Source organism: Pongo abelii, chromosome 3, assembly GCF_028885655.2.
Source record: "Pongo abelii isolate AG06213 chromosome 3, NHGRI_mPonAbe1-v2.0_pri, whole genome shotgun sequence".
Classification (NCBI taxonomy): Eukaryota; Metazoa; Chordata; class Mammalia; order Primates; family Hominidae; genus Pongo; species Pongo abelii.
Genome location: NC_071988.2, coordinates 133,904,089 through 133,976,177, shown reverse-complemented (window position 1 = coordinate 133,976,177; position 72,089 = coordinate 133,904,089). Strand labels below are relative to the sequence as shown.

Below are 72,089 nucleotides of genomic sequence, written 5' to 3'. Positions count from 1 at the left end.
CCTTCCCAAATTCTTTCAAGTATTTCGATAAGACATGGATAGTTTTTTTAAAAAAATCTATTCAAGTATTTTAGGCTAAAGCAAATGAATTACTGTTTGAAGAGTGAAATTCCAGGCCTATAATAAAAATTGGAAACTTTGTTAGGTCATACCAAGCAAAAGCTTATATAAGTAAAGCTGACTATAAGGTGTGTTGGGGAGTGAGAAACTAGATTCCACTTGTTCAGCCATACGGAGGAGCTGTGTCATAGATAGATCAGTCACTTCTGGTTAAAGTTTCAGATGTGTGTGAGATTCAGAGGCACAGGAATTCAATTTATCAGTTTCCCAGGAGTTGACTTTTGAGCACAATTTTTCCCAATAAGAAAGGCCTCTTGGTATACCAAAGAGTTGTGTGGTAGGTATGAAGAGCAAATGGGCTGAGTGAGGCTGTGAACAGTTGTCATTTAACTAGGATAGCTTCTTAATATAGGGACATAATTAGTCTGACCAGAGAGCCTGAATTGGTTAATCACAATACCTTCTGCTATAGATAAAGTAGATAAATATTGACAAATCATTGCTCTTTGGTTCTTACATTTTACACCCCATATTTATCATTATTCTTCAGTTATTGTAGAATGGCACTGTTGTAGACAATAATAAACTATTCTTAAAGTTATCATTATATTTATTCTCTTTGATAAAATTAAGGAGCAGCATGGTCTTTTTGATGGAATTTGGAGAACACTCTAATATTATCAGTACCATTTGAAAAGTGAACTCAGAAAGTGACTTTCATTAATCTCTTTCTCTCCAAATTCTGAGGAGTTCATTATTTTTAGGAATTATATGTTCAACTTATTGTGGGTACTTATTATATTTTGTGATGATTCTTTAGCTGCTTTGTCAAAAGGTGACAGCTTTTTTCTTTCCCTTTAGCAGGGCCAAATGTCAGAGGTAAGGAATGTCACATCATTAAACATACAACTTTATAGGGTTTGAGGTATATGGATTTTTTTTTTCAGTGTATAGAGTGACTTGAAATATACTACAATATTTTCTGTGATAATTTTTTAGCACATATTTTCTGATAGAATATAAGATGGAAGCTGGAATGGCACAATAGTATGCTTTCCATTTCAGACATATCGAGTCTGAGGGGTCAATGAGAAACAATACGACAAAGTCCAGAAATCTACTGGAAATGTGGAGCTACACTGTGGGTAAAGGTGAGGCCTACAGACACTAGAGTTGGAAGTCAGGGCAGAGTAGCAGATGAGGTCAATAAGAGAATTTGTGGAAATGGAAGAGAGGCCATGTGGTGTGAAGGGAAGATATATAAAGTATCTGCCATAGTGCTTGGCATGTGCTATGCACCTTATACATGGTAGATGCTAACAGTGGATCTGCAGCTGAGGAACACTGGGATTACAAAAAAGAAAAGAAGCCAGTGAGAGTGAATGTAGCAACATTTTAGAATATAAGGTAAATATACAAAAATCAATTATATTTCTCTATGTACTAACAGTAAGCAGTTTAAAATAGAAAATTTAAAAATACTATCTACAAAAGAAACAAAAACCATGAAATACTTGGGATAACTCTAAATCAACTTCATTATTTTTCTCCTTTCATCTTCTATTTCTAATCCCATTCCCTCTCCTCCAGACACTAGAATTAATGCATGTAACATATGCCTTTACAATATGCTCTCCTAATACTTATTTGGACATATATGTACCCTTGAAAAAATACACAGTGGTCTTCCTGTGTATTTAATTTTTTTTTTATATATAATTAGTGTAATTCTGGCCTTTTGTAATTTGGCCAATGTGTTCAGACAATTAAAAACTTACAAAACAAACAAAGTAAAACAAGACACAACCCCAAGAAGTTCAGGAAGTAACTGACAATTACTATATTGGAAGAAATACACATACTTGTTATTTTGTTTCTATTATACTCCTGGAGGCATTTGTTTTACATTTTTGGGGGGGAATTAAAGCTGTTTAAAGAATTTTCTTTTTTAGTACTATACTGAGAAGTAATGGCAATATAGTTTTTGTCTTTTGGTTTTTTGGTGGTTTTGTTTGTTTTTGTGTTTGTTTTGAGAGCTGGGATTCAGTTCTGAGAATTGCCTACAGGAAGACAATGCAGAAATACTCATGGACATTTCCATGACATATTTAGGAAGAGCTGCCACCTGCAGGTAAAAAAATGAAATAAATGCACTGGGCCTTTTTTTTCTTTTTGAATGAATGGAATTCAATGTCACTACTTATTTTTCTTTGTTTAAAATACTGTTGCTCCCTCTTTCTCTTGCCAATTTATGAATCTTTCCTGCCTCTCCTTTTCTTAATTCCCAATTCTTTCACTTTTTCTTTGGAAGAACATCATTCTCCTCACTTCCTTCATTCAATCTACATTCTACTCCACCAAAGACACATATTACAAGATGTCTAAAATACAGTGATTAGATTTAGGGATTTAGTTTTAGTTTCAGTTTTCACATTTAGTATGTTAATAGCCCTAGGCTTTGTCACACATAAAACATTATCTTAGATTTTAGCCTCCAAACATTAGGAATATGCTTATTTGATTCTTTTTTTCTTGCTTTCATAATTTTTTTTTTAAGTCTTACATTCAGCTTTCAGAAGTATCACTTTAGAATGGATTCACTATAAGGTCATAAACTTCTTTTATCATTTCTCTTAATCTCTGGGTTTTTCTGAAATTAAAGCTCTATCAATTCTTTCTTAAAGTTGTTTTTGTACTCAAGGCTATTTTTCTTTTGGTCTACGGTTAGATCATAGCTACCTGCATAAGGCTCCACTGAGTGGATTTCAATATTCTAGTATTAGTTTCTATTACTTATTTTTGAGTGGAAATAGCTTAATTTCCAGTTAAAAATTTGTTCAAGACCTAAGAGAACTGTACTTTTACATGTGTATTGCTACATTTAAAATGAGGCAATATGTATTAGTCACCCCTCGGTATGGTATGCTGACTAAAAAGTTAATTTCCACATTTTAGTGGCTTAAAATAATAAACATTTACTTTTCATTCACAACACAATCCACTATTAGGACACCCTCTTTCTTCTTGTAGCTGCACCAGCTAGAACATGTGTTGTTCAAGGTTGCCATTGCAAGGAAAAAGAGGGATAGAAAAAGGCAACTTAGTTCTTAACTGTTTTATCATTTATGTGACATTCATTACTACCACTTACATTTTATTGGCCAAAAATTGTCATAAGTCCCCAAAGGAAGGCTGTGAAATATATACAAGCACATGGATATGTGATGAGAATTAATAGTCTTTATCACAGTACTTTTCTTGTTAGTCTTTGACTTTTTCTCACAGAGAGTAATAATATATGAAATGGAGAAAAAGTTTTGAAACAAAAGAATTATAACCCAATCATATAACTTTCAAAATTAGTAAAGTAAGATTCAGAAGCAAATTAATACATATATTAGGCTTAGTTTTAAAGCGTAAAGTATACTCATACAAATCAACTTATTTTAAAGGGATTTGTAGAGATTTTAAAATATGACCACAAATTCTTTGCCATTCCTCCCTTCTAAAGGTGGAGACTGATTCCTCTCTGAGTATGGGCTGCACTTAGGGACTCACTTCTAATGAATTGAGTATGGTGGAAGTGATGATGTGCAGCTTCCAAGATGAGATCATAGAATGCTTTGTGTCCTGCTCCTTGCTCTCTCTTTCAGATCACTGGCCTGGGGGTGGGGCAGGAGCCAGGTGACAAATTGGGAGGATACATCAAACAGCTCTATGTGCAATGAGGAACTGAGGCCTACTGCCAAGAGCCTTTGTAGAAACGGATCCTCCAGTTTCAATCAAGGCTGTGAATGTCTGCAGCTCTAGCAACCTCATGAGAGCTCCTGAGCCAGAGCCACCCAGCTAAGTGGCTCTTAAATTCCAGATTCACAGAAACTGAGATAATAAACATTTTTATTTTTAGTCACTATGATTTGGGGTAATTTGCTAGGCAGCAGCAGATAACTAATTCAAGGTTATAAGAAAAGTCTATTTTATTGGCATAAACATTTTGAAACTGACCCAATAGTCCCATAGACCAGGGGTCCCCAGCCCCTGTCCATGGCCTGTTGGGAACCGGGCTGCAAAGCAGGAGGTGAGCTATGAGTGAGCATTAGATCCTGTTAGGATCCATCCCCTATCAGATCAGTAGCAGCATTAGATCCTCTTAGGAGTATGAACCCTATTGTGAACTGCGGATGCCAGGGATCTAGGTTGCATGCTCCTTATGAGAATCTAATGCCTGATGATCTGAGGTGGAACAGTTTCATCCCACGACCATGGCCCCCACTGTCTGTGGAAAAATTGTCTTCCACGAAACCAGTCTCTGGTGCTAAAAAGGTTGGAGACCGCTGCCATAGACTATTTTTTTCATAAACATAGAAATTAACTGTTCTGGTCTTAAAGCTTGAAACTTACATTTATTTTATCTGGGCTTCTTCCTCCAGAAGTCCTCTTAAAACATGTGTCAAATAACTGAAACTCACAAGATCACTGCATCCAGACAATGAGATGGCAGTCCCTTCATTCATTATGATCACTTCCTTACCCCTCCCTAGTTGCTGTTTTCTTATACATTGTTACATTTCTTTCCTGCTATATAAACCCCTAATTTTAGTTAGTCAGAGATGGATTTGAGACTGATCTCCCATCTCAGATTGTAGCACCTGGTGAAAGCCTTCTTCCTTGGCAATAATTGTTGTCTCAGTGATTGGCTTTATGAGCTGTGAGCAGCAGGACCTAGACAGAATACCTCGTGTTTCAGCAACAATTTCCTATTGAATGCTAAACAAAAATATTTTAATTAACAATTTTTTTCTTTGTTTCGATACAGGGTCTTGCTCTGTTATCCAGGCTGGAGTGCTGTGGTACAATCATGGCTCACTGCAGCCTCAACCTCCCAGGCTCAAGTGATCCTCCCACTTCAGCCTCCCAAGTAGCTGGGACCACAGACTTTTGCCACCTGCCTGGCTAATTTACATTTTTTATTTTTTGTGGGGATCTGACTATTTTGCCCAGGCTGATCTTGAACTCCTGCACTCAAGTGATCCTCCCGCCTCAACCTCCCAAAATGCTGGGATTATAGGTGTGAGCCACCATGCCAGCCTTAATTAACACTTTAAAATAAAATTACATGAATATGCCATGTGTGTAGGGGAGGAAAAGAGAAATGAGGGGTTCAGCACCATTCAGTGATTTTATTGTCCTCTTATTATACTATATTAACAACCAAATAATTATGGAGAAAACCCCAGAGAATTTAGATGTTTTCATTGAAATCTACCAATAAAACATAGAAATTTAATAACCACTATACATGCCCAACATTAAAAAAGGATTCCCATTTTTAAATTAGTCATAATAAGGTATAATTTATAGTAATTAAAATACAGATTTCTTGGTCAGTGTGTAAAGGAAGGAAATGTGTTCATGGTTATGAGAAATCAGATTTTGATCATACATAATCTGCTAGTTACTTGCTGTAATGAGTCTAATTTGATATTTAGGGTCATATTGTTGTCAGTTTTTACTGTGTGGTAGTTCAGGCTTGGTGGTAAGATGTCTAAAAATGACCAGAACCACTGTCCTATTATGATGAAAATCTGTAAAATAATCAAATTTGCTTTTATTTATGTGTCACATTACTTTTCTTTTTGATAGATTTCAAAGTAAAACTTAAGAATTAGTATATCATGAAGATATTTTAAATATGGTCTGCATTGATTAGTTTTAGTATGCTATCAAGTAAGTAATATTAATAATAACATCATCAGCTCCCAAAGACTCAGCTCACAGGATGCTTGTACCCATGAGTCGATAAACTTGATCATATTGATACCCTGACCTTAGGCATGCAGCTGCTAATGAAATGAAAAAAAAAGATTATTGATATATAATTTACATACCCATATAATTCACCCCTTTAAAGTGTACAGTTCAGTAGCTTTTAGTATATTCACAAGATTGCACAACCATCACCACAATCTAATTCCAGAACGTTATCATCATCCCCCAAAGAAATCTGGTACCCTAGCAGTTACTCCTTGTCCTTCCCTCCCCTCAGTCCCTGGCTACCCATAATCTATTTTCTGTCTCTGGACATTTTATATAAATGAAATTGTGCAATATGTGACCTTGTGTATCTGGACTCTTTCACTTAGCATAATGTTTGCAAGGTTCATCCACACTGTAGCATGTATCAGTACTTCATTCCTTTTTTTTTTTTTTTTTTTGGGACACAAAGTCTTGCTCTGTTGCTCAGGCTGGAGAGCAGTAGTGCGATCTCGGCTCACTGCAAGCTCCGCCTCTTGGGCTTACACCATTCTCCTGCCTCAGCCTCCCGAGTAGCTGGGACTACAAGTGCCCGCCACTACGCCTGGCTAATTTTTTGTATTTTTAGTAGAGACGGGTTTCACCATGTTAGCCAGGATGGTCTCGATCTCCTGACCTCATGATCCTGTGTCCAGAAATGGTTCCTTCCGGTGGGTTCTTGGTCTCGCTGACTTCAAGAATGAAGCTGCGGACCCTCGCGGTGAGTGTTACAGTTGTTAAAGATGGTGTGTCCAGAGTTTGTTCCTTCAGATGTTCAGATGTGTCTGGAGTTTCTTCCTTCCAGTGGGTTCATGGTCTCACTGACTTTGGGTGGTCAGTGGCCTCAGTGCTTTTGGGCTATGCCCTTGTTTACACTGAAAACAAGGTGGTATTGGAGTGTTATAGGGTTACAGAGAAGACCTTCAATTATCAATTATAGGTTTTAAATTTACCCTGGCTTTTAAAGGAATGGGGTACACTGTTTTTTTCTTTACTATTTCCATCTCTCTTTCTCTGACTTCTTTGTCTCTCTTTTTCTCTCTTTCCTTCTCTCTTTGACTCTTCCTCTCTTTCCTTCTTTGACTTTCTCTCTCTCTGTTTCTTCCTCTCTCTGTCTGTCTCTTTGACTCCTTCTTTGTCTGTCTCTTCCTCTCTGTCTCCTTCTCTTTGTCTCTCTGTTTCTTCCCCTCTCTCTCATTCTCTGATTTTCTGTCTCTTTCTCTCTTTCCTTTCTGCTGCCTCTGCCAGCTGCTTATGCTGCTATTCTTCCCTCTCCATCCCCTCTTGATGGCTTCAGCAGTGTAAGACTGCCACCTCCTTGGGTTTTTGCACTGCGTGCAATAACTCCATGGTTTCCTTGTGATATTTAATGGGGGTTCCCCCAGAGGTTAGGAACTAACTCCCTTTCTTTCCATATTGCAGCATGGGCATATAGGATTAGATAAGCATACTTGCTATCTGCATACACATTTATTCTTCTTCCCTTTCCCAGTTCTAAGGCTTGGGTAAGTGCCACTAGTTCTGCTAACTGGGTGCTGGTCCCTGGGGGAAGAGGCTTGCTTTCAAGTACTATTACATGACTAACTATGGCATAACCTGCCCTTCATATTCCATTCTCCGCAAATGAACTTCCATTGATATATAGGTTAAGGTCAGGATTAGCTAAGGGGACTTCTTAGAGATCCTCTCAGGTGGCATAAGTCTGGACTATAATTTATTGGCAGTCAAGCTTGATTGGTTCCCCATCCTCTGGGAGAAAATTGGCAGGGTTGAAAGCCACACACGTGCATATTTGAAGCACCGGTCCCTCAAGGAGTAGCACCTTGTATCTAAGTAGGCGGTTGTCTGATAGCCATAAACTTCCTTTGGCACCTAGTATGCCATTTACATCATGAGTAGTCCAGACAGTGAGATGCTTTCATTGTATTATTTCGATAGCCTCTGACTCTAAGATGGCCACTGCTGCAACTACCTGTAAGCAGTGAGGCCAGCCTTTTGCTACTATATCAATTTCCTTACTTAGGTGTGCCACTGGTCGTGGGGTTGTCCCACGAGTCTGAGTAAGGACTCCAAGAGCTATTCCTGCTCTCTCTGTGATATATAAAGAGAAGTTTTGTCTCATGGGAAGGCTTAAGGCTGGAGCTTGAGTTTGTTCCTTCCAATGCCCAGATTTCAGGGTTGATTCCCTCCTCAAGCAGGGCACAACAAATGGGTAACTTGTTCCCCATATTCATGTAGATAATAGCTCCAGCTTTGGGTAATATGTCCCTCCCTAATAAGGGCATGGGACTTTCAGGCATAAAAAGAAAGGCATGTGAAAAGTGCAAAGTCTCCCAATTACAACTGAGGAGGTGGGAGAAATACCTGATTACAGGCCATCCCAGGATTCCTCGGATGGTAACGGACTTTGAGGACAGCTGTCTGGGACAGGAGATTAACACTGAGAAAGCCGCACCAGTGTCCAGGAGGAAGTCAATTTCCTGGCCTTCAATGGTTAAACATACCTGGGGCTCAGTGAGGATGATGACATGAACTGGTGCTTACCCTGGGCACTCTCAGTCCTGTTGTTGGATCATCTGGTTGGGGGCTTCTGGCCCAGAGAAACTTTGTCCTCTGGGGCAGTGCACCTTCCAGTGATTGCCTCAGCATAGTGGACATGGGCAAAGGGGTGGCTTGTTTCTCATTGGACAATCTTTTTTTAAAGTGTCCTTGTAAACTACACTGATAACAAGCCCTACCGGGTGATTGGTCTGCTCCATTTTCTGTCCTCTCTGAACCACCAAGGTTTGTTTTTCTGAGGGCTATGACTAAGGCTGCGGCCTTTCTCTGATCTTGCTGTTTCTTTTCAGCCTGTTCCTCTTGGTCCCTATTATAGAACACTGAGGTTGCCAGGTTTAATAATGCCTCCAGATTTTGTTCAGGGCCCAGGGCTCACTTTTGGAGCTTTCTCCGATATCTGTGGCTGAATGGGTAATAACGTTATCTTTTAGGATCAGTTAACCCTCTAGTGAGTTGAGTGACAGGGGAGTATATTTTCTTAAGGCCTCCCATAGCTGCTCAAGGAAGGCAGAAGGATTTTCTTCCTTTCCCTGAGTTATGGTGGACGTCATTCAATAATTCATGGACTTTTTCCTAATTCTCCTTAGTCCTTCTAGAACACATGTCAACAGATGTTTATGACTCCAGTCCCCATGATCTGAGTCTAGATCCCAGTGAGGATCCATACTGGGGATAGCTTGCTGAGCAGTAGGAATCTGTCCCTTTCTTTGGCTGTCATTCTATCATTTACTTGACTAAGATACCAGGTGTCTCCAAACTCTCGGGCTGCAGCTAAAGCAACGTTCTTTTCATTAAAGGCCAGGGTTTGATCTAACAGTAGCATGACATCTCTCCAAGTGAGACAGAAGGTTTGTCCTAGACCCTGTAGGACATCTATGTACCTATCAGGATCATCTGAAAACTTCTCCAGGTCTGCCTTGATCTGCTTTAATTCAGAGAGTGAGAAGGGGACACGTACCCGGGTTGGGCCAAATTCCCCTCCCCCTATGGCTTGAAGGGGACATAATCGATAGCCCAGGGGTTTTGTGGTCCTTTAGAGATTTCTTTGCTTGTTTCCTTCTGGGTGGGGGAGATTAGAGGAGGCTTATTAATAGGAAGGGGAGCTATAGGGAGGCTAGGATATGGGTGTAAACTGAGAGGTCCTCCTGTGGGATGTAAATTGCAAGCTTTGCATAGTTGTGGATTCACCTTCAATGAAAAGAAAGCTTGGACATAAGGTATTTCACTCCATCTGCCTTCCCTCTTACAGAAAAGGTCAAGCTGCAGGATAGTATTGTAATTTATACTTCCCTCAGGTGGCCATTTTTCCCCATCAGAGAGAGAATATTGGGGCCAGGCCATAGTGCAGAAAAACAATGAGCCATCTCTTTTTCAGGGTTTGCAGGTCAAACTGGTCCCAATGGCTTAGGATGCACTTCAAGGGTGAGCCTGTTGATGCCTGAGTGTTTCCCATCTGAAAGACAAAATCGCTGTGGTTTTGATTTGTTTCTCCCCCTGCCCAAGAACCTGCAACGGTCCCTGGACCCTGCTGAATGGGATAGTTGTGCTCACTGACGCAGCAGCAGAAACACCTCTTGCTTCTTAAAGTGCTGGGATTACAGGCATTAGCCACCGCGCCAGGCCTTCATTCCTTGTTATGGCGGAATAATAATTATAAAGATATACCACACTTTGTTTAGCCTTTCATCAGCTGATGGACATTTGGGTTTTTTCCACATTTTGGCTATTAAGAATAATAATACTGCTCATAGCATTTATGCACAAGTCTTTGTGTGGATATTTTTGTTTCTATTCAGTATATATGTAGATATGGAACTGCTAGGTCATATAGAAACTCGATGTTTTAACTTTTTGAGGAACTACCAAACTGTTTTCCAGAGCAGCTGCATGATTTTTACATTCCCATCAACAATGTATTAAGGATTCCTATTTTGCCACACAACCCTTGTTATCTGTTACTGATTATAGCCAGCCTAGTTTTTGTGAACTAGTATCTCGTGATTTTCATTTTCATTTCTTAATGACTAATGATGGTGAGTGTTTTTACAGGTACTTATTGGCTATTTGCATATTTTCTCTGGAGAAATAATAAAACCATTTTAAAACTCTCTCCTGTCACTTATTAATCCAAACATTAGTAGGGATAGGTATAAAAGTTTTAAAGACATTTTGTGTATGTAATTATAGTGTATTATTCTCATGTTAACAGCATCTGCTTCTCTATGGCCAGTCTTGAGTAGTTAATGTATAGAAATTACTTATGCTAAGCACGTTAAAAGTGCTGCTTGTCCAGTTTTGCACTTTCTAGACACCCAAAGATGCAAGGGTTGAGATTGCTTAGTTCAAATATTTGTAACAATTCCTACATGGGCTTTCCTAAGATGTGAGATTATTAAGAAAACAAAGAATATTATGTGAAAATAAACACTATATTTAATTCTCTATATTGTTGAGAAGTAAAATTACATGTAACAACTAATACCATACAGTGAGAATATTGATATTACTAATTTTAGTTATCTTTTGTTCATGCAGTCACTATTTTTTCATGTTACTGGAGGAATTTTAAAATTTGAAGTTTTGTAATTATAAAATTAATACACATTTATTATAGAAAATTTGAAAACTATAAAAATACAAAAGAGAAAAGAAAAACAAATAGTCTGTTATTTTTCAGAGATAACTACTATTAATATATTGGTATGAGTCATCTTAGTTGTTACATACATGCATTTTAAAATTATTACTTTATTTTTTAAGCTAGTTTATACATACACATAAAACAAAATTAAAAGGTTCAAAAGGGCATACAGTGAAACGTAAGTCTCTTTTTACATCATGTCGCAGTTTTCCTACCCAAAGCAACCTCTATTACCAGTATCTTGTATAATCTTTGAGATATAGGCACATATAAACACATGTGCGTTTTAAATTCCTCTTTCTTAAGGCATTGATGAGAATTATAAATTGTGGATGGTTAAAGACAATGGTCCCTCTTCTGGTCCAATATGGTTTCCTTGTCTTTTTGTGTTGTTCCCCTTTTATTGAGCCTAGTCTGCCTAATATTTTGCAGATTTTTCAGTCCCTTTATATGTTTCCCAAATTCTCTGTAAGTATTGAATTTTTTACAAACGGTATTCCTAAGAAAGTTTACTTCTACAATATGTTCTATAACATTTCTAGTAGTTATACAAAAAAAAAGTTCATGGTTCCCTTAAACTCGCTCGGAGTACCTAATTTTGTACCTCCATATGGAAAGGAGAGGTATTTTAAATTCTGTTTCTTTTGGCAGAAATAATAATTTTTTGATTGAGCTTTAGCTAATAATGGATTTTCATGTTTATTTATGATTTCAGCTAAATTATAAACTCTGTAATAGTAATGACCAGGCCTTATACCTTGTATTTCTTATAGCACGCAATGCCAGCACTGCTTTGAAGATAGTAGATATTTAATAGTGTTTGTGGATTGAGTGATTAAACGGAAAAAGCAGATCTTCAAACCTTGCCAAGAAAGCAAAAAATGAAGCAAAAACAAAACAAAAATTTCAGTACAGAAAACAAATACCAAGTGAAATCACAAACTGTTCCCTTTGCAAGTGTCTGGATAACAAATAGGTGAGAAATTTTTAAAGTTTTATTTTATTTATAATTGACACATAATTGTACATATTTATGGAGTACAGTGTGATGCTTTAATACATGTATACATCGAACCATGATTAAATCAGGGTAATTAGCACATCCATCACTTTAAACATTTATCATTTCTTTGTGGTGATAACATTCCAAATTCTTTCTAGCAATCTTGGAATCTACAATGCATCATTATTAGCTATAGTCACACTACTGTGTGATAGAACACCAGAACTTATTCTTCCTGTCTACCTGCAACTTTGTACCTGTCGCTGAACATCTCTCCATTCTCCTCTGCCCTCAAGGAAATTTTTACTTGGAGAAATTATTGAAAAAAGCAATACAAACTTAAAAAAAATCTGTATTTTTTTTTTTTTTTTAATTGTAATGCTTAAAAAAATTCTACACAAGTTTACGTGAGAGGAAATGAAGAAAGCAGCGATGGGGCTTGGCGAATACACAATTGCCGTTAGACTTAAGCAAATAACTTGGGATCTGTGCCAAATTATTTGGTTTCAGCTTCTATATCCAACTCCCAGGCTGTCCAGAATGTGGCAAAGCCCAGTTGAGCAGGACTGCAAGGCACTTTGGATTATCACAGAGGGAAGAATTAAGATTTAAGAAATGGGACATTTGACTGGGCGCGGTGGCTCACGCCTGTAATCCCAGCACTTTGGGAGGCTGAAGCGGGTGGATCACGAGGTCAGGAGATCAAGACCATCCTGGCTAACATGGTGGAACCCCGTCTCTACTAAAAATACAAAAAATTAGCCGGGCCTGCTGGCGGGCATTTGTAGTGCCAGCTACTCCGGAGGCTGAGGCAGGAGAATGGCGTGAACCCGGGAGGCGGAGCTTGCAGTGAGCCCAGATCGCGCCACTGCCCTCCAGCCTGGGTAACAGAGCGAGACTCCGTCTCAAAAAAAAAAAAAAAAAAAAAAAAAAAAAAAGGGACATTTGGCCCTGCTGTTTATTTGGTTGGTTAGATTAAAATAGGCGTTATTGCCAGCTTGAAGGGGAAAAAACAAACAAACAAACAAACAAAAAACCAATATTGCTCCAGAAGATGCCCCAAGAGGGCTTCAGAAGAACTTGTCTTGGCCTTGGTTTGGAATTGCTCCTCTCCTACCCAGCTTTCTGTTATGTGGGTAGTGAAAGAGTGGCAGGGTTAGGGAACTCTCTGAAAACTATTTCCAGATATTTCAACATTTCAACTTTTAAACTAATCCTTGGTATGCAAAGAGTTGAACAAATAACAGTATACAATTAGGTTCAAAGTAATAGGTAGTGATAAAGAAGCTCTCATTTCAAATAGTTTTCAACCTTTGACTGACCTTTCCATGACATTAAGCTCATTTTCCTAACAACAAATTATGACAGAGCATTTGGAGTACTTCAGTCCCCCATAAACCAGGTGCAATCTAAAGAAAACAGCTCAATATCTGGGCCTTATTACCTTTTCCATCATCCAGGCATCACCAGATTTCCCCATCTGTGATCAGGCCTGATCACTCATGCAGTTTTTATGGTAACAAATGAAAATAGTTTGGAAATTTCCATCTCGAAGGCCAATACTTCATGGAAAACCTTAAGAAGCGTTTTATTCATTACTAGAAACTTAGTTTATAAACATTCTTAGTATGTATTTTTGCAGTTCTTTTATATTTCATTAAATAGATTATCTTTTAAAAAACCATTTTTCTGCTAGGCAGGGAACAGGTAAAAGGGAGAGAAATTTAATGCACTGAATGTATAAAATAGCATGGGTCAAAAACTATAATCTTTCGTTAGTACCTTGTACATGGACTACATTCAAGAAGATAAATTAAGCAAAAATGATGAAATGAAAACATATGCCTACCAGAGATCACCACTGTCAACACCTTACTATGTCTCCTAGAAAATACATGTAACATTAAAAATATATAAACATAAGAATGCATAACAAATATAAATAAATATATATATTTAACAAAAGTCAAGATGCTTTTTAACCCTATCCAATAATGTTTTAACTCTTTGAGAGTTAGACTAAATTGGCATTTGCAAATAGAGAAACCAAGGCACGATGCAATTTCCAGAGGACAGGAGTCAAGTATAGACTACAAGTGACACACTTTTTTTCTTGGTTATGTCACCTGTTCAATGTACAGATCTTCTGCATAATCACTATTGGATGGCTAGAGTTGCTGACCTTCAAAAAATGATAGAGAATATATGGGACATATTCAGGCAGAAATGTTTTCAAACTCACATAAGCCAGAAGAACTCTTAGTGAGAGGGCAAACAGGCGTTGCTGTCAGAAGTTATCAAGCCTTGTAAAGCCTTACACTCCAGAGAATACCCAGCACCTGTTATTTTCCCCTGAGGAAGACCTCTGGTGATACGCAGATATATTAAAGATGCTCTGTGGTTGGGCATGAACACAAATGGAGGTTGCCAGGCTGCAGAACTCATCTCTACATGCTTCCTTTCCAGGGTCCTCTAAAGGCCGCAGAGCCATATTAATATCAACCTGAGATGTCTTTCTGGAAAGACTTTCTAAGATGTTTCCAGCCTAAGAACTCTCTTACAGATTGACTGGCTCTGAGACCAAGCATGTTTTGGGGTTGGTGGGAAAATGAGGCGCTGTTCCAGGCTGGTCTGTCCTGAGCAGATCCAAAGACTCACTGGTGGTAAGGCTCTTCAGAGCCAGAGGACTCTATTGCAGTCACAACTGTATGGTGAACACATGTGATAGTAATAACTGAAGCATACCCTGAGAATGACCGTGTATGGCAGATGCACCTGAATGCATGTTCCGAGCTGGTGAATCTGGGTGTGGCCAAAGTGAAGATTTGTTCCTTTCTATGAGGAACATCTGAGCCCCCAGCCCATCTTGTGGAACACAGGCCATACGGGGGTCCAGGTCCCAAGTTTTGGGCTGCATGAAGGTTGCCAGCTGGAGGTCGTTAGGAAAAGAGTGCTAAGTGAAAAGGCTAAAACCACCTGCCTTTTGCAAGCAGTTGCAGTTCTCCTGCCTAGCCCGCGGCTACCAGATTCCTTCCCCTGTATGTAAGCCCCCAATAAAATGCATGTCTTGTTTGCTGGCTCTGGGTCTCTTCTTCAGCCTCTTGAACCTGGTGCCATTCCCAGTGGCATCCACAGGGGTTCAGGCACAACAACAGCTTGTCAACTTCTAGGGTATTTTGGAAATATCCTGGGAGTCTTCCTGGGATTCACAGATGGACCAAGGACCCCACACCCAGGAGGAACTTCTAGGAGTAAGACTCTTTTGGGTGTGAGCTAATTGGTTTGTATTAGGACATTTAGATTCCTATCCTTTCTCCCTCATCTAAGAAATTATTAAACATAAAATGCTCACATGAAATTCTCCCTTATTAATTTGTTCATGCAGTAATTTATTTATATCAGTATAAACTTGTAGATATTTATTTTAATATGTTTAATATGTCATAGTGATAATTTTTCTTTTTCTTTTTTTTTTTTTTTTTTGAGACGGAGTCTCGCTCTGTCGCCCAGGCTGGAGTGCAGTGGCGCGATCTTGGCTCACTGCAAGCTCCGCCTCCCGGGTTCACACCATTCTTCTGCCTCAGCCTCCCGAGTAGCTGGGACTACAGGCGCCCACCACTTCGCCTGGCTAATTTTTTGTATTTTTAGTAGAGATGGGGTTTCACCGCATTAGCCAGGATGGTCTCGATCTCCTGACCTTGTGATCCGCCCGCCTCGGCCTCCCAAAGTGCTGGGATTACAGGCGTGAGCCACCGCGCCCGGCCAGAGTGATAATTTTTCAAAGACGTATTAATGTGAATTTTATACTGCTGCTTTGAAATGTATAAAAAGAAGAGGGTGAAAAAGTCATTAGAAACTCATGTTGTCTCATAGCGCAAAGGAATATTTATATAGAAAAGGAGATAATATGTGGTTACTGACATGACTAAGGGTTAAAGTGGAATTTGTTAAAATTATTATTTTTTTTTTGAGGCGGAGTCTTGCTCTGTCACCCAGGCTGGAGTGCAGTGGTGCTCCAGCTCACTGCAACCTCTGCTCCCGGGTTTGAGCAATTCTCCTGCCTCAGCCTCCTGAGTAGCTGATATTACAGGCGCGCGCTGCCATGCCCAGATAATTTTTGTATTTTTTTTTAGTAGATACGGGTTTTCACCATGTTGGCCAAGCTGGTCTCAAACTCCTGACCTCAACTGATCCGCCTGCCTCGGCCTCCCAAAGTGCTGGGATTACAGGCGTGAGCCACAGTGCCCGGCCTAAAATTATTTTTTAAATAAGTGTTTAGTAATGCAGATAATTAAATTTTTGCAACAGAAAAGTTGCAAAGATTATAGAGAGGGTGCCTGTCTATCCAGCATACAGTTTTTCCTCTTGTTAATATCTTATGTCTACTTTCATACTTACAGTACCGCTACAACTAAACCAGTATTGATACATTATTATTAATCAAAGTCCGTATTTCTTTTAGAATGCCTTGCCTTTTCCTAATGTTCTTTTTCTGTTTCAGAATCCTATCTAGGATACAACATTACATTTAATCATAATGTTTCCTTAGTCTTCGCTGGTTTGTGACAATTTTCAGACTTGTTTTTGATGACCTTTATGTTTTGAGGAGTACTGGTCAGATATTTCATAAAATGATCCTCAATTTGGGTTTGTCAGATGTTTTCCTCATGATTAGCCTGAGGTTATGGTTTCTGGAGTGGAAGACCACAGCTATAAAGTGGCATTTCCATAACAACCTATCAAAGGTATATGCTATCAACATGACTTATCACTGATGATACCAAGTTTGATGACCTGGCTGAAGTAATATTTGTCAGGCTTCTCCCCTATCAAGCTACTCTCCCTACTCCATTTCTGTATTCTTTGGAAAGTAATACTCATGGATTAGGGAGTTGTGCTCCACCTACCTGAAGGGGCAGTATCTATATAAATTCTTTGGAAATTTTTCTGTGTAAGAGATTTGTCTATTCTCCCTTATTAATTTGTTTATGTAATCATCTATTTCTATCAGGATAAACTCGTGAATATTTATACTTTGGGTTACAATTCAATACTACTTTATATATTTTGTTGCTTAAATTCTTCCAGCTTTGGTCTTTTGGAAACTCTTTCAATTGGTGTGCGCTCTCTCTCTCTTTCTCTCTTGTGTGTGTGTATGTGTTTGTGTGTGTGCATGTGTGTGTGTGTGTGAGAGAGAGAGAGAGAGAAAGAGAGAGAATGTTTTAGCTTTCTTTACTTTCCAGGCTCATCTTTCACATTCCCTGTCTAGCCCTAGTATCAGCTATTTCTCCAGGGAACCTTGATTACCCTTATTACAGAATGGTATTAGAAACAAAGAGATGGGTGCTGATATGCTAGTGGGGTGGTGGTGTTTCTAGACCCTGTCAACTTGGAAAGATATGAGCAGTATACTAACCCCTTGTATACATATATATCTATAATTATTTCTGTATTTATTAATCTGTATCTGTATTAAGCTAAAGATAAATTCATTCGGATGTCCCATGCTCTATATTTAAAGAAAAAAGTTAGCAGCAGATGGTGTGTCATAGAGTTGCATTTCAGTTTGAGAATTCACCAGTGCCACTTTTCCTGGTATGAACATTTCTGAAAGTCATTGATGAAGAGAAATGACTCATCTGGTAAAGAAAATAGTCCCAATAGCAGTTTCTTACTTGATTTGGCAGAAATGAAGGAGCACCACCTAGCATCAGTAAATGGTGCCAGTAAAGCACCTGTAATTTAAAACAAATTTTATAGCCCAGGTCTTTTTGTTTCTAAGTCTTTCTGCCATTGCAAAAATAATGTCTTCTTTGTTAGCCTAGGGCTTTTGCAAGCCAAGTTAGTGGAGGAAAGTCTCTCTCATCGACAGTCAGTGATATGGTAAGGGAAGAAAAAGCACAGTATATTTCCATTACAGAGAGGTGATTGTGAAGATCAGGTATTCAGGAATGGAGTTCTCAAGAAATGTTTCTCACAATTTGAAAAATGGAGAAATGCCTGGAGAGCTGTATGGGCCAACATCAGCTCTATCTGAGCATCTTATAAAAATATCTGAAAGCATAAATTGACAGTTAAGGAAAATGTGGGAGAACCAGTTTTGAAGTGCACTAAGAGATGGCACTAAAGATATGCCATAACTTTTCACAAACATCTGATCTGAGAAACTTCCACTTTTCAGGTAGGGAGAAATACTTGAAAGAAAAGGAAATATGAAAGGGAAGTTCAGGAGGGAACAATGTAACTGAAGGTTTGCTAAAATAGAAAAAGACCAATTAAAATCATAATAAGCATTTAGCATGTTTTCAGACTAAAAAGATAAGACTTCATGAACATATTAATAATACATATTAATCCATATTAATCACCATTCCTGGCTTATATTATCTACTTGTATATAGAATGTATCCATACGTTTTGATGTGGGCTGGATATTTTATGTGAGAGTACTAATACAGGGTATACATTTTGAATACAGGTTATTCTGGGTACAATTATATTTATCTTGGCCAAACATTTTTAAGTGTGTATTGACAATATAGCACAGACAAACAATTTGAAATTTCATTTTAAAACCAAAGCAAGATACATGTTATTCTATAAACATACCCTAATAGTATGTTTATGAAATGGAGGAAAATTTAGAGCTAAGTATTTTCAGAATTGATATTATTTTGAAAATGTTCAAACCCACAGCAGAATCGTGTGTGAATTGTTGAGTGTGGTTCTGCACTAAGTTTTCCAAGGCAAAGAGGCGACAGAAAGTGCATGGTATTGTGGCAAATAGAGGCTTCAAGAAAACAATGCATCTTGTTAAAGAAGGTATGGTTGTACAAAGCACATTTTATTTCTCTTCATTAACTTGTTGGCTTATTCCTTATTTTTATGATCATTTTAACTAACGAAGCACTCATAGTAGAAATAAAAGATTTCACAAAGATTTCAATCATGAGTGATGGGGAACAGAAAAGCAGTGTAATAGAATTCCCTTCTAGTTATCTTTTGTCAACAATAAAATAACTAAACCTTCTGTGGCTCTCACTATATGAGCTTTCCATGGGTAGTGAAGGTCATCTCATTTATCACGTGTGAATGTTTAATGATAATGACTAGCATTTATTGAAAGCTTGCTATATGCAAGGCACTATGATAAGATACCTAGTAACTTATGCCGTCATAACAATTACCCCGTTTTACAGATGAGGGACTTGAAGTTTAAAAAGATGTATTACTTGTACAAGTTCTACACCGAGTAAATGGCAGAACCAAGTCTTAAATTCAGGTCTGACATAAAGAGGATCTTTTCATCTGGAAGTTTGTTTGGACATTATTCTAAAATTTTCCTGTAACTAAAGAGGAAAAGCATGCCTCAACACTACTATAGTTTTTGTGCATAACTGGGTTGGGGTCATTGTCTTCCTTGATCATGCCCACTCCTAAGACTCTATTAGGGAGCCCCCAAAATATTCTGGACTAAGACTGGAGAAAGCTTTTGAGTGCTTACTGAATCTGGCTTATGAGACCCTATGTTCTAAAAATAAATAGAAAAGTCAGGATTAGAGCCAAATCTCCAAGTCATAAATCAGTTCCAGTAGTGCGTTGAGGTAGGGGCACAGCATATGATTTCTTTGAAGTGAGTTCTTCTCTGCCATTGAAAATCTGATTTCGAACATGCTCCAAAAGTTTGAGGATTAAAACTGCTTTGGGAACTTGGGGAGGGGGCCAGAACTTGGGGAGGGGGCCAAATCAGAGTTCTGGAAAGACTTACCTACGTCTGTGCTTGAACCTATCCAGCTCCCATGACATGCCTTAATGATGGTTTGTCCTGATATCTTGTGAGGCCCCATCTGGCAGACTTGTTAGCTTAAATACTGGTCTATGCAGTTTATATGTACAAAATGTCATTGACTTCCTACTCCTAGCTTTAAGTAATGGGCTTTCTTGTCAACCTTTTTTTTTTTTTTTTTTTTTTTTTTTTTTTTTACCTATTCCTAATAGAGTCAAGCCATTTTTTGCTTCTGGACTACTGTTAAGTCAACTAAAGCTTTATTATAACTGAAGACTGAATCTTATGGTAGAAGCTAGGCAATACAACAGACTAAAAGTGTACATATTCCCCCAGTTGTTTTTTTTTTTTTTTTGAGACGAAGTCTTGCTCTGTCGCCCAGGCTGGAGTACAGTGGCAGGATCTCAGCTCACTGCAAACTTGGCCTCCCGGGGCTGTTCTCCTGCCTCAGCCTCCCGAGTGGCTGGGACTACAGACTCCTGCCACCAGGCCCGGCTAATTTTTTGTATTTTTAGTAGAGACCGGGTTTCACCGTGTTAGCCAGGATGGTCTCGATCTCCTGACCTCGTGATCTGCCCGCCTCGGCCTCCCAAAGTGCTGGGATTACAGGCGTGAGCCAGCGCACCCGGCCAGTATTCCCCCAATTTTTAAGCCATTTTAGTCAATGAGTTTATGATTTAAATCAGTGATTTTCATACGGTACTCTGAAGACTAAGGTTTTTGGAAGTGACTGAGGTACCATGGAGGACAAGATGAGAAAAGAATGCACTCTATAGTAGGTGCTACATTTTGCTGCTCAAATCCTCCCTTCAGAACTGAAGGATTTATTTTGATAGCTGCTGGGAGTGCCGCTTGATAATCCCCAGCTGTCAGCTCTCCCTGGGAATTGCTTTTTGCAGAAGAGAGCTGTCTTCTCCCAGCATGAAACAACTCTGAGGGACCATCCTAGCTTCAGAGCACCCCATAGAGTTGTGGCCCTGTTGTGACCGTATTGCTTAACCCCCTCTGTCCAGTCTTGCATCTTTTACTTCCCTTACAGGTGCCAATCCCAGAGCACTCCCTAGTAGACTTTCTGCATGCTAATTTCTTCCAAGTCTGCTTCCCAGGGAACTTTGACCTACAGTAAAATCAACCATAGCAGCTCTTTTATCATATAAATGATATTTAGGTATCCTATATGTGATATTTGTGTAAGATTTTATGTAAACTAAATTTAAAAATCTTTAAAAGCCACTGGTCTATTAAACAAATGCTTCACCTCATATGAAAAATCATCATTAGAGTTTTGTGAAAGACGAATTTATTTAGGTGCGTCTCTCCAAAGTAATACCTAGGGAGGGTGTTTTCCTTTTGTACCTGTTTCTTCTTAACCTTTATTTATATGTTCTGTTTACATACATAACTCTTGTGCCCTTTAAAACAGAAAATACATTAAAAAATTATGACTTAAGGTCCTTCAGAAGTAGCCTGCTGTGGCTACCTGGTGCTGTGGCCTCCTGGAAAAACTAATCATGACTATTTTTAGAATTTTATACCTAAAAAATGAAGAGAACATTAACAGAAACAATCATGACAGACCAGAGAAGGACATTCAGTAGATGGTACATATTTCAAATATGGATAATGTCATTACATATCCTGCTACTCCCAGAAAAATCTTTTAAAGTTTTTGTCTTAACTGTGGTATTAATAAGTACATTGTATATAAAATTTTCTTACATAAAACCTCCTCACATTAAAAATAGACTATAAACTAGCCTCTTATAATACTGGGGGAAACCAATAGCAAAAAAGGTCCATGGTTTTATGATACAAGTTACTGTATTCTGTGGTATTTTGGAAAACTGGCAAGGAAATTTCCAACTAAGTCAATGAAAGATTAAATGATAAACTTTAATTGCTGAAAAGATAACTCAAATTTAATAAACATAAATATGTTTTGGATCCCTAGCAGGCTTCTGCAGAGTTTATTCGATAATTCTAACTTACACAATAGTCAAGGCAACAGAAAGAAGAAAAATACAGCTTGGAGGCAGAGGTTGGTCTTGATCTTGGTTTTCCTACTTCTCCTTTCCTGGGAAGCCATACATGTCATGTCTTGGCATTCTGTTCCGGCAATAGGGATAAGGAAAAAAGATAACCTCTGTTCACCCTCAGATGTTTGTTGTTGCTTTGGTCATTCCAGACTGGATGTGGCAGCCATTAACTGAGAAGTAGAACATGTGATAGGGAGTCGGAAGAGACACTCAGAAGGCAGAGTTATAAAAGAGTATTATTTATTAGAAAGAATAACAAAGTATATACATGTCATTTAACACATATGTCTGGGCTACTAGGACACTGTAATAGTGGATTTCTTCTGAAGCCTAAAATACCACGCTTCGATACTTGAGAATTTCTGCTCACAAAAAAGCTTAAGAGTTTTTTGTAAAAATTAAAATGCAGGCTGGGTGCAGTGGCTCATGCCTGTAATCCCAGCACTTTGGGAGGCCGAGGTGGGCGGATCATGAGGTCAAGAGATCGAGACCATCCTGGCCAACATGGTGAAACCCCGTCTCTACTAAAAATACAAAAATACGGGCATGCTTGCATGTGCTTGTAATCCCAACTACTCCTGCTGAGGCAGGAGAATTGCTTAAACTCGGGAGGCGGAGGTTGCAGTGAGTCGAGATCGTGCCACTGCCCTCCAGCCTGGCAACAGAGCGAGACTTCGCCTCAAAAAACAAAACAAAAAATTAAAATGTAGTAAATAAAGGTCTATTAAAAAATACTGAACAAATGTGAAGTTCTGGTAGTATCAGTGACCGTACGTATTGTAAAATATCCTTTTTGGAAAAATAGTGAATCAACCAAACACTGAAAATACATTTTCTCCTAAAATACACAAGTGTATAGTGGAAATACTGTATATGTATCCAAATAACAGCAGTATTCTTTTATCAGAAGTGAATAGCTTTATAAATTATAATGTATACATCAACCCATGCTCTTTGTGCATAGTAAGTATACTTTTGGAGTCAAAGAACTTCAAAGTACAACAAGCTCTAGATCTTTTTTGTTAGTGGTCTATATGAAGACCATGAGTAGACGAAGTGGGTTTACTTGATAAATATTTTGACGGCCTATTATGTCCCAGGCATTGTGTTAGGCACTAGCAATGCAATTATAGAATGACAGACATGTTCTCTTCCCTTGTGAAGCCTCTTGATTAATTTAATAATTAATCAATTATTAAAGCAGCAGCTGACAAACAAGCTATTGCAATATAGCATGAGAAGTGCTGACCTGGAAAGCACAGGGTTGCACACGAGAAACCAAGCCATAATGAAGAACCAGAACTGGATTTAAAGGAGTCAGAGAAGTTTCCCTGGAGGACATGATGTCTCATTTGAAGTCTTAAGGCTGTGTAGATGTTGGTCAGTCTGGTGGGGAGCAGTTAAAGAAGTAAAACATGTACAAAGTTCTGGACGTAAGAAAGCATATCTCTTTAAAGGAACTGGGGAAAAGTTCAGCATAGTTGAATCCTGGAAATGGAGAGTGGCAGTATAGAGAGATGAGGTATGCAAGAACCAGTACATGAAGAGCCTTGTAAAATGTATTAAGGCATAAGGACTTTATCATAATGAAAACAGAAAGCCATTGAAAAGATTTAGGTCAAGGATATCAGAATCATGTTAGAATAATGCTTTAGAAAGATCTGTAACTACAAAGTGGAAAATGAAGGTAGGGAGGCTAATCAGGATTCTCAGCATGCCAGGTGAGATGATGGCAGAATGGACTCAGTTAGTGATGTTAGCAATGAATAGAAGTAGAAAGATTATATTTTTAGAAGTAAAATAGAGTTGGTACTTGGTTACATGTAGGTAGTATAGGAAACACAGAGTCAAGGATGTCACCTACAACTCCTGCTTGAGCAGTTAGGGAAAGGATTGTGTCATTTGCTGAGATGGGAAACAGGAATTAAAGATTTGGGAGAAGAATGCTGCGCTCTTGTTTGGACATGCTGAATCTCAGGTACTATGGGATAACCAAGTGCAAATAAATACTGGGCAAGCAATTGAATGTATGAGTCTTAAATTCTGTACAGTGCTCTGATCTAGAGATGCAAATTGGGGAGCTGTTAGGATGCAAATGGTAACTCTGCAGCCATGGGAGTGGTGACATTGCCGAGCTGCTGTGTGGAGTGATGTGAGAGCAGGCTGTTGGACTGAACTCCAACGCATACCAAAGATTAAATGTTGGGCAGAGAGACAGGAGTTGCAAATGACCTCAAATCTACCAATACTCCTGAAGCCATAGTTTGTAAATAAGTTTATATTCTTCTCGGCCAACTCTATTACCAGGCATGAAAGTCTATATTTTTTTTTTTTTTGAGATGGAGTTTCACTCTTGTTGCCCAGGTTGGAGTGCAAGGGCGCAATCTCGGCTCACTGCAAACTTTGGCTTCCGGGTTCAAGCGATTATCCTGCCTCAGCCTCCTCAGTAGCTGGGATTACAGGCATGCGCAACCATGCCTAGCTAATTTTGTATTTTTTTTTTTAAGTAGAGACGGGGTTTCTCCATGTTGGTCAGGCTAGTCTCGAACTCCCGACCTCAGGTGATCCGCCCGCTTCGGCCTCCCAAAGTGCTGTCCCAGCACTTTTATAGGCGTGAGCCACCGCGCCTGGCCGTCTTACATTTTTCTTCTTCTCCCTTCAATTGTAAAGTCATAAATTGGTAATGAAAGCATTTAAAACACCTGAAATTAATAAACATTTGTAAAATAACTATTAAAACAATCTATGAACCACACCAATAGCCTCTGATTGCTCCAAACCTGGCTTTGACTATTTTGAGCTTTCTATATTACAACAGATCTTTACTGATACTGTAATTTTTCCTCTATCATTCTGTAAGTTTTGCCTTTCCTGATTGCCTGGATAGTCTTTAGTGGATTTGCAGCTTGGTGACAGCCTAGAGAGATTTTCTGTGGTCAAAACATGATTAAATAGAGATTTGTTGGTCAGAAGATAACCATGAACCATAATACCCACAAGGGAAAGATCCAGATGCAGTTTTGGGTGGGTCGATGGGGATTTACCTCATATGCTTTCTTTTATTTCACAAAATGTGTTCTGTTCTTTACTTTCATATCTGTAGGAACAGAAATGGGAATGTGGCCTCTAGGGTGTGCTGATGTATGTTTAACAGCTGGCTTTCAAGGAAAAAAAAGAGATCTGGTTTGTAGTGTTTACTAATTTTTTTGGTGTAAATACTCTTACCATGGCCAATTTCAAACTACCAACTTGACGGCACTGAAGGCAGAAAAAGTGTTCAGAGTTGGCTCTTGTAAGCCAGTGCAAGCTTGCTCCAGCACACTACTGGACTACGAATGATCTGCCTGTAGCCAGGAATGGGAAAATACCTTGCCCATGACAGCTTAAGGTATGAGAGAACAGAATTCTACAAAATACAGAGTTTTTACTTTAAGAAAAATGGATTTACTCATCTACAGTCTGTTTATTTGTAGACTTCGACCTTTTTCTTTTGAATTACGGACTGGCCGTATGAGTATGCATTATATAATAACCTTAGCATTGTAACTTCTATTTCTTTATTCATAAGCAATAACAGTTTCTAAAACTGGCTTGTATTTGAGATTGAAATGATGAGAATCATTTTCAATCTAATTTTTTTTTTTTTTGAGATGGGGTCTCGCTCTGTTACCCAGAGTGCTGGAGTGCTCACTGCAAGCTCTGCCTCCCGGGTTCACGCCATTCTCCTGCCTCAGCCCCCTGAGTAGCTGGGACTACAGGCGCCTGCCACCACACCCGGCTAATTTTTTGTACCTTTAGTAGAGACGGGGTTTCACCATGTTAGCCAGGAAGGTCTCGATCTCCTGACCTTGTGATCCACCCGCCTCAGCCTCCCAAAGTGCTAGGATTACAGGCGTGAGCCACCGCGCCCGGCCCAATCTAATTCTTTATACCATGAACCAAATAAATTACCACTTTTATTTCAGGATATTAGTATAATCTGCATTCTAATATATTTCATAAAAGAAAATATTTTATTTCCATTACATAGGCAAAGTTTGTTTTTTCCCATATCAAAGCCAATTATTTGATGGTATACTGTACTAACCAATAATATGTGTAGAAATAATAACAGCAAAATATCTTATTTCTTTATATAATTTAATATATACCCTATTAACACCAGTGTGCAGATGTACAGTATTGACAGTATACTAAATAGTTATTATTAAAAATTACTTTAAAAATGTTTTCAACATTAGGTACTGGTGGAACCAGAGCTGTTATTTTGTACATCATATCGTTTATCTGTTGCAAAGGAAAAGTAAAATTTCCAGTAGCATTAGAAAAAAATGTACTTATCTTTTATGTAGCTATACAAAATCTCATGACATCTACTGAAAACCTCACAATTCTACTGTGCACTAATAAAAACACCTTTTCAAACAACTTGCACTTATACTGAGTTCATAAAGGTTACTATAAAAATATTGCAAACGCAATAAAAACACAATGATACCGTACAAAGTCTTTTGTTTTTTAAAAGTCAAATTTTAAAAGGCCTGTATTTATATAAATGCGCAATACTTTTTAGTGAACCTGACTAACATTTTTGTTTAGGATTATCTGATTTTAGAAAACTAAGTTAAATGTTTTTCCTTATTTTCTGTTTCAGAATGAGAAGACACTGAGAATGCACAGAGGTTTAGAAATAAGATTGGGTAAAAGCTTTATAAAGTGGGATAGCAAGCACTCTACATGTTGCCCTACCAAAGATACAAATGTCTGACTGCCCCAATTTTCTGAAATTTAACTTGAATTCTAAATCTTAACTACCCCTTTCCTTTATAATCTTTGAGATAAAAGTGTAAAGATTTTAGGTTCTCTAACAAAACCCAAAGTATCACTAAAGCCATTCTCCATTTTCAAAGAATATTTAAAGAAATGAGTATTTCAATATAAAACCTGAAAATGCTGAATTAAGACACCTTAATAACATGGCTAGCCAATTACTGACGTGACTTTCGCCTTAGAAAAAGATTATCAAAATTGGCTAAGTTCCAAATTTAAGCATTTGGTTTTATACTGTTAATATTGTACCTTTCTGATATAGATATCAAAGAAAAATGATCTGATTTTTTTCCTGAAAACAACAGTAAAATATAAATTTTTTGTGAAAAAATCCATGTCAAGATAGGAAATACATTGTTTCAAAACTCAGAATAATTGTTATGAAAGAACTATAAAATTATAAATTTCTATAAAAAAACACTGAAAATGTCTCTCTAGGAAAAAATATGCAACTTGTTAGACACAAGAAAATATGGCATTACCATAGGGTGCAGTCAACTAGGCTATGAGACTTTAAAAACTCACAAAAAGTAATTAGCACCAAAATTGTCTGAAACTTCAAATGATATACTAAAGTAGGTCTAGGTCCAAATGTTACATTTTAGAAAAGTTATATTTAACCTGGGAGCTTTCCCCAGCAATAATAAATATATTATTTTCAACCTTTAGAAAACGTTCTATCTTTACTGATTTTCATCACAATATTAAGGTAGTGTATGCTAATTATCATTTACCTTAGTTTAGGCTGGGTAGGGACAATTGAAATCCAAATATTTCCCAAATAATATGAGATTATTTGGTGGGGAGGGTGAGTGGGGAGCAGTTTTCTAAGTGAAACTTACTTTTAGCTTGTTTCATACTTTTTCTTCTAAAATGTTTTATTGGAACTCTTTATAAGAACTATATTGCTTGATTTGAATTCCACGTCCTGTTATTTTCCCTGTTCACTTTCTGGTGGTGTTACTTAAGATTTGGCTTGGGGATAGAGGTGTATAAAGGAGACAGAGCTCATAGTAGTGAAACAAGAGTTTTGAATAAGCTAATGTATATTCAAAATATATATTCAACCCTGTTATGATCAAGAGTTTAGTTTTAAGTGACATCCATGTATAAATTTACTTACAAAACAGCCAGCACACAATTTGAAACAAGGCAAACTTTTTCGGTTGTCAAAAAGTGAAATATATAACTTCTTCAATTACATATATGGCTACCAAATGTCAAACAATTCAATTCGGCCATGTTTTACTGTTGCACATAAATAATAACAAGGCAAAGAACAGCAACTAGTCCAAGGGCTTGCAGGCCAAGGAACCACAGCATAACCCAAAAGAAAATGACTATTACTGGTTCCACAATTCGTTCTCCAAAATACATCCTTGTGAAGCCCATGTTGATAAGGTTTTTGTTCAGTTCACCAAAAAGTGTTCCCATTTTCTTGTAGTCATCTCCAACAGGTTCACGAGTGTGGTTCTGTGAGTCTTCAACATCCTTAAAAAAAAAAAAAGACAAAATATAAACATAACATGAGAAATACGTAAACGTCTTTAAGAATCTTAGTTCTTTATCTTCCAAAGTGCTGGGCATACTTCAGATAATTATTCTACAAGTACCTGTTAATACAATGGGAATGTTCTTTTTGATCCTGGAATTGCACAAAAATGACTGCTCAAGTGAAGAATCATGTTTGTATTTCTCTTGTGAGTGACCATGATTTCAGAACACCCTTTTCTGCCACCCTCCTGTTTTATGAGGCAAGGCCTGATTGCTCTGTCCTGGTAAGATTCTTTTTAGACGGTTCCTTTGACACTAAGACTTTAAGAAACCGAGCCTCAGATGACCAAAGCATGTTTGCTGTTACTATTGAGCAATCCTCAGCCACTACTGCTGTGATCTTTGTCATAGGCTCAGCTAAGCAGACTTCAGCGCAGGCCCTTGCATAGTTTCCTGTTCACTATATAGATGCCCTAAATGCCTCTTATTAATTTCATCAGGAGAAACAAATAGTTTTAATACAAATTTTTTTTTTACAATACGGCCAAATGTCTACCCAGTAGTTACTATCCCAGAAAATGTCTACGTACACCCAATTATGCATACCAAAAGTATTATTTCTATTATCTTCCAGTTGTATTACAATTAAGGCCATGACAGTTAGTAAGCTACTGTCTCTTGGCTTCAAACCCACTCTTTGGAATTCTGCAAGCATTTCTGTCTCCCTGTTAGGCTCTGCCAATAGAGGGACCAGCGTGACACTTCACAGGTAGAGAAGGAAGAAGGAATTTGCTGTTTCCTTCAGACGGGTTTCTTAATCCTGTTAAGTCTCACTCTAGCAACAATTCTTCACTCTGACAGCAATAGTGCCTGCTAGTAATAGCAGCTGATTGCAATTTGGGGGTTTTCCAACACTTGTAGAACCAATCTCAGTGTGCCTTCTTGAGATACCAGCTCCAATTACTGGGTGCTTCTTCCTCAGATACCTGGTTCCCAGGTCTATAGGCTCCCTTCTCTGAACTCAGAGAAATCAGCACCAGGCAAGCAGTGACCTATTCTCAAAAGTCTGAATTTCAGCTCCATGGGGGCCTTTTTGAAGCTTCTCAGTTTCAGTAAGTCCATCTATCCCTTTTTCTTTCTGCCCAGTCCTAAGAGTGGTTGTCTTGGTGATATTTTAGTGCAGTGGTTTTTAAACTTTAGCATGCGTTAGAATCCGCTGGAGGGCTTGTTGAAGCACAGATTGCTGGGCCTACTACTAGAGTTTCTGATTCAGTAAGTCAGGGGTGAAGCTTGGAGTCCGAGAATTTGCATTTCTAGGAAGTTTCTAGGTGATGCTTATGATGCTGCTCTGGTGACCATGCTTTTCCAATACCCAGTTAACAATTACTTATATTAAATTATCTTTGTTAAAATAATTGGTATAGTTTCTCTCCCCCCGCAGACCCTAGTAGAATCACAAAAGAAAAACTATGTCATGTAGATGAGATAATAATTTATTAAATCTATTTTATTTAGGAGGCATGATTCAAATAATTATTGAGTTATTTGCTCATAGTATGTACATGATGGAGAATTTATTATATGTTTAAAAAGCCTTTAGATATAGGGCTTCACATAATAAATATTAAATACCATTAAGTATGCCGTATAGGCCAAAGGAAAGCAAAATTAATTATCTTATAAGGGAGTGTCACAAAAATCACCTGCCACAAAGAGCCAATGAATTTGAGGAAGTTTTAAGACATTCTTCAAATATCTGAATCAAACTTACATTCTTTTAGTAGAAACCAAAGCTTGATCATTTCAGTCATCAATGAGTAAATAATCAAAAATATTTTTTTCATTAAAGAAATGAGGGCTATATGAAGCCTTATTTTCTTTTGTACACATAGAGTTTAAAATAAATCTTTAAGGGAAGAATGAAAAAAATCTAACTTTTGTTTAAAATAGAAAATCAGACAAAATGATTTTCTGTATGACTTTAAGAAATGGGCTTTTCCCATATACTAGTAATTTATGTACAGTAATGAGTACCAAGGGGGACTGATGAGGTAGTAGAAAAATGAGACTCACTGGGGCATCTTTGTTGAGTCTACATCATGTGTTCAAGCCAGATTTGCTTTTGAGCTATACTTTTATATAATTTTTTTTTTGAGACAGTTTTGTTCTTGTTGCCCAGGCTGGAGTGCAATGGCACAATCTCGGCTCACTGCAAACTCCACCTCACACTTCAAGCAATTCTCCTGCCTTAGCCTCCCAAGTAGCTGGGACTACAGGCATGCACCACCATGCCTGGCTAATTTTTTGTATTTAGTAGAGACAGGGTTTCACCATGTTGGTCAGACTGGTCTTGAACTCCTGACCTCAGGTGATCCACCTGCCTTGGCCTTCCCAAGTGCTGGAATTACCAGCATGAGCCACTGTGCCCGGCCTATTTTATATAATTTTTAAAATTACTTTTGGATTTTCACTTCTATCAGAAAAAGAGTGAGAAAAACAAAATGTTGTAGAGTTATCTAGGGAGTTCACATCCAGGCTGCAACACTTTAACTGAGTGACATGACCTTAGCCAAATTACTTCACTTTGCCTGAACTTCAGTTTTCTAATCCATAAAATGATTTATGTGATCCTTTTCTGATACTGATAGTTTTCTCTTAAGTTATAATTTGTGGATCTTTTCTTTTTTTAAAAAATTGATTTCTAAATTATTTTTTCCTTCACTGATATATTACGACTGGGTCAATTTTATGTTTCTTGTACTTTGATATGATCCATAACAATATACTACATTAAAAAAAAACCCCTTATTCTTGCTTAATATTAAAGCTTTCTTTTCTTTAGGGTAGAACTTGAAGAGTCCTCGATTTAGTATGTAATTCTGCTGATCCCTCATCCCTCTCTATTTCTCCAGTGTTTAGCATGTTGATACTGTTTCTGGCCTTTTTTTCTTCATTTTTTATTAAAGTTCTTAAAAAAAATTTTTTTTTTTTTACTCTTCCCAATTTCTTGTAATCTATGCACTCATTGTACTTTGGGGTTTTTTTGTTGTTACTGAAGCTTTTTAAGACTTTTTTTTTCAGTATTTTTGTGGTTTTAGTACGAAGAAAGTACCCTAATCTGGATGTGGTAGGTACTGTCTGAAGGTTTAAATTCTTTGTAAAATAAATTAAATCTACAAATTCTTGTGGGTTTTTCAGGGGAAGAAGGAGGTGTTGCAACACTTAAATCAAAATAGAGAGTTAGTAAATCAGGCCAGGCGAGGAGACAGCAATGCTCACATTATCTCAGATCTTGAGATTAGCTGGTGGGATTGAGACTGGAAGCTGAAGACCCAGTAAGGACAGGTCTGGGCAAGCTGTGGCTGTCGCAGCCTGCTGCTTCTTCTTTTTTTTAATTATAAAAAAATTTAAGCACACACAAAACTAGAGAAAATAGTATAATAAACCTATATACGTATCAACCAGATTCAGTAATTTCTAAAACTTTGCCACCTTACTGAAATACTTCTTAATCTGGGTAATCTGATGAAGAAGAAAAAAGTTTAAAAAAAAAAATCACTAGGCTAATGCCTAAAAGTAACATATCTTCACAAATGAAGTTCTGTGGAAACATCAAATATATACAGCAATGAATTGGATAGGGGGTTCAAACAACCCTAAAGGAAGACATTTAAGAATGTGGAAAGGGTGTCAGTTTCCAGGCAGGCAAAAGAAAAAAAAAAGAAAAAAGAACGTGGAAAAGGAAAATGAGCAATATTCTTCAATCAGTGAGATTATAGTCAATCTCATTACAGTATTTTATGTATCTAGGCTATCCTCTCAAATAACACAGTTCTAAAGGATACAAAGACTGGTGTGTTGGTAAATGTTTAACAATGGGCTTTGTTGGGGGTGGGGGGAAGCTCTATTTTACAGTGTTTGCCAATTCTGTTGTGATTTCCAATTTCTGTAGTGTTAGTACTTCCACTGTGGCCAATTTCAAACTATTAACAGCCAGCTCACAAAGTTCCTGAACATTTAACAACTCGCTCTTTGAGGACTGGTAGGAGCCAGGACCAGCACTTCACTGTAGGAAGAAGAGATACTTGAAATAAGTTGAGGTAAAGGCCTGCATGGTTATAGTCGATGAGTTTGATCCCTCCCTTCTTTCCGTCAATTGGTGCATTTCTATTTTTTTTTTTTAAGTTTACAAAATTGACAAGCTGAGATAATTAAGTAGAATTAACTTATTACAAATATATTGCAAGTGGGTAAATTGTATTAAGAAAGGGCTATATTACGACTTGAGTTATGAGATACAATGAAATGCATGTGGTGTCACAAAACTACTACAAGTAACAACATATTGCTTTTTCTGGATTGTCTCATGCTCTATCAAAGGTCATCCGATTCAATTATTTTTAGAAGTTCTTGTTTACAATAAAATTTAAACCATCTGGCTGATTTGTGAGGAAGAGGGCTCTCTTGATGCTTCCCAGGTCAGTGAAAGGCACCACCACCCATATGCCAGATCCAAAGGTCAGAACTCTAAGGCATTCTTGACCCCCTCCCTCTCCCTCTTCCCCACGACCCATATCCAGCTCATCACCATATCCTCTTTGTTTTACCTTCTAAATATTTCTTTAAAGTGTATATACTATTCCATCTACTGCTATAATCCTAAGAGTCTACTAAGATCTCTTGACTATTCCAACAGTTTCCTAACACCGCTACTGCACAAGTCCATTAGCTCCCCTATAATCTATATACCACAATGCAGCCACAGTGGTTCTTTCCAAGTACAAATTCAATCATGACACCTCCATCCTGCTTTTAGGATTAAGGCCAAAATCTTTAACATGATCTATGAGGCCCTGCTTAGTATGGCTTCTATCTGGGTCTCTGGCCTCATTCTGTCATCAGCCTTCCTGTCTTTATTTCAGCCACAGATATCTTTCAGCTCTTGCTCGCCACAGGGATTTGCACATGTTCTTTTCTCTGCTTAAAAAACTATTTCCTCTCTCCTTTGCTTAGTTAAGGCATCCTCTCCTTTTGGTCTTAGCTTAAGCTTCAACTCAGTCTCACAGCATCAGATAATGCTCTTTCAATGCATTCTGACTCAATGCCAATGTGTGTTATTATTTGATTAATGTCTACCTGTACTATAAACTTCATGAAGTAGGAGCAGTATTTATTTTTCCTGGCCACAGATATCCTCTGATATGAATATGTAGCAAAGGCTATGTCCTGGGAATAGCAGCATATAGAAACATCTAAATAAATATTTGTTGAATAAACAGGAAGAAATTATCATGTGTTTTTCTGGCAGGCATTAGAGAAGTATTTGATAGATTTTCTACTTTGCTCTTTTTTTTGGCCAAACAAAAGATGGGCACTATTTTCCAAAATATTATTTACTAAAGTAATCTGAAAACAATGTACATATTTTTATGGGATTGGCAGTATTTCTGTTGTGGACATTACTTAGCATCCAGTCTTCTTTCCTTTTCCCTATTAGAACCTTAAATCCAGCCTTCATTCTTCAGGTGAAGTGAATTCTACCTACTCAGTTCCAGAGATGATTCTAAGAGTATTTTTCTCTTTACTAGAGCTAGTTTTGGAAAGGGCATGTGATCCACTTTGGAACAATGACTTTTGCATGTCTTTTGAAAAAATTATTCCTAGCTCTTCTGGGTCAACTTCGGAAAGTGAACCTTATTTTCTTTTATTTCTCCACATATACTCCTCAAGTAAAGAAAACTTGTACTTAATATTAGTTTTCTATTGCTTCCATAAGAATTATAAAGGTAATGGTTTAAAACAACACAAATGTATTATCTTATAGTTCTGTCTATTAGAAGTCATGTTGGCAGGACTGAATTTCTTCCTAGAGGCTCAAGAGAATCTATTTCCGTACTTTTCCAGTTGCTAGAGCTGCCCACATTCCTTGGCTCCTCTTCTTTCATCTTCAAAGCTAGCAGTACTGCACCTCTTTGACCATTCTTCAGTAGTTAACATTTTCCTCTGACTACAGTGAGAAAAAGTTTTTTTTTTAATTTAGAAACTTTTATAGCAATTTTATACCACATCATTTTTACTATATTTTACAAATGTATCAGTCAGCAATGAACTGAAAAACAAAAACCTAGCTTTTCACCACCTTTTGAGAAACACTGGTATAATGAACACCTGTATTTTTTACTGCCTACATTTAACTGTTGTTAACAAACAGAGAGAAATATAGAATTCTTCATAGAGAAATACTGTATAAAGAGGACATAAAATTAGGGGCCTCAAAAGTTTTAATTTTAAATTATTTCTTTAGCTCTTTTTAAAATAATTTCAACTTTTATTTTAGATACAGGGGGTACATGTGCAGGTTTGCTACAAGGGTATACTGCATGATGCTGAGGTTTGGGGTATATATTCCATCACTCAGGTAGTGAGCATAGTACCCAATAGGTAGTTTTTCAACCCACACTCCACTTTCTTCCTCCACTCTCTAGTAGTCCCCAGTGTCTACTGTTGCCATCCTTATGTCCATGAGTACCCAGTGTTTAGCTCCTACTTATAAGTGAGAACATGTGGTATTTGGTTTTCTGTTTCTGCATTAATTTGGTTAGGATAGTGGTCTCCAGCTGTATCCATGTTGACTGCTACAAAGGATATGACTCTGTTCTTTTTTAGGGCTGTGCAGTATTACATAATATATATACATTATGTAATAATATATGTGATATATATATATATATATATATATACACACACACACATATGTATCTCACATTTTCTTTATGCAATCCACCATTGATGGGCACCTAGGTTGATTCTGTCTTTGCTATTGAGAATAGCACTATGATGAACATATGGGAGCATGTGTCTTTTGGTAAAACAATTTATTTTATTTGGGTATATATGCAGTAATAGGATTGCTGGGTCGAATGGTAGCTCTGTTTGAAGTTCTTTTTTTTAAATATATATATATTTTCATTATACTTTAACTTCTAGGGTACATGTGCACAATGTGCAGGTTTGTTACATATGTATACATGTGCCATGTTGGTGTGCTGCACCCATTAACTCACCATTTACATTAGGTATATCTCCTAATGCTATCCCTCCCCCCTCCCCCCACCGCACTACAGGCCCCAGTGTGTGATGTTCCCCTTCCTGTGTCCAAGTGTTCTCATTGTTCAATTCCCACCTATGAGTGAGAACATGTGGTGTTTGGTTTTTTGTCCTTGCGATAGTTTGCTGAGAATGATGGTTTCCAGCTTCATCCATGTCCCCACAAAGGACGTGAACTCATCATTTTTTATGGCTGCATAGTATTCCATGGTGTATATGTGCCACATTTTCTTAATCCAGTCTATCATTGTTGGACATTTGGGTTGGTTCCAAGTCTTTGCTATTGTGAGTAGTGCTGCAATATTAGACCTAAAACCATAAAAACCCTAGAAGAAAACCTAGGCAATACCATTCAGGACATAGGCATGGGCAAGGACTTCATGTCTAAAACACCAAAAGCAATGGCAACAAAAGCCAAAATCAGCAAAGGGGATCTAATTAAACTAAAAAGCTTCTGCACAGCAAGAGAAACTACCATCAGAGTGTTTGAAGTTCTTTGAAAAATCTCCAAACTGCTTTCCACAGTAGCTGAACTAATTTATATTCCCACCAATAATGTATAAGCATTCCCTTTTCTCCACAGCCTCGCCAGCATCTGTTTTCTGACTTTTTAGTAACAGCCATTCTGACTAGTATGAGATGGTATCTCATTGTGGTTTTGATTTGCATTTCTCTCATGAGTGATGATGAGCATTTTTTCATGGCCGCTTTTATGTCTTCCTTTGAGAAGTGTCTGTTTATGTCCTTTGTCCTTTTAAAAATCGTGTTGTTTTTTGCTTGTTAAGTTTCTTACATATTCTATATATTAGACCTCTGTCAGATTCATAGTTTGTGGAAATTTTCTCCCATTCTGTAGGCTGCCTGTTTACTCTGTTGACAGTTTCTTTTGCTGTGCAGAAATTCTTTAGTTTAATTAGGTCCCACTTGTCAATTTTTGTTCTTGTTGCAATTGCTTTTTGGGGGCTTAGCCAAAAATTCTTTGCCAAGGCCGATGTTGAGAAGGGTATTTCCTAGATTTTCTTCTAGGATTTATATAGTCTGAGGTCTTACATTTAAATATTTTGATCTTTGACAAAGCAGACAAAACAAGCAATGGGGAAAGAACTCCCTATTTAATGGCGTTGAGGACTCCCTATTTAATTGGCTAGTCATATGCAGAAGAATGAAACTGGATCCCTACCTTTCACCATATACAAGAATTAAGTCAAGACAAATTAAAAGTTCTCTGTAAATTAAGAACCCATGTGATTAGGTTTGATCCACCTGGATAATTAGGATACTCTCCACATCTCAAAGTCCTTAAATTTAATCACATCTGCAAAATTCCTTTTGCCATGTAAGATATCATATTCTCTGGTTCTGAGGATTAAGATGTGGACATCTTTGGAGAGACCATTATTATGCCTAGCATAGTATTTTATTATAAAATTATTTCTTTATATATCTATTTTCTGTCACTAGCTTTGAACCCACTAAGGGTATTAAGGGCAAGAAACATGTCTTACAAATTTTACATTAGTACTTTGTATATTGCACTGTGCCTGGCCCATCATAGACTCATAATAAGTATTTGCTGAAGGAACAATGGAAATATTCTACAATAACATACCATGCAAAAAACCCACCAAACTTTAAAACAAAGAAAACTTAAATGTAATATCAATATTCATTATATTCTCCCATGAGCATAGTTGTGAATTTTTTCAATATTTTTCAAATATTTATAAATTCTAAATTACAGAATATGACAGCTGCTAGCTAAAATTTACATGCTCAGCATAATTCCTAACCCACTGTGTTTTAAGAGCAGACACTAATACGTACAAATGAGCTCTTGGGGGTCTGATTCTCTCTCAAGATGCTTGTAATTTTCAGAGTAATAGTAGTGGTACTGCTATTAATGGTAGAGTAGGAAAGCCAACCCAAGTGCCTCCTATGTAACATGCATTGTGTTTTACATGCATTATCTTGTTTGATCTTTGCAACAATCTGTAACGGAGGGACTATTATTTCCCCCCATTTATAGATAAGGAAACTGTAAAGTTTAAGAGGAATTAAATGTCTGGACACTGACCTATACTTAGTAATTGAAAGATCTACGATGTGAACCTAGATATTCTTACTCCAGGGGACCCACCATTAATCTCTATACTGTACACACCCCTCCAGTTATTATTACATTAATAGCTAGCATCTAGTTAATCCTGCTTAGTTTTCAGAGAAATTTTATGTATTCCACCTCTGAAAAGATAAGCTATATAAATACACTTTCACTTTACACAGAATGAATACATTTTATACAGCAAAATGAGTATCACTATCTTTTTTCCTTTACATCTTTTCTCACAGTTTACAGAATACCTAAAAGTATTCAAGCAGAAAAGTTGCTCAAATTCTTATTTTCGTCTTGTACAAAAATTTAAACTAAGTAAAGCTATTTGCAGCAAGCTAGTACATTTTCATAGCTTTTAAAAGTAGTAATGAATTCAGATTCAAATGTGAAAAAAAAGATTCAGCAAGAATGAAGAGATACGTGGTTGGCAGAATTGCAGTAAGACAACAAACAAAAAACCTCCCCAACAAACAATAAGCAAACCCATAAGACTTCACATATAAACCAGTACATGAGTGCAGAAATACAGATGGAGCTTTTTTCCTGTTCTAACGTTAATCACTTTTGTCTTTACCAAAATTTATTCTTTGTACATGAGATCCCAATGGAAAAACATTTGTCAAATGTACAGTTTCCTTCGTGGTTACACAGAGAGTACTGACTATGACATGCACATGAAGAATGTTCTCACCAAAACAGTGATACTCTTTTTTTGGTCCATGATTAAACACATACATAAAAACAGAGGGGTGTTCTAACTCATTCAAAATCGTTCTTAAAAGATACCCCAAATTAATAATGAGAAATGAAAGGTAAACCCTTAAGTAATCACTGGATTTTTGACAAGCATCTTCAAAGATAATTAAATCACAGTCTCTTACTTTAGAAATTAGGAATGAAGAGGTTAAGTCCCATAGCCCATTAACAAAAAACCAAGGCTTTGGTAGCAAACAGGACAGATTCAAATCCTGCTCTGTCATGTATCAGCTGTGTGACATTGGGCAAATTACTTAACCACTGACTCTCAGTTTCTTCACCCATAAAATGTGTATAATACCTACTTTAGAGTTGTTGTGATAAGAAAACAGATAAAAGCTTTTTGAATAAGCACTCAATATATGGTAATTATTATTACTATATTTTTGGCAGAATTTATATCTTGTGATTTTTACTTCTACTCTCTATTGTACCATGCTGCCTGAGATAATTAATGCCTTAGTGATTATCTTTCTCATGATAATTAAGTTCAGTTGTATTTTTTCAAGTGTTAGGACAATTTAATTATATAGAAATCAAAGTGGGATGTTTTCTATGGAACATCTCTACTCACGCAACAATTTGTGCACGTTAATATTGGTAGAACCTGTTTACTCACTTTGGAAAGGGCACAAGCTACATTCTATAAACAGGCTTTTGCTGAGTGAGTTGACAATTTAAGATTCACTTATAACTGTCTTCCTGTGTCCAGTATTACATGTTGTTGTGTTAATGCATATCATTACATATGCAGTATTGAAAGTCTGCTGTTTTTGCCTGTCTAGTATATATACCATATATTGTACTTGATTTAACTTTGGGGAAACCATACTTTATCTGCTCTTAGTCCATGTGTTGGTTGAAGATGTCTCCATTCCCCAGCTCCAAGTCTGCCCAATAAGAACATTTCATTTTCTTTCTTTTTTTTTTTTTTTGCGACAGAGTCTTGCTCTGTTGCCCAGGCTGGAGTGCCATGGCGTGATCTCGGCTCACTGCAACCTCTGCCTCCCAGGTTCAAGTGATTCTCCTGCCTCAGCCGCCTGAGTAGCTGGGATTACAGGCACCCACCACCACACCTAGCTATTTTTAGTAGAGATTTTAGTATTTTTAGTAGAGATGGGGCTTCACCATGTTGGCCAGGCTGGTCTCGAACTCCTGACCTCAGGTTATCCACCCACCTCAGCCTCCCAAAGTGCTGGGAGTACAGGCGTGAGCCACCACACCCGGCTGAACATTTCATTTTCTTGGGCACATAATTACTTAATGAATGAGTATGTAACTCAAGACAGGCCAATGAAAGCTCTAGCCAAGACTTTTACTGCAACTATTGAAAAAGAGACAGGTTTTTTTTGTGTGTTGTTTTTGTTTTTTTGAAAACAAACAAACAAACTGTAGTTAGACAGCTGGTGAGTTGTAGGCCATCATATTACTAGGGGGTAAAGCTTGCTAAGAACAAAGCCAACATAAAGTAAAGCCAAGAAATGGATAGAGACAGTTTCATTGACATAATTTGAGAACTCAGATATAGCTAGCATATCTACTTCTGGTCTTTTTCATAACATAAGCCAATAAATTCCTATTTTCCAAAATCTAGTAGGAGTTGGATTTTTGTCACTTGAAACCAAGAGTTCTGACTATAGATGATGATAATAATAATAGCTACCACTAATCAGAATTTACCCATATGCTAGATATTGTGGTAAGCACTTTACACATTCAGCCAGGGACTAGTAGCTTGGAGATTCCCACTCTAGCAACTGACAGAGAAATGCCTTGGGCATATACACTGTTTTTCAGACTGCCAGGGATGACAGTGATGTCATTTTAAAGCCTGGTTTCCAAGGAGTAAGGGGTCAGAATAGTTTATTGTTCAATTGGTGTTCAGTCAGATGTTGAATTTAAGCCCCTTGTGCCATTGAGGCTATTGTCCTGTGTTGATGGTTCTATGTACAGCACGGAGAATGCTTTCAAGTCTACCCTGTATCCTACCATAATTGCTCCTGAGTGGGTGTAGCCTAGCACATGAGCCCTGCTTTCTCAAATTCTCACAGTTGACTTTGATCCCAGGAAGGCTCTTCTTGGCTCCTTCCCTGGTTCTCTCTTTAAAACTTCTGGCTGCTGTGTTGTTTTGATGGTGCCACTAGTAACATGTTTTGATATATTATGGAGCTATCAGCCTCCTATTAATTGCTCTTCACCAAGATCTGTATTGCTTTCAACAACAAACTTAGCCATGAAGTTCTCCATTCCCTTTCTCAAGTAAACAAAGTCCTCTCAGAAAAATCTATGGAGCTCTTCACTCACCCTCTTCGGCCACCCAAAGTGCTGGGATTACAGGCGTGAGCCACTGCGCCTGGCCAGATCTGCCTTTCCTCCTGGGCAGGGCTCCTGCACCATTGCACCATTCCCTGGGGTGACACCCTGCTGTAAAATTAAACACTTGAGGTTGGGGAGGAGCCCCTGGTTTTCCAGGTTACCTCTCCTGGGAGGGAACCTCTGCCCTACAGTGAGTGCAGGGAGGGGAAGGTGGGCCTCCGTGTTCTCGACTTGCTGTGCCTCGCTTAGAGACTGGTTGGGGGAAGAGAGACTTGGTCGTCTCAGCTATGCCTACCTGGAACTGAGATTCCACAACATGGAGCTAGGAGGAGGGGCAGAGAGCTGAAAAACACCAGAGGCCTACTCCTCCAGGGTGAAACTGTAGCCTGAGATTTAGTATATTTTCTTGAATGAATAATTCTTTATTTGCTGTATACCTTAAGGATGGTTCTTGGAGACTTTAAAAGATTGCTTTATTTTGTTTTGCTTAATAATTTTCAACAGTTAAATTGCTGCTTTGCTGAGGAGACAGTCTGCTGAATTCCTTATCTCATTGTTCTGGAAGCCCTACCTTGGTTATTTCTGGACATTACTTTTGATGGTGAACTGTGAGACAACTTCTGTGAGGCTGAATCAGAGGACGCTGTATGGTAGGTAGCTAGTTCTCTGGAATCAGTCCTGGGACCGTAAGCACCTTCAAGAGTGTTTATTATTCTTCACATGTCCTGTGATCAAACTCTCAGTATAAAAGTTTGACTTATAAGGATCCATTTAATCAGGCAGTTCTTACTAACATTAAAAAAAGGCTTTAAATATATACTTCAAGTTTAAATGAATTTAAAAATGGCTTTTTCTCCTTCTTCACTATCCTTTCACACATATCATTAAGTGGGCAATTTTCCATCATTGTGCAGTAGCCTACCATGTACTTTAGCTGGTAATTAACTCATTTTTTCATTAAGCCTAAAGAAAGTTAAACAGAAACCCAAATCTCAGAATAGTCCTGTTTTTTCCTTAGTTGCCTTCAATACATTAAATGTCACACTCAAACCTATTTTTTAGAAAAACTTTTAGCACAATTAAAATACTTTCTATCATTATTTATAACTCTCTGGGGAAGTTCTTAAAAAATGTACAAGTATAAAAAGTAAATCAAGAATGCTCTGTAAACATTAAAATGGTCTCCTCCTTCTATGGCCCACATTAAATCTCTGGCAGGGCTGGGCATAGTGGCTCACACCTATAATCTCAGCACTTTGGGAGGCCGAGGTGGGCAGATCATTTGAGTTCAGGAGTGCAAGACCAGCCTGGGCAACACAGTGAGACCCTGACTCTACAAAAAAATACAGAAATTACAGAAATTAGCGGGGTATGGTGGTGTGTGCCTGTAGTCCCAGCTGCTCAGGAGGCTGAGGTAGGAAAATAGCTTGAGCCCAGGAGGCAGAGGCTGCAGTGAACCAAGATCGCACCACTGCACTCCAGCCTGGGTGACAAAGCCAGACCTTGCCTCAAAACAAACACAAAATATCTGGCAGCCCAGAAAGAAAAAAACAGCAAATAAATAAACATATTAACGCATAAATGAACAAATAAAACTATGTTGTCATTTATATTCAGCATAACATTTATAATTATTTTGCTTTAGAAACACTTTACTCTCTAGAAACAATTCAACAAACATTTTTTCTGGTACCTGTAAAGTATTAGATAAATAATACTACATCCTTAAATTTGAGAAGCTAATAATCTAGTGTGGAGGTTAACATTTATAAACAAATGCATATATTTTAAGGCAAAATGTGATCAACATTTAAGAGCTGCAAAATGCTTGGCATTTAGTTCAAAAAAGGTCAATTTGGTCAAAAACTAAATCAAAAGAATTGGCAAAAAATCCACTAATGCAGTGCTTTCAAATATTTAAATGATGTTTTTAAAAATGATATGGTGTGTTTAACTGCTTTTGTATTATTATATAAAAGGATAGCTGGTTATAGCACTGATATACCACAAACCGATTCTGTGGTTTACAAAACATCTTCACTTCAGAATTTAGTCACCTGCAAAGACTGATTTCTTGCTTTTTATTCCTCTTCATCTCAAAGGTTATCCCTATGTAGATATGCTCTGAAATATGTAAACCTTGAAAACAACAAGTAATGTTTAAATGAAATTTTTAACTTATTTCATGACACACTTATTAATTTAAAAAATGAACACTAATTGAATAGTATGTGCTGGGCAATGCTTTAAGTACTATGATCTTCAAAACATAAAGGAAACTGAGGAAGAGAGATTACGTAATTTAGTCAAGATCCCTTAGTCATTGGTGGAATCTAGACACATTCAGGCAATCTGGCTCTAAAGCCTATGTTCTAAAGCCGACACTATAGGCTTTGTTATAAATATAAAATCAATCTTGTGATGATTCACATTCTAATTGTTTCAATGTATCAGTTTTTAAAAGCAGTTTAGTTATACTTGTCTTGATTCACTTATATCAGAAAAAAATACATTTTTTTGAATATAAACTCAAGATTTTTTTTTTTTTTTGAGACAGAGTTGTACTCTGTTGCCCAGGTTGGAGTGCAGTGGCGCGATCTTGGCTCACTGCAACCTCCGCCTCCCAGGTTCATGCAATTCTCCTGCCTCAGCCTCCTGAGTAGCTGGGACTACAGGTGCCCACCACCATGCCTGGCTAATTTTTTATATTTTTAGTAGAGACGGGGTTTCACCATGTTAGCCAGGATGGTCTCGATCTCCTGACCTCGTGATTCACCCGCCTCGGCCTCCCAAAGTGCTGGGATCACAGGTGTGAGCCACCGCACCCGGCTATAAACTCAAGATTTTATAGTCTTCATAATAAAACAAAAGATGACACTTAGAACTGAATCACTTGGGCCTTTCTCTCCTTTTCTCCTCCCAGTTCAAAATGCTTGCATCTTTTAATAGCCAGCATTCTCTTAGATCTGCAGTTGGCTCAACACACTCAAGCCTTAGCAAAATCATCTTTGTAGTTTTTTTTCCGGAAAATTGGCTTAGCTTGCCCCCCACAGCCACTCTGCTTCCTGTCGTAACACCGCTTTCCCTGGGCATACAGAGAATCCTTGCCCTTCTTGTACTGTGTCATTTTGTGGGGCTGGTGCTTGCCACACTTTGTACAGAAAGTCCAGCGGGTTTTAGGAATGTTTACCATGTTTGCAGGAGCGCTATCGGCACAGAAAAAAAGTAAAAATAATAATTTTAAAATGGTTTTTTGGTTTTTGCATTTTTTTTCCTGTACAATAACAGCTTCTTGTTTTATACACACATCTGGCTCACTGTAGTATAGCACCTGGTCTCAATTGTCATACTTACTATTTGATCAGGATTTTAAAAATTTCATCTTTTCTTAAAAATAAAAAACAAAACCAATCTCTAACCTTTAATCCCATTCCTACCCCCAGAAGAAAAGAAAAACTATAGAAGTTGGCACAAAGACTAAGCACACTGAGCACTTCAAAGGTGGGCTTTTTTTTTTTTTCCTATTTTTAACTGTATCCAGTTAAGAGAGAAAATGTATCATATTTGGCCAGAAAATAACCCCTTGTTTTCCCCTGAAATTTTCTTGCCTTAATACTATAGTAGTCCCCCTTATCCAGTTTCTCTTTTCCCAGTTTCAGTTAGCTGCAGTCAACTGTGGTCTGAAAATATTAAATGGAAAATTCCAGAAATAAATAATTTGTAAGTTTTAAATTGTGGGCCATTTTGAGTACAGTGATGAAATCTCACACCATCTTGCTCCATCCTGCTTGGGACATGACTCATGCTTTTGTCCAGCGTATCCATGCTGTTGACATGATCCACCCATTAGTTGCTTAGTAGTCACCTCAATTATCAGATCGACAGATCACAAGAAGGGTGACTATGATACAATAAGATTATTTTGAGATAAAGAGAGACCACATTCATACAACTTTTATTACAGTATATTATTATAATTGTTCTAATTTATTCTTATTGTTGTTAATCTCTTACTGTGTCTTTAACTTATAAATGAAATGTTATCATAGGTATGTACACATAGGAAAAAACAGTATATATAGGGTTCAGTACTATCATCAATTTCAGGCACCCACTGGGGGTCTTAGAATGTATCCCCTGTGGATAAGGGGGGACTACTGTATGTGTTTAATGACTAAAAACAAAGAACAATGAACTTCTAACATGAGCAGAATGTGCTCCAATGATCATGGAAAGGCTGCCTTTATAGATAACATAATTTTAAACTAAATTTAGTTATAGAGAAACCAAAAGAAGGAAGAAGAACGACAGAAAGAAATTAGTTTGTAGTGAGTCTCAGAGGGATTTTAGACTAAAAAATATTTTCCCCCCAAAAAACTGGAATTTTGTTCCACTTAATACACTCTACCATCCCACTCAACCTCTCCAAAGAAAGGCTTTTTGAAAAATGCCTTGTTACCTTCTTATAAAAGGTCAGGAGTCTCACATTTGTGAAACACAAGTAAGACATAGTATCATACAGAAAGGGAAGATAAACAAATACATGACAATACACACCAAGAAAGAAGCAGAATTTTAAAAGCCTCTGGATTAGTTATATATTTAGTCTTTTTGCCTTCTATTTTCTCCTTGCAGTTGAGAATACATAGTGTCTACCATTTCAACTATGAATTCATAGCTACATTTTCTCCCCATGCCCTGACTTCCTACGGTCTCCAATTTCCCTGTTTCTTTTAGGCTGCTAAGTATTATTGGTAAAAATTGTGCTGAGATGCTTCACTATAAAATTATGTTGTCTCAATGTTCCTGCACTCCTTCCATACTCCCAAATCCTTTCAGTCACCTCTTGATAGTTGTCCATCCAATTCCTGAAGGTTGTTTTGGATCTTTCTCACTCTTTTGTTGTCTCTTTCTTAGAGGTGTTGCTATTTCTTTTTAAGATTAGCATTTACTCATAATCCCAAATCCTCTTATTCGTGCAGGTAAGTATAAAAATAGATTTTATACTGTAACATATACCTTTTCATTCCTAAAGCAAAATAAGCAAAATATAGATCCTGATTGGAACTGGATTGGTTTGTGTGTTTGATGAGTCACTTCCGTTTAGGACAAAACGAACAAAAGCAATAATATTCAAAATCAGCGGCACCAGAAAGAATCTGAGGCACTAACTAGATGAGGACTGATTCTTAAAAACATTGAGTATATCACTGATGCCGTTCTTCTGGTAGTTTGGCCAGCATCTGTTAAAGAATTATCAACATTCATGATTTTGTAAATACTTCTTTTAAATTACATTTTAGGATAGGAGTTTTAAGTTTGTACCTAGCCCAAGGTAAAGCTATATGGAAGATTGAAGACTATTTTGCTTATGCTGTTATATCTTTTCCATATTATATTTAAAGAGTTAAACTTGTAGGCATGACTAATAGAAGTATCCAAGGCTAGGTGCCATGGCTCACGCCTGTAATCTCAGCACTCTGGCAGGCCGAGGCGGGCGGATTACTTGAGGTCAGGAGTTCAAGACCAGCCTGACCAACATGCTGAAACTCCATCTCTACTAAAAATACAAAATTAAGCCAGGTGTGGGGGTGCACGCCTGTAATCCCAGCTATTTGGAAGGCTGAGGTGGGAGAATCGCTTGAATCCGGGAGGTGGAAGTTGCAATGAGCTGAGATCGCACCATTGCACTCCAGCCTGGGCAACAACAGCCAAACACTGTCTCAAATTAAAAAAAAAAAATAATATAGGAACCATCCTTGTTAGAACTAAGTTTCCTTTAAAATTATCAATAATTTCTTAGTAAGATCTATAATGGAATTTTGTCTCATAGCAAAGTTAACAGTACTTATGAATAACAATTTTTCAAAAAGCTATGAAAGTGCCATTTATATATATTAATTATTTGGGAGTTTATTGTTTCCTGTACAATAACAGCTTCTTGTTTTATACACTTCACTTTTTGTCAAACCCACTGACTTGGCTGATTTTTTTCTTTGCAGTTCTGAAATAACCACTGCTGTACCATTCTTATTATATGAAATATCTATTAAGCTATCAATCATTTGGACTAAGTAGGGAAAAAAAGTTTAATTGCTTTTCATTATTTATAGAACTAAAGAGTGTAGGAATCTAGTCTCGTAGATAAAGAAAAGTGTGTGAATCTGTGATATTTCTTGTGAAAAAACTCTTTGAAAAACAGTATATCTACATAAAGTCACCTTATTTCATAACAAAGTATATTAGTTGTTTTAATTTTAGGTGAATGGTGATATAGTGAAAATTACTAGAAGTTTTCTGCTTACTGTAATAAAGTTTGTGCTTACATGCCAAAGTTATGATCCTCTCCTCTCAGCAAGTTTTGCACCTGCATTTTATGCAAGATGTGCTGTGCTCTACTTGTGGCAAGCCTGCACAGACGTGACTGATTTGTCAGACTGATGGCTGCTTACTTTCAGGAAACCACACACTGGTTCTTGATGTCTGTCATGTCCTCCTTGAGAATCTTTGATTATTAAGCTCCAACTCAGATAATCACAATCCTTGATTCACAGAATAGGCTAGCTTGCAAAATAAATTATTTAGTCAATTTAGTTCAATTCAACAATAATTGAATGCTTATCAAGAGTAAGGTTAAGTGCTGTGGGGTATACAAAATAATAACCCATATTCCCTGCTATTAAGCTGCTTAATATATAAAGATATGTACCCAAATTACCATATAAAACACTGCTGCACTATCCCTTCCTAATTAAAATGACCCATAAAAGATTCATAGTTTTCCTCTTATCTTTCAGAACATTACTTCTCAGCTCAGGTAACTCTTCAGATTTCTAGACTAGAATGCTCAACTACATATTCAACATTTCTACGTGAATGTCTTATAGAAACCTCAAGTTCAACATGCCTAGTACCAAGTTCATAACCATCTGCTCTAAAATTGGTCTTCCTCCAGTATCCTCTGCCTCGATGAATGGCACAACCTGCAGTGCAAGCCAGAAGCCTACTAGTCATTCTAGGTGTCTTCATCTCCCTTTTTCTCTTTGGCCTACTTCCGCTGGCCCATTCCCTTCTGAGTTTAGTTAGAACTCCTCAGGGGCTTATCCATAGGGCATCTTATCTTTTTACTCTATGTTCTCTACTGATGGAGAGTTCATCTTCTCTAATGATTTTTATTAATACTTATATAGTTTACATGCTGAAGATTCAATTTTTAAATCCTACCTTGGCCAAGAAAAAATTATTAGTATTTTTAATATCTTCAGAAAAAAATCCTTGTAATTTTGATCTTTTTCCATCTTCCTTTGCTTATAGCCATTTGTTCAATAAACTATTAAACACATATATTCCAAGCACTAGCTCCTCACAAAATCACAGTCAGGTGGGTGCTATTAGACTCCAGAGGACTTCCCCCAAATCAGCCAGCCAGGATTTGAAAGCAGGAGTATTCTGACAACAAATTCTGAGCTCATTCCAATAAACTGTGGTACAGTTTATTGGAAAATTTCTTTTTCAGAAAACATGCTTTGCTGTAAATAACTTACATTCTCCTTCTCAACCTCACCCCTTCATATCAAATAATCAAATTTCTAAATCTCTTATTGTAAAAGAGTTGAACCACATATTTAAAGGAAAGCAGAATAAACAAATTCATTTTAAGGTGTGAGTATATAATCTTCATTAAGAAATGTACTTTTAAAAAACATTTAAAAAAATTTTCCCAGCACTTTGGGAGGCCAAGGCGGGCGGATCACGAGGTCAGGAGATCGAGACCAGGAGATACAGACCATACTTGCTAACACTGTGAAACCCCGTCTCTACTAAAAAAAAAAAATACAAAAAAATTAGCCGGGCGTGGTGGGGGGCACCTGTAGTCCCAGCTACTCAGGAGAGGCTGAGGCAGGAGAATGGTGTGAACCCAGGAAGCGGAGCTTGCAGTGAGCTGAGATCACGCCACTGCACTCCAGCCTGGGCGACAGAGCGAGACTCTGTCTCAAAAAAAAAAAAAAAAAAAAAAATTCTGAGTACATAGTAGGTGTCTATATTTGTGGGGCACGAGATATTTTGATACAGGTATACAATGTGAAATAAGCACATCATGGAAAATGGGGTATCCATCCCCTCAAGCATTTAATTTTGTGTTACAATCCAATTATACTTTTAGTTATTTTAAAATGTACAACTAAATTATTTTGACAACAATCACTCTGTTGTACTATCAAATACTAGGTTTCATTCATTCATTCCATTCTTTTTGTAACCATTAACCATCCTCACTTCCCCCTCACGCCCCACTACCCTTCCCAGCCTCTAGTAACCATCCTTCTACTCTCTACCTTCATGAGTTCAATTATTTTTGATTTTTAGATCCCACAAATAAGTGAGAATACGCGATGTTTGTCTTCCTGTGCCTGGCTTATTTCACTTAACATAATGACCTCCAGTTCCATCCATGTTGTTGCAAAAGACAGGACCTCACTCTTTTTAATAGCTGAATAGTACTCCCTTGGGTATAAGTACCACATTTTCTTTATCCATTCACCTGTTGATGGACAATTAGGTTGCTTCCAAATCCTAGCTATTGTGAACAGTGCTATAACAAATATGAGAGTGCAAATATCTCTTTGAGATACTAATCTCCTTTCTTTTGGGGATATACCCAGCAGTGGGATTGCTAGGCTATATGGAAGCTCAATTTTTAGTTTTTTGAGGAACCTCTGAACTGTTCTCTCCATAGTGGTCATACTAATTTACATTCCCACCAACAGTATATGAGGCTTCCCTTTTCTCCACATCCTCACTAGTATTTGTCATTGCCTGTCTTTTGGATAAAAGACATTTCAACTGGTGTGAGATGATATCTCACTGTAGTTTTGATTTGCATTTCTCTGATGCTCAGTGATGTTGAGCATCTTTTCATATGCCTGTTTGCCATTTGTATGTCTAATTTTTGTTTTTTGCTTTTGAGACAGGGTCTCATTCTGTCATCCAGGCTGAAGTGCGGTGGTGCGATCATGGCTTGCTGTAGCCTTAAAGGAACTCCTAGGCTCAGGTGATTCTCCCACCTCAGCCTCCCAAATAGCTGAGCCCATGCCTGGCTAGTTTTTTTGTATTTTTTGGAGAGATGGGGTTTCACCATATTGCCTAGGCTGGTCTCAAACTCCTGAGCTCAAGTGATCTGCCTGCCTAGGCCTCCCAAAGTGCTGGGATTACAGGTGTGAGCCACAGCACCTGGCCTGTATGTCTTCTTTTGAGGAATGTCTATTTAAATATTTTGCCCATGTTAAAATTGAATTATTAGACATTTTTCCTATAGAGTTGTTTGAGCTCCTTATATATTCTGGTTATTAATCGCTTGTCAGATAGGGTAGTGTATTTTCTCCCATTCTGTGGGTTGTATCTTCACTTGGTTGATTGTTTCTTTTGCTGTGCAGAAACTTTTTTTTCATTTTATTTTTTTTTTAAATTATTATACTTTAAGTTCTAGGGTACATGTGCACAACATGCAGGTTTGTTACATATGTATACATGTGCCATGTTGGTGTGCTGCACCCATTAACTCATCATTTACATTAGGTGTATCTCCTAATGCTATCCCTCCCCCACCCCCCACCGCACAATAGGTCCCGGTGTGTGATGTTCCCCACCTTGTGTCCGAGTGTTCTCATTGTTCAGTTCCCACCTATGAGTGAGAAAATGCGGTGTTTGGTTTTCTATCCTTGCGATAGTTTGCTCAGAATGATGGTTTCCAGCTTCATCCATGTCCTTACAAAGGACATGAACTCATCCTTTTTTTAAAAATATTATATTTTAAGTTCTAGGATACATGTGCAAAATGTGTAGGTTTGTTACATATGTACACATGTGCCATGTTGGTGTGCTGCACCCATTAGTCATTTACATTAGGTATATCCCCTAATGCTATCCCTTCCCCTTCACCCCACCCCACAACAGGCCCCGGTGTGTGATGTTCCCCACCCTGTGTCCGAGTGTTCTCATTGTTCAATTCCCACCTATGAGTGAGAACATGCAGTGTTTGGTTTTCTGTCCTTCCAACAATTTGCTCAGAATGATGGTTTCCAGCTTCATCCATGTCCTTACAAAGGACATGAACTCATCCTTTTTTTAAAAAAATTATATTTTAAGTTCTAGGACACGTGCAAAATGTGTAGGTTTGTTACATATGTATACATGTGCCATGTTGGTGTGCTGCACCCATTAGTCATTTACATTAGGTATATCCCCTAATGCTATCCCTTCCCCTTCACCCCACCCCACAACAGGCCCCGGTGTGTGATGTTCCCCACCCTGTGTCCGAGTGTTCTCATTGTTCAATTCCCACCTATGAGTGAGAACATGCGGTGTTTGGTTTTCTGTCCTTCCAACAGTTTGCTCAGAATGACGGTTTCCAGCTTCATCCATGTCCCTACAAAGGACATGAACTCATCCTTTTTTATGGCTGCATAGCATTCCATGGTGTATATGTGTCACATTTTCTTAATCCAGTCTATCACTGATGGACACTTAGGTTGGCTCCAAGTCTTTATAGCAGCATGACTTATAATCCTTTGGGTATAGACCCAGTAATGGGATGGCTGGGTCAAATGGTATTTCTAGTTCTAGATCCTTGAGGAATCGCCACACTGTCTTCCACAATGGTTGAACTAGCTTACAATCCCACCAACAGCGGAAAAGTGTTCCTATTTTTCCACATCCTCTCCAGCATCAGTTGTTTCCTAACTTTTTAATAATCGTCATTCCAACTGGTGTGAGATGGTATCTCATTGTGGTTTTGATTTGCATTTCTCTGATGGCCAGTGATGATGAGCATTTTTTCATGTGTCTTTTGGCTGCATAAATGTCTTCTTTTGAGAAGTCTGTTCATATCCTTTGCCCACTTTTTGATGGAGTTGTTTGATTTTTTTCTTGTAAGTTTGTCTGAGTTCTTTGTAGATTCTGGATATTAGCCCTTTGTCAGATGGGTAGATTGTAAAATTTTCCTCCCGTTCTGTAGGTTGCCTGTTCACTCTGATGGTAGTTTCCTTTGCTATGCAGAAGCTCTTTAGTTTAATTAGATCTCATTTGTCAATTTTGGCTTTTGTTGGTCCTCCATTGCTTTTGGTGTTTTAGTCATGAAGTCCTTGCCCATGCCTATGTTCTGAATGGTATTACCTAGGTTTTCTTCTAGGGTTTTTATGGTTTTAGGTCTAACATTTAAGTCTTTAATCCATTTTGAATTAATTTTTTTATAAGGTGTAAGGAAGGGATCCAGTTTCAGCTTTCTACATATGGCTAGCCAGTTTTCCCAGCACCATTTATTAAATAGGGAATCCTTTCCCCATTGCTTGTTTTTCTCAGGTTTGTCAAAGATCAGATGGTTGTAAGATGTGTGGTATTATTTCTGAGGGCTCTGTCCTGTTCCATTGGTCTATCTCTGTTTTGGTAGCAGTACCATACTGTTTTGGTTACTGTAGCCTTGTAATATAGTTCGAAGTCAGGTAGCATGATGCCTCCAGCTTTGTTCTTTTGGCTTAGGATTGTCTTGGCAATGCGGGCTCTTTTTTGGTTCCATACGAACTTTAAAGTAGTTTCTTCCAATTCTGTGAGGAAAGTCATTGGTAGCCTGATGCGGATGGCACTGAATCTATAAATTACCTTGGGCAGTATGGCCATTCTCACAATATTGATTCTTCCTATCCATGAGCATGGAATGTTCTTCCATTTGTTAGTGTCCTCTTTTATTTCATTGAGCAGTGGTTTGTAGTTCTCCTTAAAGAGGTCCTTCACATCCCTTGTAAGTTGGATTCCTAGGTATTTTATTCTCTTTGAAGCAATTGTGAATGGGAGTTCACTCATGATTTGGCTCTCTGTTTGTCTGTTATTGGTGTGGAGGAATGCTTGTGATTTTTGCACATTGATTTTGTATCCTGAGACTTTGCTGAAGTTGCTTATCAGCTTAAGGAGATTTTGGGCTGAGACGATGGAGTTTTCTAAATATCTAATCATGTCATCTGCCAACAGGGACAATTTGACTTCCTCTTTTCCTAATTGAATACCCTTTATTTCTTTCTCCTGCCTGACTGCCCTGGCCAGAACTTCTAACACTATGTTGAACAGGTGTGGTGAGAGAGGGCATCCCTGTCTTGTGCCAGTTTTCAAAGGGAATGCTTCCAGTTTTTGCCCATTCAGTATGATATTGGCTGTGGGTTTGTCATAAATAGCTCTTATTATTGTGAGATACATCCCATCAATACCTAGTTTATTGAGTTTTTAGCATGAAGAGTTGTTGAATTTTGTCGAAGGTGTTTTCTGCATCTATTGAGATAATCTTGTGGTTTTTGTCTTTGGTTCTGTTTATATGCTGGATTACATTTATTGATTTGCATATGTTGAACCAGCCTTGCATCCCAGGGATGAAGCCCACTTGATCGTGGTGGATAAGCTTTTTGATGTGCTGCTGGATTCAGTTTGCCAGTATTTTATTGAGGATTTTTGCATCGGTGTTCATCATGGGTATTGGTCTAAAATTCTCTTTTTTTGTTGTGTCTCTGCCAGGCTTTGGTATCAAGATGATGTTGGCCTCATAAAATGAGTTAGGGAGGATTCCCTCTTTTTCTATTGATTGGAATAGTTTCAGAAGGAATGGTACCAGCTCCTCTTTGTACCTCTGGTAGAATTCAGCTGTGAATCCGTCTGGTCCTAGACTTTTTTTGGTTGCTAGGCTATTAATTATTGCCTCAATTTCAGGGCCTGTTATTGGTCTGTTCAAGGATTCAACTTCTTCCTGGTTTAGCTTGGGAGGGTGTATGTGTCCAGGAATTTATCCGTTTCTTCTAGATTTTCTAGTTTATTTGCGTAGTGGTGTTTATAGTATTCTCTGATGGTAGTTTGTATTTCTGTGGGATCGGTGGTGATACCCCTTTATCATTTTTTATTGCATCTATTTGATTCTTCTCTCTTTTCTTCTTTATTCGTCTTGCTAGCGGTCTATCAATTTTGTTGATCTTTTCAAAAAACCAGCTCCTGGATTCATTGATTTTTTGAAGGTTTTTTGTGTCTCTATCTCCTTCAGTTCTGCTTTGATCTTAGTTATTTCTTGCCTTCTGCTAGCTTTTGAATATGTTTGCTCTTGCTTCTCTAGTTCTTTTAATTGTGATGTTAGGGTGTCAATTTTAGATCTTTCCTGCTTTCTCTTATGGGCATTTAGTGCTAAAAATTTCCCTCTACACACTGCTTTAACTGTGTCCCAGAGATTCTGTTATGTTGTTTCTTTGTTCTCATTGGTTTCAAAGAACATCTTTATTTCTGTGCAGCTTTTTAACTTCATGTGATCCCCTTTGTCCATTCTTGCTTTAGTTGCCTGTACTTGTCTGTATTACTCAAGAATTTTTTGTCCAAACCAATGTACTGGGGCTTTTCCCCAATGTTTTCTTGTAGTAGTTTCATAGTTTGCGATGTTAAATTTAAGTCTTTAATTCATTTTGATTTGATTTTTGCATATGGCAAGAGATAGGGATGTAGTTTCATTCTTCTGCATATGAATATCCAGTTTTTCCCACAGCATCATTTACTGAAGAGACTGTCTTTTCCCTAGTGTATATTCTTGGCACCCTTGTCAAAAATGTGATCACTATAGGTGTGTGGATTTGTTTCTGGGCTCTTTATTCTGTTCCACTGGTCTATGTGTCTGTTTTTATGCCAGTACCACACTGTTTTGGTTACTAAAGCTCTGTAATATAATTTGAAGTCAGGTAATGTGTTTGCTCCAGTTTTGTTCTTTTTGCTCAGGATAGCTTTGGCTGTTCTGGATCTTCTGTGAGTCTAAATAAATTTTGGGATTGTTTTTTGTATTTCTGTGATGGATGTCATTGGTATTTTGATAGAAATTGCATTGAATCTGTAGATTGCTTCGGGTAGTATGGACATTTCAACAATATTGATTCTTCCAATCCATGAATATGCAATATCTTTCCATTTTTTTTTTCTTTTTGAGATGGAGTTTTGCTCTGTTGCCCAGGCTGGAGTACAGTGGTGTGATCTTGGCTCACTGCAACCTCTGCCTCCTGGGTTCAAGTGATTCTCGTCTTGGCCTCTGAGTAGCTGGGATTACAGGCATGCATCACCATGCCCAGCTAATTTTTGTATTTTTTAGTAGAGATGGCGTTTCACCATGTTGGCCAGACTGGTCTTGAACTCCTGACCTCAAGTAATCTGTCCACCTCAGCCTCCCAAAGTGCTGGGATTATAGGCGTGAGCCACTGTGCCTAGCCAGAAATGCTACTGATTTTTCTGTGTTGGTTTTGTATTATGCAACTTTATTGAATTTATCAGTTCTAATAGTTTTTTGATGGAGTCCTTAGATTTTTCCAAATATAACATCATATCATCTGCAAACAAGCATAATTTGAATTCTTCCTTTCCAATCTGGATGCCCTTTATATCTTTCTCTTGTTTGATTGCTCTAGCTAGAGCTTCCATTACTATGTTGAATAACACTGGTAACCAGTGGACATCCTTCTCATGTTCTAGATCTTAGAGGAAAGACTTTCAGTTTTTCTCCATTCAGTATGATACTAGCTGTGGGTCTGTCACATGTGGCTTTTGTTATGTTGAGATATTTTCTTTCTATATCCAGTTTTTTAGTGTTTTTTAATCATGAAGGGATGTTGAATTTTATCAAATGCTTTTTCAGCATCAATTGAAATGATCATATGGTTTTTATCCCTCATTCTGTTGACACATCACATTGACTGATTTGTGTATGTTGAACTATCCTTGCGTCCCTGGGATAAATCGCACTTGGTCATGATGAATAACCTTTTTAGTATATTGTTGAATTTGGTTTGCTAGTATTTTGTTGAGGATTTGTACCTCAATAGTCATCAGAGATACTGGTCTGCAGTTTTCTTTCTTTGATGTGTCTTCGTCTGGCTTTGGTATAATAAATGCACCCTTTAAAAGAGGGAATTTGCTAACTGAAATAAGTCCATAGTTAATTTACTTTTTCCTCCTATCTTTCCACAAACAATTTGCGTTTGCTTACAGTAGGAGCAAATAAAATAGCAAGAAAATATAGAGAACTGGAAGTGGGGATCGTGAGAAAGAACTGAGAATCTAGATTGAAGAAACATATGTTACCATAGTTACTAAGACTGGGACTTAAATTGCTTTACCTACTAAAGAGTCAAAGCAAACGGAGGGGCACAGCCAAGTAGGTAATTCTCACTTACTTTGGGTCTTTGCTCAACTATTACCTCAGTGAGCTCTTCCATGACCACTTTATTTAAAAGTGAAATAAGCCAGGCACAGAAAGACAAATATTGCAAGTTCTCATTCATATGTGAGAGGTAAAAAGGTTGATTTTTTGGAGACAGAGTAGAATGACAGTTAACAGAGCTGGGAAGTATGTATGTATGGGGGGAAAAGGGGTGATAAAGCACAATCATACAGTCAGAAAAAATCTAGTGTTCAATAGCACAGTTAGGTGACTGCAGTTAACAGCAATATATTGTATATTTCAAAAAAGCTAGAAGAGAATATTTGAATGTTCCCAACACAAAGAAATAATAAATGTTTGAGGTGATGGATATCCTAAATACACTGATTTAATCATTATACAATGCATGTACCAAAATATCACATGTGCCCCATAAATATGTTCAAATATTATATATTAATAGCAATGAAAAAATAAGAATAACAATAAAAATAGCAATCCTAGCTCATATCCACACTCCCTATCTACCTTTCTGCTTTTATTTTTTTTCATAGTGCATATAACCCAATGATTTACTTGTTCGCTGACAGACTTGTTGATTTATGCATTGTCTCTCTTTCCCTACTACAACACAAGACTAATGAGAAATGAAATGTGGCCTGTTTTTATTTGTTTCCTTCTATCTTGACTTAGATCAGTGCCTGGAAAAATAGTAGGAGCTCATTAAATTTTTGAAATGAATGGGTTAAAAGCTATCAAGAAAGTATATGCTAGCCAGAAAAAGAAAGAATAAATACAGAAACATTTATATAATACAATGATTACAATCAGTTGTTAAAACAATTGATGTTCAATATTATGTAAATGGAGAAATTATCTTCAGTATACGGCAAGATTGTTAAAGCAACTTAAGCCTGAAAATCGTAGCCAAATATAGAGTGCCCAAAGACTTTGATTTCCAAATAGCGAATCATTTAAACTCCAAGAAGAAAATATTATCATCCAGAAATGGCAGAATCATTATACCTTTTTCAGTATATTACTGTTAAGTAAACCATAATAATAAATTATAATCAATAAAATAAATAATGAAGGACAAAGTTTGATATCTATTTTTTTCTTTATGTAATTTTTCTCAAGTGTTTTACATTGGATATTTTTATTGATGCCAAAGATAGTCATGCTAATTAGTTAATTCCCTATGGAAAAAAATCACTTCGTTCTTGCTCTTCTTTAAATTTAAAAGCTTAAATGAAATGTGCCTCTACATTGCTGTGAAACTCTTGAGTAGACAAAGTTGTCTCTGAATCAATGACCACTCAACACTCAGAGAAAATATGCTAGGATGACATGAACAAGCAATTGGGATTTCTGTGCTAAATAAAAACTAGACATAGATATGGAATCCTTTGAGCAGCAATCTTGTTCTCACCAAAATTTTTTTGAAGTGTTTGGGGTGTTTTTTTGGGAGTGATCTCAGACTCAGGTTAATTTTAGTTATACAATAACTCAACAGAAGAATGTCGAAAAGAAATCAATTTTTACTTTTTTCATATAAATCATGAACTTTCACATGTACACTGAATGTATGCATTCAATAATACCAGGAAAGAAGACTGGAATAGAATTAACATTTTCTAGCATCACATGACACTGTGATGCTATCCAGTACCCCTGCTATCCAGAAATTAATCTACTTAGTGTAGCAAATTTTAGAAATTATCTTTGTCTATTACTAAATTATCTTTCTCTGTTTATCTATTTAGAATAAGCAAAAAAAAAAAAATTACTAGGTGTCTCTATGGCATTCCTTAGAACATTATTAGTCTTCATGGTCTTTGAGTTATTTTAAAGTCCATAAATTACAGATAACTGAGAGCAATGCAAAAATATTCTTATCTGTAGGAATAAACTGTTCCAGTGAAGGTTCAACTGACTTCCCTCTCTCTGCCTGTGCAAAAAGCCAGTTTTGAAATCCGTTTCAACATATCTTCTCCATAAATACTTTTAGTTTTTGATTTCTTCTTTGAATAGGTTGTAACATTTACTGGGTTCCCTCTTAATGATGAGTTACATAAAATCTTTAACACGTGTTCCTTTTATGTTTAATGAGAACCATAATTTTACCTTTTTGGAAATTATAATTTAACATTGTCACAATTGAAATGGCTGATAAGAATTTTATTCACTATCTTTCTACTAGCTCTGGCCTTCATTGACTATCTGGGTTTCTTACTATCCTATTTTCAAAAAAACAAAAAACAGAATTCAAAATTTAAAGCAATACAAGTTAATATCCCCAGTTCCTATGTGTGTTAGCCTTTTACCTTCTTTATATTGTGATAATTTTTAAATACAGCATTTCAAGGACTACAATCCTTGCCTACAATTTTACAGATGTTTCAGAAATCTTTTAAGCTCAACGCACAACTAACATCAATAGTTCCTCTTCTGTTGATTCTGATAAGAAGACATGTTCCTGTTATACACAAAGTCCAAGTTTCTCCCTCTTGAATACTAATTTCTGTCATGGTAATTTCACCTGGGAAGTCATACTTCTTCAGCAAAAACATCAATTGAGTTTTTAATCAATTTGTATTTTTAGTAGATATGGGGTTTCTCCATGTTGGTCAGGCTGGTCTCAAACTCCTGACCTCAGGTAACCCACCCGCCTCAGCCTCTCAAAGTGCTGGGATTACAGGCATGACTCACTACACCCTGCCCAAGCCTCTTTCTGATTTCAAACTGCAGGTTAAGACATTTCTACATTTTATACTTTTTCAAGAATCTACTTAAAAAAAAAATACAAAATCTCTGGTGACATTACTTAGTACCTTGTATATGCAGGACAATATGCTAGATGCCACTATAAGATGGGTAAACTTATCCATTAAAAGTAGCCACGCTGGGCACGGTGGCTCATGCCTGTAATCCCAGCACTTCGGAAGGCCGAGGAAGGCAGACTGCTTGAGGTCAGAAGTTCATAACTAGCCTGGGCAACATGGCAAAACTCCATCTCTACTAAAAATACAAAAATTAGCCAGGCATGGTGGTATGCACCTGTAGGCCCAGGAACTCGGCAGGCTGAGGCACAAGAATTGCTTGAACCTGTGAAGTGGAGGTTGCAGTGAGCTGAGATCCTACCATGCACTCCTGCTTGGGCAACAGAAGACGACTCTGTCTCAAAAATAAAAAAAACAGAAATAAATTTTAAAAAATAAAGTATCAAACTTAGGGAAAAAAGGTAGTCAAAATCAAATATCTCTCCTGAAAAATGACTTTCCTTCTCAATTCTCAATTTGTGGCAGTGAAAATTTCGCTTCTGCTGTTATTACCTCTAAAACTCATGGAATAAGAAATCCTCAATTCAGTCAGACTGATGGAATTTGCAATCACGCAACATCAAACTTAAATTCCCTACCTCTGTAGGCCATCTGCAGACATTCAAGTAAAATTTAATTAAGAGGATACAAAACAAAAATTATTTTGGATTAATTGGAAGAGGAAATAAAAGAAATTCTCAAACACAGATATTTAAAAAGTTACATGAAAATAAATATAGTAAAAACCACAATGGGAATTTAACTTTCTTAACATTATGTTTAGATATTAAGTATTAATGATAATTTTATCCTTTATTTTCCATAAATTTAAAAACATTTGTACCATGCTTTCCTTTTGATTAGAACTCTGATAAGCTGCAGTTGTTGCCCTAAGAAAACAGCAAGAAATAAAGCCAATCACTTCCTCTTCCTATGCCAAGATAAGACTCAGCTGCCAATGAAGTTAAATGGCTGGGGGGGGCGGGGGAAACACTGGGTATGGGGAAAAAGATCAGAAGATAGGAAGTATCTTCTGCATTTAGGTTAGTTAGAAACTCGGCTTATTTGCTCAAAAGAAGCTACACTTCAAATGTCTTATTAATTCTCTTAAACACACACAAACACAATGAAATAAAACATAACTAGTAGGAACGAGGTTTTTGGAGATAGGTGGCTGTTACTGCAAGATAAGATTATGACTCCAGAAAAGACAGAAAATGAAGATAGTGTTGCTAAGTCTTAAAGAACACATGAATAGAGACACAGAATTTCTACATATTTCTGTTACAGCAAGACTGATGTCATGGTACTTTTAGTTTTTCCTTTTAATCTTGCCTTATCACTTCTTTTGAATAAGAAACTGAGAATAGTTTGTACAGAGGAGGTGGGTATTTTTCCTCTCAAGGATTAGTGAGCAACAAGGGGGAAAAAAACCAACTAGAGATCTACATAAAAAACAACATAATTTAGGTTGACAGGTTTAATTTTTTCTTTAGAGATTGTCTATTCTAAACATTAGATACATTGTTTCACAATCTTAACACTTTGTTCAATAAATATTCTATAAATTTGAGAATTACATGTACTAAAAACACAGTTCTATGATGTGTTAGTTGAGGGAAATAAGAGGAGGAAAACCAGAGAAAAAGATGAAAAATAGAAAAGGTGAGGGAGAAATAAGGAGCAAATATTTATTGAGTGCCTCCATGTGTTAGGCATTTTACATACAAAATGAGACTGAATCCTCATAAAAACTTTAAGAGGTGGGTAGCATTATACCCATTACAAATGAGGAAATTGAATCTCTGATGGATTAAGTAATCAGGATCACCGGGGCTAATAAAGTAGTAAAACCAGGATTCAAAATTAGATCTGTCATACTTCAACACCCTTTTCATTGTTTCATAATGCTCAGCTTCTGCACTGAAGTGGAAGAGGTAGGGGAAGATGTATGGCAGAAGAGGAGAAAGTAGTTGAGATGGGTGGGGAGGGATAAAACACATGAGAGAACGAGACTCAACAGAGACAGAAAGGAGATGGGTGGTAGGAAAGAAAGGCAGAAAAGGAATGTGCGAGAAAGCAAAATACAGCAAGTTGCATATGAGGAGTTGCTAGAAGAGACACAGAGAAAAGTGATCATTTGAAAGTTTGTTTAAAATACAGGTTTCAAGCAAATAAACAATTTTAAACTGTCTATTGGAATATCCATTATCAGAGTAATTACTTTTGACAACTCAAAGGACTTTAACCTTTACATATTTTGAATATTGTTTCTCAACTTTGGCACTACTGAAATTTTGTGCCAGATAATACTTCGCTGTAGGGGACTATGGCATTATACGATGTTTACCAGCATTCCTGGCCTTTCCTATTAGATGTCAGTACCACCTCCTTAGTTTCAACAATAAAAAAAAGTCCAGACATTGTCAAATGCCCCCTATGGACAAAAGGCCCCCAGTTGAGAACCACTGATTTAGAAGTTCCAGTCCGGATGATTTAAAAAAATGAACAAAAGATGCCTAAGGACTGGATGTCCTTAGGAACAAGATGAGATTAAGTTAGGGCAGAATTCATCTAAGCTCATAGCACTTATTACAATATTGCTTGCAAACTGCTTTTAAAATATGTGAAAGGAAGTGAGTATAAACTAATATTTAGTTTTGAACTACACCATCTAAAGAAGGGCAGAAAATTTGTCAGACTGTTCTTCCATCATGTAATGTGCTTTTTGTATTTATGAAACAAACAAACAAACAAAAAACACTAGCTTTGGTGTTCGGAAGCCTGGGTTCTAGTCTGCTCTAGCATGAGTTAGCTGTAGGACCTACAGCAAATAACATGGCCTAGGGAACAACTATTGGCTTCTCATATTTTACCAAGAGTTTAAATATACACTTCTAAGAAAACAGTTAAACAACTTCATATGTATATATTACTGATACTATGTTGAAGGGCAAGTGTGGTGAATACAGTATATTGACTTGCTTATTCTCCATTCCCTTGCCAAAATGTGGTCCATGGGCACAGCATCAGCATCACTTAGGAGTTTGTAGAGATGCAAAATCTTAGACCTCACTCCAAACCAACTGAATCAAAATTTGCATTTAATAAGAGATGATTCCTATGCACATTAAAGTTGAGGAATACTTGTGTCAGTTTCCATTGCTATAAAAAAATCAGACACAGATAATATAGCACTGGATAATTTATAAAGAAGAGAGGTTTATTTGGCTCATGGTTCTGCAGGCTGTACATGAAACATAGTGCTGGCATCTCCTTCTGGTAAGGGCCTTAGGAAGCTTACAATCATGGTGGAAGGTGAAGGGAGAGCAGGCAGTGTCATATGGCAAGAGGGAGGGAGGGAGAGAGAGGGAGAGAGGTCCCAGATTCTTTTAAACAACCAGATCTTGTGTGAACTAAGTGGGCGACAATTTACTTATCACCAAAGGGATAGCACTAAGCCATTTATGAGGGATCTACCCCCATGATCAAAACACCTCCCACCAGATCTCACCTCCAACACTGTAGATCACATTTCAGTATGAGATTTGGAGGCAACAAACATCCAAACTATATTAACGCTGTTCTGCTTTTCGCCTCAGGTGGTTTTCTAATTGCAAAGGCTGGAAAACTTAAAATTGCCTTTCTCAGATTTCGTTTCAGTTAGGACTTTGGTCCAAAATTAGGTCTAACAGCTAACACTCACATGCTAGCTATGTGCCAGAGACTGCTCTAAGTATGTCTCACATATTATTAATTCATATAATCCTTCCAATAATCCTATGACATTGATATAATTATTCCCATTATGCAGATGCAGAAACTGAAGCCCAGAGAAGTTAGTTACTTGCCTAAAGTCACAGTCAATAAAAGGCAAACCCAGGTATCCCTGATCTAGAATCTGTACTGTTAATCATATTTCTACTGATAGATCAAAAGGCACGGACCCCCTCACTGAGCCTCCCATTTTGTTTTCTTTTTTACAGATCATCTCATGGAACACACTTTGGCAAATGCTGTTACAGAAGTTCCTTCATTTATTTACTTAAATTTTTCTATGAGCCAGCATTGTTCTGAAAGTTCTAGGCATTGCAAAAGGCAAGAAATAGAAATGAGACATTATCATTTGAAAGGAAGCAAAATCATTCTTATCTATAAACTGGATAATTATATACCTAGAAGACGCAAAAGAATCAAGTCTAAGAGCTACTAGTATTTATTAGTACCAGTATAAAAATTTAGAAAGGTGGCCAGTTAAAAATGAAACACATAAAAGCCAATAGCTAGAAACCAGCAATAAAATATGATATGGAAAAAATCCTTTTCATAATACCAACAAAAATATAAAAATTTAATACAGACTTTAATATAATCCTTAATACTATAAAAGATTATAAAGCAAGGCAGAAAGTACGTTATTCAATGATTAGGACAAAAAAAGATCAGCTCCATACTTCATACAATATAGAAAATCATTCTAAAGAGATGAAATATATAGAGTAAAAAAATTAAACCATAAATGCACACATACAAAAGAAAACATAGGCAAATATTTAACTGATTGTAAGATTAGAAAAAATTTCTTAACAAATATGTATAGAAAGAGATATGTGTATACATGTGAGTGGTGTGTGTGTATACGAAATTGCCAAAAAAATTCCTTTAATAAAAATTCAAAGCATTATCAAATTTTAAAAAACATAAAATTATAAAGTAAGTAGCAAGCAGAGAAAATATTTACAGCCAATGTGAAATAAGGGATTAATATCCTTATAATGACAAAAGGAAAAAAATGACTAAAAAGAAATACAAATGCCTAATAAATACATGAATGGTTTAGTAAACCTCTCCAGCAACAGCTTACAATATGATAGAAGTTTTACCTATGAAATTGGCAATGATTATAAACTATATTGTTCATTGCTGGCATGGATGGTTTCCAACTGGCCTTTTTACACACCAATGCTGCAAGTGTAAATCAGTACAACCTTTCTTGAATTAAATTCTTTAGGATGTTTCAAGAGGCTTCAAAGAGTTTGACTCATTGATCTAGTTCTTCTACTTCTAGGAATCTATACCAGGGTAGAAGTTTAAGGATTTACAAGCAAATATTTTCAGATAGCATTATTTACAAAAGAAAGCTTGAAGCAACTTCAATGTGCGGTGTTAGGGGAATGAATTATTTGGCGGCCCTAAAGAGAGTTTTCACATAGAATTTCCATAACATGGGAAAATGACACAATCTTTTGTAAAAGAAGACACAAAATTATATTTATATTAAAACATGTTAAAAATACATGTGTGGCTGGGCACAGAGGCTCAGACCTGTAATCCCAGTACTTTGGGAGGCTGAGACGGGACGATTGCTTGAGGCCAGTAGTTTGAGATTAGCCTGGGCAACACAGCAAAACCCTATCTCAAAAAAAAAAAAAAAAAGTGTGTACATATGCATATACACATAGACAAATGAATATACTGTAGTAATACCAAATGTTTCATATTTGATATCAAAATATTACTCAGAGTGGGATTTCAAAGGCTTTTTTCTTCTTTAGATCTTTTTACAGTTCTAATTTTCCAAAGCACACATTACTTTTATAATCATAAAGACGTTAAAGCTAGAGTTAATAACTCGAAAGTCAATCTAAGGATAATGGGACTTCCCTATTCTCTAGGTAAGAGGGTCATGTTAGGTTATGTGAGTGACCTGTACATTGTGCCACATGTAAGCAGATGCTATTGACATTTAAGGCATATAATAATGGACTAGAGATGTTTAGCCTTCCAGGTATGCATCAGGGCACAGAAACTCTTACATAAAGCCACCTGGCATTCACCCTCATGAACATACTTGGATCATCTCTCATGCACACAATTACCAACACTATATGGAATAGCTGTGTCCTGTCCCTTCAGTTTCTTGGACATTCCCTGAAATTGCTTCTTTCCCTTGCTTCTCTCTCTTTAGACACCTGATCCTATTTCAAACCTGGCACAGTTTCTTCATCTACGGGACTTGATTCATTCTCCCAAGGCCTCCTTTCTTAAGTGACTTGATTTTAACCAGGGCTCCTTTGTCAATCGCCCTACCTGGAAAGACTCAGGCCAGAATGACAGAAGAGCCTTCACTTTTTTCTCAAATGGAGTAGCATCTAAGGACAAATTGTTAAAAATGATGCAGACAATATCTTAACTAGTAATAAAACACCTATGTTAATACTAGGTGTTATATATATATTTCATATATATATGAAATAAGTAACAAAATAAAGTTACATTTTGTTCTGGTATTGTAATAACAAGCTGATGAAAGAGCCTTCTAGGTTGAGGAAAAGGAATGAACCTTTCAGACAGAAGTGGAAAGAAAAATCAGTGAAGGAAGGGATGTATGTGGACGAGGACTTAGCTTGAGAAATAGCCCAAGAAAGAAACCTCCACCAAATTATTAGGAAAGGGCAAACTCTGTGAGGGGAAGAGAAATAGAAAGGGACTTAATACAGAAAATTAGGTGTTGACAAAATCACTGAAAGAGCTAGAGGAGCACAAGTCAGGTGCCTCTGGAGCTATGGTGTTCAAGAGCATACAACCATGGCTCTTTTCTGGGTTAAAAGGAGCACCTTGCTAGCTCCTGCCTCTAATTTCCTCTCAATACCCATGAGGCTATCCATGACTCTGGAACACGAAGTGAGCGTGCCAAGTAGAAAAGACGGCAGGAAGATGGCCTCTGTCTCATTTCCAGCTAATTAGTTTTGGTTCTGTTTCTGTTTATATCATTGTTTTCATGGAAAAGTTCACCTTAAGTTCTAAATCATTAACTTAGAAACCAATCTTTCAAAAATATTCCATTTGTAATCTGGAGTCCTTGTATCCTTCAACCAACCAACAGGACAAACAAAAATCATCTCCCTAAATAAAAACTAAATAAAACGAGTCCTTGGGATATGTTCCATAGTTGTTAACTTCATTTCTTCCTCAAATATCTTTACACATGTAATACTATTTCTACCATCATTACATGGCAATGCATAATTTCATTTACAGGACTTGAAAAAAACTAGAAAACAAGGCTTTGTGATAACATTACCAAGAAACGTTTTATCAGAAAAGCTTGCTTTTTACACCAATGGGTTGGGTTGCACCAATTTTTTGCTTATTTTTGGTTTCTTGACAAATTCTTCTTTGGTGCTAATGTAGTAGGAAATGCCTATCTCCGGTGTGATTTTCAATTATTGTGTATGGGGGCTTAGAATACATTAATAAAACTTGAGGCAAAAAGAGAATGATAAAAATAACACTTCAAAGGAGTACAGGAAAATGAACTTTCATGACATTCAATGAAGGAGGCAGGTATGCAAAGTGACATGTTTTCTAAGATGCACATTTCATTTTTTGTTTTATCCTTTTACTTTGTACCATAAGCAATTTTGGAAAGACCACGACTATTAGTGACGTCTACATAATCATACTAATGAAGTACACAGAAGCTTAAATGAAGTATTTTTATATGCTCCCTTACAACTATTTGAAAATTTACTTTGGAAACCCCTGCTCAAATGCACCCCCTCCCCACCCCCAAAGGAATTCTTGTGCTGTCTTCTTTACTTTTCCAGTTGAGCAATTTAAGTTAGAGGAAATCAAGCCCTTGAGCAAACGAGTACAGTTAACGGGAAAAACCACCAGGAAGGGAATCCGAAGAACAAGCTAGCAAATTATTTGCTTGAGTCACTTTCTCTTATATTGTCACAGATGAAAAATTACACTCCACGTGGTGATCAAACCTAAGGCTAAGGCATATTTTGTGTGCCACACAGTGTTACTCTGTTTCCTAAGTAACCTATTGAAACAATATAAGGTATACATCTATTAATGCATTTAGTGATGATACTGTAATTTGTGAAATGTGACAGAAAGGACAGATGAAGAAAGATGAGGAGAGACAGGTATTAATTGTCCTAACAGTACAGGCTGTAATAAAGGCCAATAATCATTTGAATTCCTGCTCCTTAACGTGAGTCTAAAGATCGGCTTACCTCAGGTATTTGTAAAGTCTAAATACTGTATTTGCTGTAGAAAATTCATCTAACATACAATTCAATTTTTAAAATTAAACCTTTTGCCTAATCTTTAAGATATTTGATGTTATAATGCCCATTATCACACTTTATTTAAATGAGATAAACTCAGCGAGTTTAAAAAATTACGCAACTTCTCTTTTCCCTTACTATGGCTGGCCTCTTATACTTCTTTCTCTTTAGTATAATACTAACCGAAAGCAATATTCTTGCCTCTCCACTTTTTAACTGAAGCTTTGATCTCATCTGTATTTACGAAGAACATGCTCTGGGAGAGTCCCTGTCAAGACATCCATTGTAACACCCGCTCCTACTCATGCTTTCAGCGCTGCCCGTGGACGGAATCCACCCACACCTTCCAGACACGCTAGGTGTGGGCTCGGAAACGCAAGATGGAGGGCGGGAGGGGAGCCGCCGTCTCCTAAACTCGGCGCAGGGCACGGACTCGAAGTTGAAAAAGAAGTGTTTACAAGTGAGGCTTTCAAATAAATCACCGCTATGGAGGGCATTTCCTCCGAGCCCTGGGCGCCAGCTTGAGAATCCTCTGCCGGACGCCAGGGGACGAGCCACGCTGACCCCGCCAGACACGCGACCCCGGGGCCGGCGCTGGCGTCTGCACTCGCGCGACCCCGCCGCTCCTCCCGGGAGCGCCGTCTAACCGCTCCCGGCGGCGACTTCCCAGAGCGCCGCGGAGCCAGTGCCCACGCGGGGCAGAGCTGCGGCGCAGCCCGCGGGCCGGGCCCCTTCCCTCCACCGCCGGGCGGGGCTCGCAGCCCCCGACCCGGCCGCTTCGCCGCCGCCCCTCCCCGCGCTCACCTGCTCGCTCTCCTTCGGCCGCTGTCCGCGCCGCCGCGGGCTCGCCCCGGGATCCCGCTCAGTCCCTGCCGCCGCCCGCTCCGCCAGCGCGTCCCCGTCCTCGTCGCTTTCCCCGCCGTCGCCGCCCCGCAGCAGCTCCCCGGCTGAGCACATCCCGCAGCCAACTCCTGCCGCCCCGGACAGCCGCCGGAGGACCACGCCGCGACGCACCAGGCAGCGCCGCCGCCCGAAGGCTGCCCTGGGATCCGCCGCACCCGCCGCTGACAGGAGCCGCCGGAGCGCGCCCCGCCGGCCTGGGCGCCTGAAGTACCAGCCCGGCCCCTCCTGTCACTGGCTCGCCCAACCCCCGGCCGTCGGGGCGGAGCCATACAGGGGAGGGGCCAAGACAGGGGGCGGGGTCAATGGGGTGTGTGTGTGTGTGTGTGTGTGTGTGTGTGTGTGTGTGTGTGTGTGTGTGTGTGTGTGTGTGTGTGTGTGTGTGTGTGTGTGAGTGATTGAGAGAGAGAGAGGCCGACAGACTGAGAGAAGGGTGTTGTGTGAAAAACTATGGACATAGACTGCATGAGGGAGATTGTACATGATGAGAGAGGCTGTGTATGTATGAGGGACACTGTGTGTGTGTAGGAGACTGTTAGAGAGTGTGAGAGAGACGCTGAGTGTGATTTGTGTGTGTGTGTGAGAGAGATTCTATATAAAAGAAACGGCGTATAAGATATTGTATGCACTTTGGGAGACCGAGGCGGGCAGATTGCTTGAGCCCAGGAGTTGGAGACCAGCCTGGGCAACCCCATCTCTACTAAAAATACAATTAGCCGGGTGTGGTGGCGGCAGTGTGGTCCCAGCTACTCAGGAGGCTGAGGTGGGAGGATCACTTCAGCCCGGGAAGTTGAGGCTGCAGTGAGCAGAGATCACACCACTGCACTCCAGCCTGGGCGACAGAACCAGACCCCGTTTCAGAGAGAGAGAGAGAGAGAGAGATTGTATGCGTATGCAAGAGACTGTGTGAGAGAGATTGTATGAGGGAACAGCAGAAACTGAGAGAGATCAAGTGTGAAAGAGAAACTACTTGTGTGAGAGAGCCAGTGGATATATTTAAGAGAGAGCACATTTGTATGAGATGAGTGTGTGTGGGTTTGTATGTGAGAAACACACACATGCACCCAGTTACACTTTCCAGCAGGGTTCCCCTGTTCTTGCCTGAGTATCTGCCCATCCTTTTCAAGGAACACACATTTCACTGTCCCTCTTGTTCCTTTAGCCTCCTTTCCTAGTGTCTCACTGAAGGTCTGTGTATTTGTCCCTTTCTGTTGAGTGCTTCCTAGTGTGTGTTGTTTGTTGGAGCCTTGGGTCGTTTGATGGTGTATCAAATGATGTATCTTTCTGTAACTGGGTAAGAATATGTCTTTCTCAGTGGGTGGTAAGGGGAATATATCCAATTGATAATTATTTTTTGTGCTACTCCAACCATTTTATTCAAGGAAAATGGAGGGGTGTTTAAATAAAATATCACATTTTTTCTGTGTATGCCTTATCTGTACTTGAGAAAACGATGGGTTATTGTACAGGTAAAATACAGAAAAGTAAATATGGAAAGTAAACGTGTGTACACATGGAGAAGAGTAAGAGTTATTTGGGATCTTCTATTAAAATGTTTTCAGGCCCAGAGAAGGAATTAAAATAGGCAGAATCTCATAGGTTTATTTTAAAGAACTGTTTGCTGTTTTTTGTAGTCAGGAGATTCTCAGTCTTTCTCACACACCCACAATCTCTCATACACGCAATCTCTCTCATACACACATTATTTCACATACATACAGTCTCTCTCATACATATACAACCTCTCACACACACCATCTCTCACACATGCCCTCTCTGATTGTCTCTCCCCCACAAAAAATCTCTCTAGGGGCCAGAAAATATGCCGTTGGATATCAAAAATTAGAAAGAAAATGAATCTGGTTCATTCTCTTTCTTAAAAGTCTTTAAGACCCCAGAAAAGAGTATTTAATATTATACACATACAATCAGAAACAAATGTCATCATGAGAACCCAGTAGCCTCTTCGATGGGCCTCATTTTTTTCCCTGAAGGCAACATTTTCATTCTTGGAATTTTGGTTTGGCTATTAGTAGTGTTTCTTATAAAAACCAACTTTTTTTTTTTTTTTTTTGGCTGGGCGCGGTGGCTCACGCCTGTAATCCCAGCACTTTGGGAGTCCGAGGCAGGCGAATCACAAGGTCAAGAGATGGAGACCATCCTGGCCAACATGGTGAAACCCCATGTCTACTACAAATACAAAAATTAGCTGGGTGTGGTGGCACATGCCTGTAGTCCCAGCTACTAGGGAGGCTGAGGCAGGAGAATCAGTTGAACCCAGGAGGCGGAGGTTGTAGTGAGCCGAGATCACGCCACCACACTCCAGCCTGGCAACAGAGCAAGACTCCGTCTCAAAAAAATAAAAAAATAGAAATCAACTTTTTTGGATAAAAATGTAGGATTATATACAGCAACCCAGAGAACATCAGCTCTTTACTGCCAACCCCATGAACTAAGGCACATTTTGAAGTTCTCTCTCTTGGCGTTTGATTGGCAACTTGATAAGTCAAACAACTATGCACTCTTCCATCTGGCTAAAGTGAGCAGAAATTCCTTATATATAAAAGGACTCAGAAGGCACAGAATATTTATATAGCTGGGCAGGTACAATACAGAGGTTAGCTTTGTTCAGCTTAGGGGACAAGTCTTACAAAATTCCTTTAGAGTATACTGTCTGGTCTTTTGTAGATTCCGGCTTCTTGAGTCTTTGAGAAGTGTATTAATTCAGTTTTTTAGCAGGTATTTATTGAACGCTACTAGGCCTTAGGCCCAGGTCTAGGTCCCTATTCTCTTATTGAACGCTACTAGGCATTAGGCCCAGGTCTAGGTCCCTATTCTCTTATTGAACGCTACTAGGCATTAGGCCCAGGTCTAGGTCCCTATTCTCTTATTGAACGCTACTAGGCATTAGGCCCAGGTCTAGGTCCCTATTCTCATGAAGCTTCATTTTAATCCAATCCTTGTGTTATTTTCTTGGCAGAAGCCAAGAACTTTTACCAAAGAGTAGCCAGAATCCTTGGATCTCCACCTAGGACTGAAGGCAGAACCTTTTTTTTTTTTCCTAATATTATTTACCTTTAATTTAGTGAGTGAGTTTTTCTTTAAACTGTTATTCTTTTGTTCATAGAGTCTGGTTTTTCCTGGAGATCTGGAGAACCACCTCTTTAAATAAATCTAGCATTTTACACAAAAGACATTAAACAGATTACATCCTAATCTTATGGGAGGAGAGGGCTGTTTTCACTCTGCGGCACAATGTGAAAAATATACACATAAAGCTAGCACTGCCAGTTTCCCATGGGAAATACAAGATTGTTATTACCTAGGCAACTATAACATGTTGGTCTCAAATCATATGTAGTGGTTTTTTTTTGTTTGTGTGTGTGTTTTTTTATTTTTTTGACAGAGTGTCGCTCTTCCACCCAGGCTGCAGCGCAGTAGCACGATCACAGCTTACTGCAACCTCCACCTCCAGGCTCAGGCGATCCTCCTGCCCTGCCTCAGCTCTCTAAGTAGCTAGGACCACAGGTGTGTGCCACCATGCCAGGCTAATTTTTGTATCTTTGTAAAGATGGGATTTTGCCACATTGGCCATGCTGGCTCTAACTCCTGCGCTCAGGTGATCCACCTACCTTGGCCTCCCAAAGTTAAATCATATGGAGTTTCGTTGTGATTTTATTAGTGTGTTTTGTGCTTTCCCAGAAATTAATAAGTGCAAGAAACAGATGCACGTCTAAGGAATGGCCTGTCTAGTGCAAATGTGGCTTGTGCAGTTGCTATGGGAACAAGGACTTTTAATCCTTCACTTTCATGCCTTTATTATTTTTAATGTTCTTCTATTCTGATTTCATTTGTGCATCTTTCCAGGGGAAAAACGAGCAAATCAGAGAGTTCTGGACTCAATTGGTAATATAATCTTAGAAAAACAAATGCAGTTATTTGTGGAAACTACCCCAAACTTCATTTGTTGGTTTGATTTTTGTCACACTATAATGTTATTCTAAGCTTCCTATATGCTTTAATTTTTCTCATATGCTTTTCATCTGCTTCCTTTCTATTTAGCAGGGCACAGGGAATTATTTTTGAGATGTTTGGAATCTGAACCAAAATTCCAGGAAACTATGGTTCTTGCACAATTTATGTAAATTTCAAGGAAAGGAAACTTGGAGGGCCCTCACTTCCTTTAGTGTTCTTTCAGTTTAAGGAAGCTGTATCAGCTTAAACAATGCTCTGTTAATGCTCTCTTGCCTTCCCAGAGAGTCCATTCTGATTGGGAGAAGGAGAAATTTGCTCTTTCTGTTGGAATTAATTTTTGTTTTATTTTTTGAGACAGAGTCTTGCTCTGTCACCCAGGCTGGAGTGCAGTAGTGTAATCTCGGATCACTGCAAACCCTGCCTCCTGGGTTCAACCGATTCTCCTGCCTCAGCCCCCCGAGTAGCTGGGATTACAGGTGTGTGCCACCACACCAGCTAATTTTTGTATTTTTAGTAGAGATGGGGTTTTACCATGCTGGCCAGGCTGGTCTCAAACTCCTGACCTCAGGTGATCTGCCTGCCTCAGCCTCCCAAAGT

The 72,089-nt window shown here is 37.9% G+C and overlaps 1 protein-coding gene across 1 annotated transcript; it reads right to left on the bottom strand.

Annotated features, from left to right (window-relative positions):
- Positions 1-25,999: 25,999 nt before the first annotated feature.
- Positions 26,000-68,938, bottom strand: FAM241A (family with sequence similarity 241 member A). The gene is made up of 2 exons (XM_002815069.4): positions 67,422-68,938; positions 26,000-28,199 (listed from the first exon to the last, which is right to left on the bottom strand). Exons 1-2 carry the CDS (start codon positions 67,572-67,574, stop codon positions 27,954-27,956), a joined length of 399 nt encoding a protein of 132 aa, XP_002815115.1. The 5' UTR covers positions 67,575-68,938; the 3' UTR covers positions 26,000-27,953.
- Positions 68,939-72,089: the final 3,151 nt, after the last annotated feature.

Excerpts from the sequence above, each read along its gene's own strand:
- FAM241A (XM_002815069.4), bottom strand. The coding sequence starts at position 67,574 with ATGTGCTCAGCCGGGGAGCTGCTGCGGGGCGGCGACGGCGGGGAAAGC. Across the intron at positions 28,200-67,421 it reads GGCCGAAGGAGAGCGAGCAG|GATGTTGAAGACTCACAGAA; the intron begins GTGAGCGCGGGG and ends TTTTTTTTTAAG.